The sequence below is a fragment of the Dasypus novemcinctus genome, chromosome 21 (assembly GCF_030445035.2).
Source record: "Dasypus novemcinctus isolate mDasNov1 chromosome 21, mDasNov1.1.hap2, whole genome shotgun sequence".
Classification (NCBI taxonomy): Eukaryota; Metazoa; Chordata; class Mammalia; order Cingulata; family Dasypodidae; genus Dasypus; species Dasypus novemcinctus.
The window spans coordinates 75,765,514-75,837,602 of NC_080693.1; the positions used below are offsets into that span (position 1 = coordinate 75,765,514).

At 38.8% G+C, this 72,089-nt stretch overlaps 1 long non-coding RNA gene and 1 pseudogene across 1 annotated transcript; one reads left to right on the top strand and one right to left on the bottom strand.

Moving 5' to 3' along the window:
- Positions 1 to 39,599: 39,599 nt before the first annotated feature.
- Positions 39,600 to 45,923, bottom strand: LOC139437270 (uncharacterized). The gene is made up of 3 exons (XR_011647007.1): positions 45,813 to 45,923; positions 40,207 to 40,304; positions 39,600 to 39,785 (listed from the first exon to the last, which is right to left on the bottom strand). It is a non-coding gene; the product is annotated as an uncharacterized lncRNA (long non-coding RNA).
- Positions 45,924 to 48,099: 2,176 nt separating this feature from the next.
- LOC101445954 (DNA-directed RNA polymerase III subunit RPC4 pseudogene) lies at positions 48,100 to 49,884 on the top strand (annotated as a pseudogene).
- Positions 49,885 to 72,089: the final 22,205 nt, after the last annotated feature.

A 72,089-nucleotide genomic window follows, 5' to 3' on the forward strand; every position in this document is an offset into this window, starting at 1 on the left:
TAATATACAGCACTCCCACACATCCACCAGAAAACCTTTTCCCTTCCACAGTGATACTCTTACGCCCTATTCATATCATATTTACTTAAAGTGATGTACAGAGTCTGAGACATTAGCTTTCTAACAAGGTGACATCTGTGTTTACATTATGGTGCATACTTTAGGATACACAGTTCTTTACATTTTTAGTTATCCTATGTTTTACATTATGGTTTACATTATCAGTCTGTCATCTCCTATATGTTATGGTGTAATATTACATGTTTTATATCCATCCTTGTGTACTCTCAAGAAACTCCTCTCTTACCCCCCCATTTACTTTGGTTCCACACATTTAACGTCCATTTTCCCTTCCACCTTGGTGCCCTCAGTGATAGCCAACCTCCGTTTCCTCAGGAGCCACTTCCAGAGATAGATGGAATAGTGTTCAGGGCCTAACTTGCTCAACTGCCCCAATGCCCTGGGAGCCACCCTTTCTCTCGAGGGATACAGTTCCCTCTATTGGATGGCATTAGTCCTCCCCAGGATGTGGGTCCACCCCCACTCTCACTACTTGGGTTTCTACCCCATGGTGTCACCCACTCTGGCAGAATGAGCATTTAGACATTCCCCAGGATCCCGTCCTGCATCAGACCCTCCCCTCCGAGCATTCTAAACAGGTAACCCTCTTTATTATATTTTGATATGATTTTCTCAGCATTTTACTCTCCACCAACACCTGACCCTCTCCTGGTTCGTATGCTACCCCTCCCTCCCCCCACTTTTGGGCAACGTTACCCACCCGTCCCTCCCCAGCCACCCTCAAACCCGCAAAGCCCCAAGCAAAGGCAACCCCTTGCCCCCCTTTTATCTCTTCTTTGTGTTCATACTTACCACCATCTCGTCTTAAATTCCACCCCTGCAGACATCGGCTCATATCCTTCCTCCACCCTCCGATTTCCTGCAAGCCTATCGTTCAGTCTCTTGCTATCTAGGGCAGCTTGTTTATTTCATATCATTGAGGTCATGTAGTATTTGTCCTTCAATGTCTGGGTTGCTTCACTCAACATAAGGTTCTCAAGATTCATCCATGTTATCACATGTGTTTGTAGTGTGTTTGTTCTTACAGCCGAGTAGTATTCCATTGTGTGTATATACCACATTTTATTGATCCACTCGTCTGTTGATGGGCATTTGGGTTGGTTCCAACTTTTGGCAATAGTGAACAATGCTGCTATGAACATTGGTGTACATATATTGGTTTGTGTTCTTGTTTTCAGTTCTGCTGGGTATATTCCCAGCAGTGGTATTGCTGGGTCATATAATTCAGTTACTCTTTAGAGCTAGAGGTGTAAGAAAAAAGTAATCAGACTACGATTTTTTTTTTCAGCACTTTATTCAACAAATACTTATTGAGTGCACAAAACTAAGATTATACAAATCAATGATTAGAGCATTTGGGACCAGAATTGTGTTGAACCTGGTCATGAAACTAAGAAAATACTGTCTCCCAAGTATTGCAACTAAGAATAGGGATGGAGAATTTGAGGAACAGGGCCAAGGGTTGGCAAAGATAAACTCATTAGGAATATTAATTTCTACTACAAAAAGTTTGGTAAATCACCGAGGATCTTTACTGCAATGGGGCCACGCTTCCTAAACAAAACAAAATATGGTAGTTAGGGAATTTTAACTATGATTCTAACTGTGCCAGTTTACTTGCCTCAACTCTTCATTTCCCTCTGGAAATGAAGCTATGGCTTATGTGAGGTAAGCTTTAATTTTTTATATTAACATCATGACTTTGTTAGCTCACAGTTTTAATCCTTCCTCTTGATCCTGTGGTAAAGTCACTGGAGTCCCATTTTCATCTTAGACAACCCTGCTGAATCAGACCCAGAATATGGGATAGAAGAACAAACTGGATAAACTGAGAACTTATCTTAAATTCTGTGGTTCAGAGTCTGGAACTGAACCCAAATATTTTGGTATTAGGGCTTATTTCGCTTTGGCAAAACATAGCCTTCTGTTTTAATGGGGTGGGGGGTAGAGGTTTTAAAAAGCTTATTAAAATGTCTCAAAATGCTTCTTCAACATCAAATAGCTCCTAGAAAAATATTTTGATGAGTTAAGTGTAAATGAATCAGAAACATATGGATTACATTTCCTTTAGATTACACATGGGTTTCAAAATTAAGGGGAAAAGTGCTCAAGGTGAAATGCATTTTGGATTCTATTGAACCCAAAATATTTGAGAAATAACTCAAGACACTCGAAGAACCCAAAATCTTGCCAGTATTCCCAGTCCCTTGTGAAAAGCAAATTAGATTTAAAAATTATTTTTGCTTTAGTGATCTATGGTGTCACATGAAATTCAGATGAAAAACTTCTTTTCAATATATGGTTTTTATCCTGGATATTTTCACTTAAACCTTGGCCAAAAAACTATACTCTGAGTATACTTTGGTTTGGTTAAGTTAGCTAGATGTCTCAGTCTTTGTGCTTAGGGACAGGAGCCTTTGATTTGTCTCAAGTACAGCCTTAGAATGAGGGGGTGAATCAAAGAGCTTCAATTCATTTTATAGCACCAATAAGCAGATGCAATCAAAAAGACATTATCAAAAAGATAAAGTGATCCTTACTTACTTATTAACTCAGTCTTTCACTCCCCCAGTGGTGATGTCAAAGTGTGGCTAGATCCTTAGATCCCCATTATTTCCAGTCCCCCAAAGCCATATACAATCTATGTAAAAAACAGCATAATTGCTGAGCAGAAAACTTCAAGACACATCCCCTAATACCTAGCAGTTTGCTGCTCCTAAGTCTCTCCTACATATAACTTTGAGAACCATGACATTTATTCTTCTATTCCTCCACTGACCATCTATACCATTTCTTAGAACCTGTTATAAAGAGAGGTACTTTGGGAAGCGGACTTGGCACAGTGGTTAGGGCGACCGTCTACCACATGGGAGGTCCGAGGTTCAAACTCCGGGCCTCCTGGACCCATGTGGAGCTGGCCCATGTGCAGTGCTGATGCGCGCATGGAGTGCCAGGCCATGCAGGGGTACCCCCGCATAGGGGAGCCCCATGCACAAGGATTGCAACCCTTAAGGAGAGTCGCCCAGCCCGAAAGAAAGTGCAGCCTGCCCAGGAATGGCGCCGCACACACGGAGAGCTGACGCAGCAAGATGACGCAACAAAAAGAGACACAGATTCCCCATGCCGCTGACAACAACGGAAGCGGACAAAGAAGAACATGCAGCAAATGGACACAGAGAACAGACAACTCGGGGCCAGAGGGGAAGGGAAGAAAAATAAATAAATAAAATAAACCTTTAAAAAAAAAAAGAGAGAGGTACTTTGGTGGTCGTGAGGGACACAAAATCAAATAAGGCATGGCCACCCATCTGTAAGGAGCTTCATATATACACAAAAACCTTAAGGACAAGAAAAAGCCATAAATATGTGATCTTCAAGGGTACCCTCTGTCAAAGAAGGAGCCTCCCAAAAGGAAATAGCTGCCCCAAATTACAACATGAAACTGCATAATAGTAGTTATTTACATCTAATCTAAGTAATTCTGTTTGGAGCCCTGTATGGTAAGGTGAATTTATAGTGAGTTTTCCCCATTTTATATATCTAATATATTTCCCTCCATTCTTCCTCTGGAAAAGTTCTGCTTGTTACTCAAGTTCCAACCAATGGTCATCCCTATGTGAGGTTTCTCACTTCCGCCATGGCAGAATGAGATCTTTTCCCTGAATTCCCATCATACATTAAGCATGTATTTATTTGTAGCATTTATAGCATTGTGTTGTAATTTATTTATACCACAGAGTCTCCTATTAACCATTGACTTTCTTGAGGAAAAGGACCACATCCTAGTCTCCTTTTAATTCCTAGAACTCAGCATAGTACCTGGAGCATACTAAGTACTTAAACGGTATTGAAAGAATCTATGATGGAATGAGTTATGCTACTATAAAAATGGGATAATAGAGAAAAGTAAAAATGTACTACAGTCCCAATCTCAGGTAAAATCCCACAAATGGCTTTAAACTATTATCTATGTGGTGCAGCGGAGCTCCAAAACATGTTCACCGAGTACGGTGAGTGTGCCACAATGATGGAGGAGGTTGTTGGTGTGGGAGGAGTGGGGTGGGGAGGTGGGGGGTCTATGAGAAACTCTTATATTTTTTAATGTAACATTTTGTGTGTGTGATGTATATATCTTCAAAAAATACAGTTTACAAAAATGATGAGGTGGGTGGGTAGGGAGCAGGGTATATGGGAATCTCATGTCTTTTATTTTTTTTAATGTTTTTATATGGAACGTTATTTGTGATCTATTAACTTTAATAAGAAAAGTATAAAAAAAAGAATCTCTTTCTAACTAATCTTATCATAGTCTATGTAGATCAAATGACTCACATTTACTGAAATTTGTTACCTCCGACATGAACAGTACAAGTTAGCTGAATAATTAAAAATTAATGCTTGGATGAACAAAGAAATACATGCATTCACATAGTTAGTAATTTACCCACTGTTTCCTCCCTGCTGAACTCTAACTTCTTGGAGACCTTCATTATAATCTACAGTTCAGGAACTATGGATAGAATACTAAATGGATGATCTGTCTATGGTCCTTTAAAACTTTAAAATATGTGCCAAATATAAAAGGCCACTTTATGAGATGGGAAATGGACATGGACCTCAAGCTTCCTAGTCCCTTGAAAATTCCCCCCAAGTAAATTCTTCACATCATCAAAAGAAAAAGTTTTCCAGTAGCTATCTACAGTACCTATTCAATTCTCTTAGATTTTTATACACCCCCTTGGATTCTAGACAATAAAACAAAAGACACTAGTGCCCATGGTTTTCCATAAGTAGGCAAGGCCTTATATTTGGGAGATGTTTTGTCCCATTGCTTACATACAATGAGAAGACTAAAGCCTTTTCCTTTCATACAGTGAGAATGTCCTTTATTCCAATGTTACTGGACTAAAGTAGAAGAAGAGTAGAATACAGAATCGAAAACACCAGGCTCTTCCTAGGGAGGGTTAAAAAGATTTTTTTGAAGTTTTGTCATTCAGAATCCATATTCTGTGGAACCATTGGCTTCTCACATATATGCATAAGGAAAATTGAAAAAGATTCAATGTCTGGTCTCATTCTTTAAGTTTCCCAAATCGTCTGCCATTCCCGATTTTATTTAAACCCTCTATTAGTTTATTAGTTTGACAGGAGCCCAGGTAATTATGCCGGCTTCTAAGTCCTACTGTAAGTTACGTCTGCATCTCCCTGGACACACACAAAATTTAGTGCCACTGCAGCCCTTCTCAAAACAAATAAAAGATTTGTGAACTAGTCACCAAGCATCCGACGCAATTAAACTGCATTTGTTTCTTTTTTGGCATTCGCACACAATCGAGGCCTTGTAAGACGTAGGCACTCCCCAGATCAGACTGTGTTTTCTTTAGAAGAAAGTGTGCCAAAATCCTCCTACCCTGCGTAACTAAAGTCTCAGCTAGCAGGAGGTGGACAGTTGCGGCACACACACACACACGCATGCACGCACACAGTCCTCCTAGCAGTCCTCCAGTACTACTGCTACACAATCATGATGTATACATAAAGAGAAAGGTACTAATCCATTACTACAAAAATGCCAACGTGGTAGAATAGGGATAAAACCTCCCAGAAATGAAGTGCTGTGGCCCACTGCTTCAATGACTTACAATAACCGCAATTGCATTTCAAAGCATATACACTGGTGGCTAAGAGTAAAAATTAAAAAAAAATAACAGGAATTATTATTATTATTATTTTACTTTTTGAACCAAGGGAAAATAGAGCTGACTTGATACACTTAGATCTCAACGTCTTTTAATCGCCAACTTCAAGCTCTCACACTTTGAACTATTTTTTAAAAATGGTCTTTACACTCTGGTTAATTAGAACTGACTCCCATTAACTCTTTGACTGATTTAACATCCTGTCCTGCTGGCTCGTGCTCATAGGCTCCCCGCTGGTTTCCCCGAGGTGCTTGCCCACAATGCTGTGGGTACTCAGTGTAGAGGTGGAGCCACACAACAGTCCTTGTTATAAAACTAATTTACCAGGGAAAAAACAAGTAAGGTGTGTGTGTGGTCTGGGCAGTCCCAGGTACTTTAAAGACTTATACCCCAACTCAGTATCAGACAACCCCTCTAACCACTCCATGATTCTGTTTTCTAATGTGTGTTCTTCAATGCAGATTGGTGATAATACCTCCTATTATGCCTGTGAAGAAATTCAATTCTTAGTAATTCCATTTATACTTGCCATCTATTAAGCATTTACTAGATGTCACACATGTTGATAAATAATGATATTTCATATACATTATCCATATAATCCCATAGTATCATCATCTTTATTTTAAAGGATAATGAACCCAGAAGTAGCAAGCTTTCGTTAACGTGCAGCTACTTGAACCCAGCTTTTGATTCCAAGGTACAGCCTTATCATTATCCTACATCTTTCTTGTCTGCAATGCTTTATATGGTTCAATTTGTCAGAGTTGCATCTCTTACTCCATTCGTTCTTTGGGAGAAAAGAAAAACAGAGAAATGATCCTTAAACAAAACATTTAATGAGTATAATTAAACCTTCCTTCTCCCCCATAAAAGTATTATTTTTGGAAGTATAGAAACATTTTCACCTTACTCAGCACTAGTTTGCTAAAAAAAAAAGGCATACTAGGGTTCGAAAGAACTATAGTATTTCTTAAAGGTTATTATTTTGCATACTTATTTGCATATTGAAAAAATCATCATATGGAAAGATAAAGAAAGTATTGTAAGGGTACTTAAAATAGTTGTCAAAAATGTTTTTAGCATACGTTGGGAAAGAAGTCTCCATAAGGCTCTCACATTTCTGCATAACTAGCAAGCAGAGGCACTGACTACCATTTGTTCTAAACTATCTTTAAGATGTTTGTATAGAGAGCAGTCTGGGAATAGAGAGGTTATTTCTCCCTCTGGAGCAAAGGGCAGACATACTTAGTGTCCATCATAAAAGATACAGATACAGATACCTATAAGCTCTGAGAATACACACACTGTGTGTGTATGTCTTATCTTGTCTTCTGTATTATCTGACCCTCTTTGTATTAATCTTGTGAGAATTGGGGCTCAGGGAAAAAGTGCAAAAATGCTAGTACTATGACTACTGATGTTGCTGGGAGTAATACACTGTTTTTCATCTCTGACCCAGGATGTATGTCCTCTACAATCACCCGTAAAATTGTGGCAGGCTAACTTGTAAATCTGTTAAGAAGGGTAAAATATATAAGACTTTCATTGTAAGCCCCTACCGTCATTCAGTTAATCAAAATTAGCTTTGCTACACTTATATATTTGTAACATAGATGTGTGTTTTGTTTTCCTCTTGTTACTCTAGGAATGTTACCAGCCTACTCTGAGATTATAAAGAATTAAGTCCCTGATATACTTCCATTGAAATGTTTATTCTCGCATATCAGTCTCTTATCAAATATTACAATATCTTTTAAAAAGGTATATTAGTCAGCCAAAGGGATGATGATGCAAAGTACCAGAAATCTATTGGCTTTTATAAAGGGTATTTATTTGAGGTAAAAGCTTACATTTACAAGGCCCTAAAGAGTCCAACTCAAGGTTGCTTTTTTACCAGAACGGTTGCTGATCTCTGCAAGGGTTCAACTCTCCCCTCTCTCATCTACAGGCTGTCAGGGGGGGTGTGTCTTAGGGCTGCTTCTTCCTCTTGAGGCTCCATGGGCCCAGCTTCTTCCCAATCTCAGCTTCAGCTTTGGGTTATCTGGCAAATGGCTCATGGCTCTTCCTGGGGTCACAGGATCAAAAATCTCTCCTCAGCCATGTCTATGGAGTGCTCTCTCTTTTCTTGTTTCTTCTTCTCTATGTCTTCTGGAGGGAGTATCCTTTTATATTAGCCCACCAAGGGAGAGGGGACTCAATTCAGTAGTCAGTCCACTGCTGATGTGGTCGAATCAAGACCCTAATCGGTGCAATTTAATCAAAGACACCTTAATTGAATCTAATATAATCAATGGGTATCACACCCAGAGAAACAGACCAGTAACAAATATAATTTTTCTCTCTTTTTTGGAATTCACCCTCTGACTTCCAAAAAAGACATTACAGTATTTAAAAAATCTTAAGTCCTTTTGAGTAGCAATGCTAAGTCCAAAATCACATTATAGTTACAGTAATACAGTTTGTCTTAGGGCAAAGTCCTGGGACTATGGACCTGTGAAACTTACAAAACAATTTATCTGCTTCCAATATATAAAGGGACAAAGATAGGATAAATATTTGCATTACCAAAAGGAGAATTTGGGAGGGTAACTTGTCCCCAACAGTTCCAAAAATCTGCAGGGCATACTCCATTAGATTTCAAAGTCTGTGAGTCATTCTTAAAATGAAGCTTTCTTCTCCTTGGTGCCTTATGGGGGCCCACCCTTTCCACAGGCTTGCCTGAGGGCCATTTTCTTGGTTCCACCCTGATCAAGCATCTGCATGGAGAATGAGCTCCAGAACTTACTGTCCAAGGACTTTGGGGAGATGGCCACACTTTTCCCAATCTCTGGCTTACAGACCCAACCCTCTCAGTGAGTTGGTGACCTGGCCTTCCCTAATCTATGGGGAACAGGCCTACCCCTCTCAGAGCACTGGGGTGTTAACCTCATTCTCCCCAACTCTTGGGGAATGTGCTCCACCCTCTCTGTAGCCTAGGGTGGCAAAACTAAGAGATCAGTATAAGTTTTCAGTCAAATAAAATTTCCTTGCTCATACAAGCTGATTATTTCCCCCAAAATTATTAAATAAGTGAAGCAGGCTAGTAAAATACGGAATCAGTAGATGGATCTGGAACCTGGCAAGAAGTCCACATGGACATCAGCAACTCCAAGATGGCTACTGGAAGGCTCTCCCCAAGGTTCTGCCACTCAGAAGAAGACTCTTCCAGAAGCCAGGAGAAGCCCTGGATATTCCCCAAGGACTTTATCATTGGGCCCTCCTGGGAGATTGATAGGAGAAATAAGCAATCAAACCAGTTAACAGCGAGAACTCCTCCCCTGCCATTAGCAAAGGGGTGGGATAATTATCAGTTCAAAGACCAGCACCAGGCCTGAGTTCTCTCTCTTGCCTCTGGTCCCTGGCTCCAGCTGCCTTCTCCCCGACTTGGATCACCACGCAAGTAAAATCTGGGCATTTATAACCCATAATGGGAAATTGTAGCCTGTAAATCAGCCCTCTTTACCACTTTCCAGCCCCTTCCCCTCTACCTGAGACCACTGATCTGTTATTTTCTCCCATTTCTCTTCCTTCTCTACCTGAATAAATTACTGGCCTAACTCAACTGACGGGCTCTTCAAATTCATTTCTGCAGCATAAGTCAAGAACCTAAATAAAATCCTGTAACATAAGCATGCAAGTAGAACAATTAAGTTTTTTTAACTGTCTAAACCCCTGGGGTGGCCAGTCTTTTAATTTAAGGGTTTGGCTTCAGAAGAGGATTTTTTTTAACTTAAAAACTGTTTCTAATGAGCAAAAGGAATCTTGAAACACAGATAATCTTCTAGCTACCTCCTCCTGATTTTGATTACCCAAGTTTTCTTTAATTGTTCATTTTACCCTGCCCAGCAATATTTGTAAGGTAGAAGGAATATCACATAAAATTATTTCCAACTCCTCCCCCAATAATATAAACAGTTATTGGTTGAAATTTTTATGAGAAAACAGAGAGGAAAGAAAAGACTATGAGTGGGGGGTGGGAGGCAAAGCAAGTGAGCAGAAGGGAGCGACAAGAGAGAAAAAAGTAGGGAAGACAAACAGAGAGAAGAGGAGAGGTGAAATGAGAGTTCACATTTCACGGTGCTAGTTTCCTTCATTTTTCCCCTATGTAGATTTCAAGAACAATAGTTTCACCAACTGCAGAATGAGTCATTTCATGACTCAGAAACAATGGCATACCCAGCTAGAAAGGATATTAAAATTATTCCCCATGAATTAATAGAGCTTGGAGATGTTTTGGTGCTTTGTGCCTAGTGTCTGATACACTAGGAATGAAGGGAACTCAAGATGCACATGAGTTACACTGAGCTGCATGTCAATTTTCCTGGTGATTCTTCTGTCATAGCTCCTATTTTCATCTATTTCCCCACTGGAAAAGCACGGCTTGGTCAATTGATGTTGTTTTCCTTCTACATTGTGTTAAACAGAGATATGGGGCTTAAAGCACCTTATGATGCTAAAACTTTTGATGCTTCAAAGCCCCTTTTATTTTAAACCCAGCCTACCTCTGTTCCCCGTTGTGGATTGGAAGCTTTTTGTCCTCTTGTTTTGCTAGGATTATAATTACATTTTGAGGGTGTTTCTTCCACAGCTCTAATAATCAATGCTGAAGATAACAAAATATCAAAAACTTCAGAATCCTCTTACGTCTCCACAAGCAGAGTATGTCAATGATATTTGTGGTTTTGTGAAAACAATGAGATAATTTATATAAAACACTTTAGAAAAAAGAGTGGAATCTATCTACTATAATAATAAGTTTGAATAAGAATAGTCATAACAATAGTAATAAGATCTAGTCATTCATTCATTCATACTATTATCTGCACTTACTATATAAAATACTAGAATAATATCAATTAATAAGAGAAAGCAGATGGTAGATTTCATAGAACCCATAGATAAAGGTATAGTGGTAGAATTGATTCATATAAAGAACTAGTTTACCTCTATGAGCCAAGATAAAACAGAAAAACTAAATGAAGAAGTAATTATAAAATAAATATCCAGGAAAATCTGTTAATTCTACCTAAGAATGCACACATATATATCATAAGGCTATTCCTGAAAAATTAAAACATATGTGCTTTCTTTGAATTGAAAGGAATCTGTGCAGAAAGTCCATGAAAAGCATAGATTAAAAAAATCAAACTTACAAATGTGCTATGAGCATTCTGTAAAGAAATAACTTTTTAAACATGCAGCCCCATAATTAGCCTGGATCTCTCATTCAAGCACTGCAGGTCAAAACCACCAACTTTTCCAAGTCAATGGGGAAAACCGTTCCATTTCTCTCTTGTGTATTTAGATGTGTGTAATTAGACTTCTCCTATGCCAACAAAAACCCATGCAGGCTTTCTCTATACAAGTTTAGATTGTTCCAGCTCCAAAATTGGGATCAGAACGTGCTGGTACACCATTAGCAGTGCCACTGGATGGGAAATACCATCAAGCCATTTCAGCACAGAGGTCGCTGCTCTCCACTAAGATAAATATCAGGAATAAAAAAGAAATGGAATCAATGGAGCAAAAGAGAATGCAGGATGTCTGAGGACTGCAATAGATTTTAAGTTAAATTTTGCCTGCTATCTTACACTGAATCCTCTGGGACTTGACAGTTAAGCTGGTCTTGTACATAGATGAACCATTGATGTGGTCAAATGTGAGGCAACGTTTTATATTTAGTTTGACTTCATATTACATAAAATCAAAATAATAGTAGTTTAAACAGGATGAAAGTCTATTTCTACTGTGCGTGCACACACTTACACACACACACACAAATCCATAAGTTGCCAGTCTAGGAAGTTATGATGACTCCACAGGGTTGAAAGAGACCCAATGTGCCAGTTTGAATTCTCTGAATCCCAGAAAAAATGTTATGTTCTTTAACCCATTCCTGCAGGTGTGGGACCCTTTGCATTAAACAAGGGGCCTCTGATTAGAGTACTTGATAATATCACTTTAGGGCTTATGATTGGCCTATGTCAGTGAGGCATGAGCCAGCTTGAGTCTCTGTCCTTTTGGGTCTTATATAAAGGGAAACACAGAGAGAAAGGAAGCTGGCATGTTGATCCTGTCATGTAAGAGAGAGAACTGAAGGAAAACAGAGAAGCCCCTGAGAGACTGAGAGAGGTTCCGAAGTCTACAACCACTTGAGCATGGAGACATGGAAAGAGGTCCCCAAGGGGTTGGGCCTATGGAGCAGCTCAAGGCTGAGGAGATGAGCCATATGCCTGATGGCCCTGTGGCAGGACACCAGAATCAACAGTAGCTGTCTTTGGTAAGAAGGCATCTCTGCTGGTGCCTTGATTTGAACATTCCATGGCCTCATTTATAAACGCCCTTTATAAAAGCCAACACATTTCTGGTACTTTGCATTGGAAGCCCTGTGGCAAACTAAGACACCAGATCACATGTTCTTTTGCAATCTGACCTTGCCAATGCCTGATAAAGAGATTGAGAAAAGTAAACCTACCCCTTGAATCTATGCTGGCCTTATGATTCGCATGTGAGCAGTAGAATGGAGCAGAAAGGATGCTCTGTGACTTTCCAAGTTAAGACAGCAAAGACTTTGGGGCTTTCTTGGAACACCATGTTTCTTGGAACACCTGCTCTCAGAATCCAGCACCCATTCCATGAGAAATCAAAGCACACAGAGAAGCCATGCATGGGTATTCTGGTTGACAGCTCCAACTAAACCTAACTTTGAAATCTCATAGGCCAGACATGTAGGTAAAGAAGCCTCCACATCATTCTAGTCTTCAGCCATGAGAGTCTTCACAGATGAGGACCCAGAAATTCTGGAGACTCAGAGAGCTGAGTCAATCCATCCCCACTCTGTTCTGTCTGAACTCCTGACCCTCAGAATTCTCAGCATAATGAAATACTGTCATTTTACATTACTGAGTTTCAGGAGGCTTATTATGCAGCACAACAAAACATTTACAAACAAACTGAACATGCCACTGAGCTCCAAGAAATGTGCTGAAGATCCAGCCCTTGTATTCATGTCTCATGTCCCAGGCATTAAGAAGGAGGGAGAGAAGAAGGGTACACACCTACATTTTAAGGAGATAAATTCTGCTTACATTTCATTGGTGATATCTACTCATATGGATTTACCTAGCTTCGGCTGGAAAATACAGTCTTTAGGAAAAGCAACAATAGTCCTGTGAAATTGGGAAGAGAGAGAGTAGAAAAAATGAGGAACCAACTAGAAGTCTCCACAGCAGACATCTACTTTTTTTCTCTTAGTGGATGTACTATTAAGTATTAAGTACTATTAAGTACATCCACTAAGCAGTCCTTTAAGATAAGAAGCAAGCAAAAAAGTAAAATAATGGACTTGGGGAATCCAGTGATGGCATAAACCTCCTTGGCACTTGGGGGATGAGGGTGGAATGGCCATAAATGAGATTTCCAATTAAAATTCATTATTATCTAAGGATGAGACATTAGGCAGACCTTGAATATTTTTATTTTCTGACAATCCTGGTTAAGATATTGCTGCGTAGGTTGTTCTGTTGATTTGATGTTGAAGCTACTTAATTCAATGCAGACCCCTCCACTCATCACCCTATCTTCAACTCTAATTATTAAAGCCCATGACTTCTTTTGAATGGGACCCAAGACTTATATTTGTGCATGTATCCTTTCCATGATAACAAAATCCTAGCTAATGTGGCCATAATGCGTGACGATTTGCTAGAGCTAATGTACAGCATGGATTTCATTCAGATTGTACTGAAACTCCAATTGAGAGTTTTCTCCATAATCCAACTAAATATTGATTCACAGAAAGCAGATGCTGTTCTGAAATCCAGCAAGTTTCTTCTTTGAACACTGGTACTTAGGGAATGTGGAGAAAGACTGCAGTCATTCTTGGACTTCCAAGATGGAGGATGCTTATCTGACATCAACTTGTTTATGGGTTGGAGTGAAAATTGTTATTCCATTTGACAGCATTGGGCTCCAGAGGAATATTAGAAGTATTATTGTAGTAATAATGATGGTAGTAATAATAACAAGAAGCAAAACATTTAATATTATGAACGTTTATTAGCATCTTCTGTTAGGTATTTTATGAAGAATTTTGCCTGTATTATTTCATCTAGTCCTCAGCAAAACTCTGTAAGGTACTTTCTATTATTACCCTCATTTAATCAATGAGGAAATTGGAATTAAGTGACAGAGGCATCAAGCAGAGTTAGGGTTCCAGCTCAGGTATTACGGAGATGGTAAAGCACACCGAGCCTTAGATGAATTCTGCATCTGTTTGTCCGTCTTTCTCAGAGTCCATCTCTTTTGATCTGGATTCCTTAACCCACACATGGTTAAGGTTTCTGAAATGAGGTGAAGCTACTGCTCAAGACATGTGCTTTCCAAACATAGGCAGCCTTAGATAGAGCTAGAAAGCGAGAGAGGGACAGACACAAGCAGCAATGCCATTGGGATGTAGGTGAGAGTATCATCGGAGGGAGTCTCCTTCCTTCCTATTTTTTTTTCTTTTAGCAAGACAAGTTGCCCTAAGAGAGGAGTGTGGCTTAGGCAGCCTCGCTTGAATGTGCCTTGGGAGAGAGCCTAATACCTCATATTTTTAAAAAGAAAAAAAAAAATACACACTCACATATATATTCACGCCAAAAACATCAAGCAGTTCGTGGCTGTTAAAAAGCCAGGGAAAGCTGAGTCGTGAGCTACGTTCACTGTTTTTCTTTCAAATGCACTGACCACCCTCTCTTCACAACATGTTATTTATTGAAGCACAAGTTGTCCAAATGGAATAAGTTTATAACTGGGTTCTGTCCGAAAGTTTTCTTTAATCCTGAAACTTTTTACTTCCCCTTTCCCCCGCTCTGCTCTAGGCATCAAATTAGAAAAATCTCTAAGGAGATCTGGAGGGAAAGGGGTTAATTTGGGAGGTTGGAGCCAGGCGTCTCTTAACTGGGGAATTGGCAGCTAGCAGTTTGGAAGTCTGCCGCGAACGAACGTTTTATTATCCTTTTTGCCCAAAGGTGGCTTTGAGATACCCACAGCAGCAGTGGGCCTTCTGATTGGGATTCGACAGCCGGGAGCCAGAAAGCTGTCTGCCCCTTCTGAGATGACCGGGGAACCCCATGGAGGAAACCACGGCCCCTCCCCAGCCCTAGGGTGGACTGTGCCCGCCCTCAGCCTCCAATAAACTTCAGACCTACCAGGAGACTTGTAAACTCAGTGGGCAGTGCGGAGAGGGGGGCGGGCAGGGAAGGGAGGGAGAGGGTCTGAGAAACAGAGGACAGAGTGAGGCAGACCCACTAACTCAAAAGAGGGATTATAAAGAAGAAAAGGAAGGCGAGGAGCAATGAAAAAAAGAGAAAGGGTGAAGACATGAGTGTAAAAAAGTTGAAGACAATGAAAAACAAGCTCTCCTGCAAACAAGAAAGCTGAAAGGAGGAGAACAGAGAAAAAAACTCAAGAGAAAAAGTAAAGGGCTGGAAGCATCCTCACCCAAGAACCTTGAGTTTCTGATTTGCCTTTGTTGACCACAGTTATGCTATGAAGGGATTGAGTTGCCATTTTTATGGAGTTATATTTTAATTGCTTCATCGTGACATGCTCATTTAAAAGCGACCCATGTTCGCCAGAGAGAAACCCCATAGCTCCTGGAGATCGTAGACTGAAAGTGTCCTAGGCGCTGAAGCAGGAGCTTGTTGCTTACTTCGATTTTCCTGTTTCCCAGCAGGAAATACAGTGCGCCAGGTGTTTGGAAGCAGGCTGGAGTTGAATACGAATAAGAGACTCTCCTTATACAACATTGTGACATCCAAAGAGATGGAACCCGTGGAGTAGGACAATCACAGACGCAGTGGCAAATTGTATGCTTATTTTGGGTGCCACCTCTAGTTTTCTTTCCGTGGAGCCCCCTGGGCAGGTGGTAGATATTTCTTGCTGTTCCCAGAATACATCGCGCAGCTCACAAACTCCCCGCCTAAAAAGCAACCCCGAAAGCCTCGGGCTTAGAGGTAGGGAAGCAGGATTCCCATGACCAAAAGCGCAGTTGGTAGAGGGGAGTTCTGAGGCAGTGCGCATTGATTTAACAGGAGCAGTAGTAAACATTTCTAAAGTTTTACGCACACATCACCTTTCTGGAGTCACACAAACACCATGTTATAAAAGGAATGGAATGGCTTCTTATTCCCAATTATCAGAGACTGGGAAGCAACAAAATGAGTCTCAAAACCTGGTCCACAGACCACATTCTAATTACCTTTTTATAAATGCAGACTTCCTGACTTTCACTGTGCAGAGGGACTAAATTGGAATCTCTGATGGAAGCCTTATTTGCTCATGCACCCTAAGCAATTCTGTATACATTGAATTTTAGAAGCACAAGATTAGCATGTGGGAGATCTTGTGTATTATTCACAGCCTAACTGACCTTTTACAACAGTTCATTTTTCCCATATTCACAGCAGATGAAATTGAGGTTCAAAGAGGTTCAGTGACTTATTCAAAATCACAGAGTCCACTGCTAAGGGATAAGGCCCGTAACCAGAAATCAAACCTAGAACTACTGACTTCTAATATTCTCTGTTCTTCCAGCTACACCAGTCCCTCATTCCGGCATAGGAAAGGTTAGACTTGGGCCATTTCAGAATATCTGCTGTGGAGGCTCCCAACAAATGATTTAGTGTAGATGTCAATAGTGTACAGATTTATTCATGCCTCACAGTATTCCTGCCTCAATTATTAAAATGAAAGAGATCTCTCATCTTGATCATGTTCCTATAAATTTGCTCCTGTGAAAAATGCCCACTTTTGACTATTTTAGTTATTAATCAAAATCTTTAAGCTCAGGGAATTGAAAGAACTTCTATTTCAATGGTCAAAGTGTAATAATGTTAGGTGTGTGCCGAGCAACATTATACACACATACATATACACACGCACATACATATGAATATGTATGTGTATATATATATGAAATTAAACATTTTCACAACAAACCATTGAGATAAGTAATTACTTGCATAACATTGAGTCCTGATGCAACTTGCTCAAGTTCACATAGCCCTTAATTTGTAGATTTGGGCTATGAACGAAGACTGTTTGGCTCTAGAGGCCGTAAGTCTAACCACAAGTAATTGCCTCTCTGTCCATGGGGGTGTTGAGGGTGGGGAAGTCCTCTGTGGATAAATTTTGGTGGAAACAAAATTATTCTCGATAACTCAGATCTGTGACAATGATAGAGCAATCATGAAATTTACTTTTGCATAAGTCATCCAAACATATATTTTAAAAGAGCCTACCCTTTAAAATAGATCCATGACCATGCAGCTAATGTGGTTCAGTTCTTTTATTTTTGAGATGATGAAACCAAAGCCTTGCAAGGTAAAAACATCTTCCTCCAAATCTCAGACAACACTAAGGTACATATTGGACAAGATGTCTACGTTGCAAATATAACCAATTTCTTGAAATTGATGATGACGTGAGTTTGCGAGTTATCTGTTGATCTATTGTCATAATAATACCCCATAATAAACAATCACAAACCTCAGTGGGATGCAATAAGAAATGTTGATTGCTCACAAGTCTGGGGTGGTTTAGTAGGTGCCTCTGCTGATCTTGGCTGGGTTCTCATCTTTCTGGAGGTCAGCTGGCTGTTGTTTGATCTAGGATAGCTTCAGCCAAGGCAACTTGGCCCTGTCCACATGTCTCTCATCCTCTAGAAGGCTAACTTGGAAGAAATCTCATAGCAATGGAGGAGGTGCAAAAGCATAAAGGACAGTGTCCAAGCATTATTTCAAAACTCTACTTTCCTTGTCATATCTTCAATCATCCATTTAGCCAAGGCAAGTCACAAAGTCAGGCACGTGTCAGAATTTGGGGTACTGCAGCTTTCAAGGCAAAGGGGATAGAAACAAGGAAGGTAGGTGAATTGTGGCCATTAATGCAATTATTCTACTATAGTCAGGGAAGAGGAACAATATTGCAAAGAAAAAATTTCAAGGAGGAGGAAAAAAATCAAATGAAGTCAAATGACACAATGTTAGTTTTAACCCCCAAACTTTGGGATCACACACTCCATTTTGGGAAACATTTGTTATGTTTAATAAATGAAATAGAATACGTGATTTGACTAAATTAAGGGGAAGTCTTAATTTAATGCTCTGATACTTCTTAGCTTCATTTTAGATAATACGTGTAGGTCATTTATTGTGAGAATCTGAGAAAACAATTTAAATTGAACATGCACACACACCATGTATATAGAATTGATCCTCATTATTTGCAGATTTTGTATTTGCTAGTTTGCCTACTTTTTAAAAGGTATGTGCAACTCCAAAATTAAGATTCAGGGCATTTTCGTGGTCATTCATGGACATGGGCAAAGTGGTGAAAAACTTGAGTTGTCCAATGCACACATTCCCAGTTGGTTATTGTTTCAACTTTCATGCTGTAAACCAGTGTCCTTTTGGCCATATATTAGTTCCATGTTTTCCCGGTTTCTGTGCTTTTGTTGGTGAATTTTTTGTTGTTGTTTTAAAATGGTTCCCAAGGACAGCGCTGAAGTGCTGTCTAATGTTCCTAAATGCAAGAAGATCATCCTAAATGATATACCTTTGGAGAAAATATGGGTTTTAGTGAAATTTTGTGTAGGCCTGAGTTGTCGTGCTGTTGGCTATAAGTTCAATGTTAATGAATCAAAACTATATATTAAATAAGGTGCCTTTAAACCAAAACACACCTAAAATAAAGTGATGTATTGATCTTTATTTCCCTGAAAGTAATCTCTGCGTTTGCTTCTCTAATTCAGTGTTTGCTGTGATGTTACAGATGTAACTATTGTGAATAACAATATCTGACAATATATGTAATGCCACGAGGGCACTTTTTAATGGAGCCACCACAATTTTACTTTAAAAAGTGCTTCCTTTGACAATATATAGTTTAATTTATAAACAATTAATGTATTTAAAATTTATGAAAGATTAATGTATTTGTATTTGTAATTCATCTGGGACTGGCAAGGATACATGTAACAAAATGTTAAAATGCTTTGCCTTACTTAAATTGGAGATCTATTTTTTAAAACAGAGCTCAAGTTTTTAATGTGTTGGGGGATGTTGTTTAAGGATGAAAATACTTTCAACAAGAAGGTAAAATTTGTATGTCACAATTTTCTTTTAATTGTAGTTATTATTTGTGGTAAAGATCAAAACTATTTTCACCTTTTCACTGCTGGTTGTATGAATTCCGTAACTCACTGCTCTGTAACTATCCTTTTCCAAGTCTCGGAAAGAGTCCTTTAGAAGCACGCATGCGGGGAGCTTTTAAAGGATGTGGCTCAAGCAGCTGAGCGTCTGCCTCCCATGTGGGAGGTCCCAGGTTTGGGTCCTGGTGCCTCCTGAAAAAACAAAAAAAAAGAACCAACAACAAGCAACAAAAGATAAAACCAACTCAGGAAAACTGATGTGGCTCAGTAGTTGAGTGCCAGCTTTTCACATACGAGGTCCCAGGTTCAACCCATGGCCCCCAGTACCAAAAAATAATAATAAAAGCATACATGCTCTCATGCAGAGATACAAGAATGTTTTAAAAATTGAAAAATAAATAAAACAGAAGGAAACAGGACAAAAATAAACAAAGATAATCCCACTATTAAAAACTCCTGCAAAATCTGTCAAGAAGGAGTATCTCACGTACTAAAGTTCAGTTACAAAATATAACATAAACATAAAATTGTCCCATTATAATTGTTGACTCCACAGGAAACAGATTATAAAGCTTTTGGATACTTTTATTATATATTTTAAAATTATAATCCTTGTATACAGATTACTATACTTCTATTGTATTGGACCCCTTGCCCATTTGTAAGAGATTTCTTTAAACTTGCTGCTACATCATCCTTTAAAATAAAATGCTACTTTTAATATGTAAAGTGGAACCTAACAACATTTAAATTCAAGAACTCCAAGATGATTTTGTCAGAATGCCCTCCTCTCCAGGCAAGTGCTCTCTTTTTCCTCCTGTAAGGAAATTCTATGTGTTTCTGTGTGCAAGGATCTTAGATTTACCAGAATCATGTTTTCTTAGTTCTGGAAGTAATGCTGATTTCCTTGATCCATAAAAACAATAGCCATAAAAAAGTGACATGGATTAAATAAAAGGAACAACCCAGAGACTGGTAGACTGGATCGTGGATAATCTTTCCCACATTCAGCAGCAAGTGAAATTGCCTTCTAATGAGTAATCCAGGATTCCTGAGGGACTTGTCCTTCAGTTTTTAAGCAGTTTAATTATCTCCAGCCACTATTTATCAACAACTGTTAAATATGATGATGCCATGTGAGCTAATGACTATTCTATGAGCATTCCTAAAATGGTTTGCTATCTCCTGAGAATTTACCACAAAGAAGATATAATCTACGCGCTCTTAAGGGATTCCTGGGGAACCATATTTTCCTCAGGAATTATCATCAGATGTGACACAGGTGCCATTACCAATCTTCATGTACATTTGGGACTTTTCTCTTCTCTGTGAATGGAAATGCACCCCTGCCCCAAATACCTGAAACTTTCCTTTCTTTCTCAAACAGCCGTTCTGTATTTTCTCTACAGTTATCTGATTGTATGCAATTACAAAGGTGGCAAAAGTCCCCAAACAACTACTTGAAGTAATCTATTCAGTCAAAATACACAGACAATAAGTTATTGTAGAACAAACCAGTTCTCATTTTATATGTTTGTTTGCTTGCTTGATTGCTTGCTTGTTTCCTTAATTTCTGGGACTGAATTTATAGGTAAAAGCAGTTAATAAAAACAGTTTGGTAGCCTTCTGTAGACATAGCCTTCTGGGATTCTTATTGTCCCCTGAATGTGTATATTTTCCATTTGCTTAGCTGGGTTGCTCTCTGGAATCCAAACAGCAAGTTCCTTTGAGTATTTTACCTTTTCCTAATAAAAGGGCTGATGGGAAGGAAAAGGATTGTATAAATTCAAGTGTTTGTTTATCAAATATATGTATCACTTGTCAGTATATTTTTATTTTTTCAACCTACATTCATATATATATATATATATATATATATAATCTGTTTGATCCTTGCAATAGTCACATTAATAATCCCTCCAGGAAGATTTTTCAATCTTTCTATATTCCTAGAGCATTTTATTGCTTCCTGGAGGGACATATAATATTCCTTGTATTACCATTATTTGCAGATATAGCTCATCTCCCCTAATGGATTGCAAATGAATCGAGAGCAAGGGTAAATTCTTTGGCCCTCTGGAATCCCCTATCATACCCAGCAATATATGAATGAGGCAGATAAGCCCAATTAACAAATAAAATGAGCCACAGTGAGTCTAACCTAAAATTTATCTTAAATCTTTAAAAATCAAACTTTATGTCTCTGAAATGTGATTTTAAAATATTTATCAATTCCCTTTGAGCCAATTTTGCTTCCAAATGCCTGTGCCAAGAAAGCAACCATGGTTGCAGTCAAAGAATGTTCATCTTAGCATTATGTAAAATGGAATTTTAAAGAGATAACGTAAGTGCAAATAAATAGAGAAATAAAATAATATGTAACTGTTAAAGATGAAGTTTTAATGATTTTTTAAATACATTGTAAAATACAGTATATGGTAGTAGTAAAATAAAAAATGAATATATGTATTTTTACTAATTTTGCTTGGTAATGGGATTGTTCATATGTTTCTCAAAAAGGTTAAATTTTAAAGAGAGAGATTTAAAGAGATATGTTCTGGGGAGGTGGATGTGACTCAAGCAGCTGGGCACCTCCCTCCCAAATGAGAGGTCCCAGGTCCAGTTCCAGTGTCTCCTAAAAAAGGAGATGAGTACACAATGAAGAGACACAGAGAACAGTGAGCACAAACAATGAGGTATGGCAGAGAAATAAATAAATTAATCTTTAAACAAAGAGATATATTCTAGATTAAAATATCTGATGTTTGGGATTTGCTTTGAAATATTCTAGAAGATGATGAAGTGCGCACAGGTATAGACGAGTGAAAGGAAGGCCATGAGTTGATAATTTCTGAAGCTGAGTGGGGGTTATATAAGAGATTATTTTATCAATCTACTTTTGTATACATGTTTTCCTTAACTTGCAAAATTGTATGCGAATGTATTTCATACAGCAACCTAGTGAATTATAAAACATTATGAAATCAGAAATTTGGGGAGTGAATTTGCATCCTAAAGCAATTGTGGAATGTTTACATATGTTTATAGATCTATAAAAGAAAAACTTTAAAAACTCTGTACATAAGAAAGCCAGACATCTTTCATTTCTCTAACTCTCAAAAGCAACTCTCCATTTTTAGGTAAGTCATAGGCATCCCTTAAGGAGCATCTCCCAGACCTCACCTGGGCTCACCTCCTTTTCTGGGGAAATCACAAACACACACAGGTGGCCATCCTTTGGCCTTCCACTTTTCTAGTGTGTGCCCTTCCACAGACTGGAGGGGCATAAGTCTCAGAAAAAGCCCTGCCATACCTTAAACTCAGGAGCCAGAAACGGCAAACCAGCAGCCCCAAATGCTTATCAGCACAGGAATCCTCAATGGCTTGGCTCCTCCTCCCAAAAGGAGATAAAAGTCACATGCAAACAGCGTGGACGAGTCTCTTCTCCTGCATCAAGTGGGGTGTGCGGAGCTGCCATCTAGCAACCCTGACCAGAAGCAGTTTTCAGCCACCCCGGGAGACCGGCTCTGATGGGACTTCTTGCCTGCTCTTTTGGACTCTTTGAACTACATAACTGTCAAGGTGATGTGCCCTTTTTGGACTCTTTATTCTGCACAATAAAGGCAGCATTTGCTGGAAGTTTCTGTAGTGCCCTGAACTTCTGTTCCTGTGGTACTATTGTAGTAGCTTGCTCTGCCACACTCCATCCTCATCCTCGTGGGTTTCTGGCTAAGGGATGCTGACCTACATGCTCTGTTTTTTGTTGGTCTCTTGAAATTCATGGAAGTATATATTCATGAAAGTATATTTTGCACAGCGTCCCGAAAATGGTGTAGCCAGCCCTTCTGAGCTGCACTGAGCTTCTGACTTCCTGTTGAGTTTGGTGAATGGGGAGCCCCTGCGGGAGACTGAGGCAGACAGGGAAGGAAGTCTAAGGTATTTAGCATCCTGGTTCTCTCCCTGTGAGAGAACATCTTGAGCTGGCTTTGTTCCTAGAGGTCAGAGGGCTGGCTGTTTCTCCCAAGGCATCCTGTTCCACAAGACCGTCTTTCTTTCTGGATTCCTGTAATCTCCCCCTCCTCCATGTTGGTGACAACCTTCCCACTGCTAGTCCTGGGTTTTGGCTTGTGGGCCCCCTACATTCAGCCTCACCTTTGTCATCAGTTCCTTGGTAAGTGAACCTTCTCAGTGTTTTTCTAATATGACTGTGGCTTCACTTTCCTGCCAAGACACTGATCGATACAATATCTAAGGACGAAAGTATGCAAAATTTTTGGCAGTAATGATTTCTGTGTTCTGGATTTTTATTATTATTATTATTATTACATTGTCTTAAATTTTGCAATAAGCCCTTAATGCCTTTCTAATAAAAAAAAATGACTTTTTGGAAAAAATAATGACACATCTGGACAACTAGAAATTCTACTCTCAGACATCTTAATCCCTGAATTTAGCCCTCCCTTTATTTGACCAGCTCTCTGTTTGAGGACAATAATCCCTTAGCCCTGCCTTTGTTCCTTCTCCATCACTCATCAGTGACTTTGGCCACTGAACTCCCCCTCACCCTCATACCTGAAAAATCCCTTAGAATTGCTGAGTGACTGCTGGTTGTTAATCCTGGATCTTTTGTGTTTATCTTACTTTTAGCCCCCACACAGGTTAAGGGTGAATTCTGTGAGAGGCAGTTTGGTTCTATCCTCCCTCCTGACTGCTTCTTTCTAGCTTTCCCAGAGTCCTGGAGAAGGACAGCAACACTGGGGGCAGGAGGGGGCAGAGAAGTCGATGCGACCACGGAAGGGCAAATTTAATCTTTTCCTTTCTAACAAATGGCCCCTGCAAAGTAGGATTAGCTCATCCTCATGACAAAATGTAGCTTGCTTGTTCTTTAAGGAAGTTTATATGATTTTTAAAAACAATGGTTTTAAAATATTGAAGATAATATTTGTGCCTAATAAGTGTTCCTAGAGTTGCATTCACTTTGTTATACTTACCCAGTATCTAGGATTACTCTGTAGGATAAGGCAGTTTGTGAATAATACATAATTGCATTAGTGTTCTCCAGAGAAACAAAACAGATAGGATATACATGTGTCTGTGGGTATGTTTGCTTTCATATATGTATGAAGTGATTTGTTATAGGAATTGGCTCACATTACCAAGGGGACTGGAAATTCCAAATTCTGTAGAAAGGCCACAAGTTGGGAACCTCCAGAAAGGTGAAGTTGTATTCCCTGGATTTCTGGCTGGCTGAAGAAAAAGGCAGAAATGCTTTTTTCTGAGTTCTGAAATCAATCTGATTGGATGAGGAGACTCCACAAATTTGAGGGCATTCTCCTTTGTTTATAGTAGATACAACCAGCTGTAGACACAATCAGCGGACTAATGATATAAAACCACCTACAAAACACCCTCATGGTAACAATCAGGTCAGTGTTCACTTGAGCAAACTACTCACATCATAACATAGCCAAGTTGACATATGAAATTAACCATCACAATAATCCTTAATAATACCCACTTTCTCAATAAAAAATGAGATAATTAAATACTTTGTTTTGTCCACTAATGTCATGAACAGATTTAGGAGTGAAGAACTGAAATTTATTAAACACCTACAATATACCACTCACTCTAATACATGCCTTATAGCGATTGTCTTTTTCAACAATGTTGTGAGGTAGGTATTTTTATTTATATTTTCTAGACAAATAATTTGCCCACGTTTTTATAGCTAGTAACTGTGATTCAAATCTTCCCACTTTTTACTCCACCAAATGCTATATTAATATTAATATATCATCTCTCTAGTAAACACCTTTTATCCAAATCCAAGGCCCAAAGGATTATTATATTAAATGAAAAATTTTGTTAATTTATTTTAAAGAATGTCAGCTAGGAGAAAATTTTCAGGCATTGGAAAAAGTGGCTTAGTCCTAGAAGGAGCCAAAAGTATCAAGTTGAGAAAATAAACTATCAAAGATAATCAGAGTTCTACTGCTTAAAGGAGGATATGAGTAACAACCTTTCCATGTATGAACTAGTCATGTTTCTATCTTTAATTTGGCCAGACTACCAGAATATTATGTATCTGTTTTCTGATTTACTCTTCACAGCCTGTAGTAGAATTCTGAAATGCAGTTGGTCTTCAAATTGACCTCCTGTGGACCTGACATAAACTCCCAGGTTCAAAAAAAAAAAAAATAGGTGTGACTGTGTCTGGGAAAGTTCAGGTCCGGGTTCATGTCGTAGAGCTGGATGAAGCCACAGATTATTTCTTCACTCACAAGACCTGGCCTTTGTTAAGCTTGTTTCACTTAAGCAATGTGCCTCAGAGTCTGCCCTGGGAGTCAGAGCTCTACCCCAGGGCTTTCCACGTTTTTTTCTCATCTCCTGGTCAGGCTCTGGAGTTGGCGGTTGATCTCTCCTCTCCTCAACGCCACTGGGTTTTGGCCTGCTGAATTCCAACTCAAACCACCAAACCCAGGCAGTGCCCCAGTCACGGAGATAAGACATTTATCCTGTGTGAAAATTGACTCATGTGTCTCTGGACTTTAGGACTCTGGACACAGAAAGGGTAGGGAGAACAAAGAAAAGTCTGCACTATTATCTGTAGACTACATGGACCCCCTTCTAAGAGCCGCACTGCCACCCAGAGAAAATACCTACAGCACTCCCCAAAGAAAAACTCCCAGCATCTCTGGAGCCGACATTGCTGGTGCCACACACATGCACACAGACACACTCACACATGCACAGCATTGTCATTCCCTTTATCATTTCAGAGGACCCAACCCTCAGCCATTGTGTATAATTGGGACTCTCTTTGAAGGACTGCCTTGGCTGCAGGAACCTCTTTGTCCTGCAAGGCAGAGAGGGCCATAAGTATCTGGAAGTGATTCTTTTCCTGAAACTGACCCTTAGCCAGGGACTTACTGGTGAGGGAGTGGAAGGGCCAAGCTCAGGTGCCTAAATCCAGAACTCCCCTGAGGACTGAGCTGGAGCTGGGAAATGGCCTGAAATTACCCACTGGCTTGGCTTCTTCCACTTGTCTGCTATGATAACTGCATTCCCCTCTCCTTTTATCAGTTTCACCGGGGCAGTTACTTAGTAAAACACTTTCATATGAATCCTCATCTTAGTGTGTGCTTTCGGGGAACCTGACCCAAGAGAACCCCCAGTCACTGTGCAACAGCACTAGGCACACAAGTCTTCAATCTGCTCTCTAGTGCCTCACTCCTAAATACAAATGTACAGCTGAGGATTACCAGGTGTCCTCTGAGAAGAACTTCTAAACGTAAACCCACATACACAGGAACAGTCAATATGGAGATCAAACAAAACCAACAGCAACAAAACAAAACCAGAAAGGGCAGCATCAGTGTCATTGGTTACGTCATTTTGACTATTTATATTATTTTAATATTCAAAAGAACTGTCACGAGTAGCAGAACCTGGGAATCTGGGAACTTGTTAAGAATGTAAATTCACAGACCCACCCCAGACCTATTGAATCAGAAATTCTCTAGTGGGGTCAAACAATCTATTTTTTGGTTGTTGTTTGTTTTTTGTTGTGTTTTGTTTTGTTTTGTTTTAGGAGGTACCAGGGATTGAACCTAGGACCTCATACATGGGAGGCAGGCACTCAAGCACTGAGGTGCATCTGCACTCAATCTGTATTAATAAGCCCTGTGGGTGATTCTGATGTATCATCAGGTTCAACAACCACAGATTTGAGCTTTACAAAAATTTTTAGGAAAAATACTTGTGAATATAACTACATTAAGAAGATGGGGAAGGGGAAGTGTCCTTGCAAGGGTGGGGAATGAGCCACCAGAAACCTGGATCTCAATAACATATTACAAGTCAAAAAATAATCTCTAAAAATTGCTACCAATGAATAGCATTATGCATTCCTTCAGGCAACAAATATTCACTGAGTTCCTATTATGTTCTAGGCATAGTTCTAGGTTTTAGAAATACAACTAAAAAGTCACTGTTTTCTAGAAAGTCACTGTTTTCTAGCCTTTCAAGAAATACAAGAAAAAAGTCACTGTTATCATGAAGCTTATACTCTATGTGTGAGACAATAAATGCACAAACAAACAAAAAGAAAAGTGAAACAGTGAGAGTAGCAGGTAGGACATCTCTTTTACCTTGAATGGTCCAAGAATATTTCTCTGATAAGTGATCCTGGTTCAGAGAGAAGACTATAGATTGTAGAAGTGACATGGAGCCCAATAACATTGGACCTTACAGGCTTTGGAAAAGAGTTTGGAATTTTTTCAGAGTGAAATGGGAAAGCATCTCAGGATTTTGAGCAGGTAAGTAACACAATCAGACTTGTGTTAAGGCTCTTGCTGGCATCTCTTTGGATGTGGCAGATTGCATTTTCAAAACGTGTCCCCAACAGGATCTCTCATTCCACATGTTTTCCTACCACATAGTCTTGACTCTCCTCCCATTGGGCAGTCTATTCTCTAATCTGGGGAAGTTTGTGGCTCTCTGTGACCTTTAAGGCTAGGTCAGAAAAGGCAATGTAGCTTCTTTCTTGTTTTCGATGACACTAGTGTTTAGAGCCTTGAGTCTCCTATAAAAGACTCGGCTATAGAAAGGCCACTTAATCCTGAGTCCTCCTAACCCAGATGCCAGGTATGTGTGTGAAGAAGCATTCACATGATTTCAGCCCCAGCTGAAGCCTGAGGGAGAAAAGACAGGTCAACCTGTTATGCCCTATTCAAATTGCTGACCTACAGAATCATTAGCATAATATAATGGATGTTTTACACCACTGAGACAGGGACGGGAGCTTGTTATACAGTGAGAAATAGATTTTAGGACCTTGCTATTTAAAGTATAAACCAGCAGGGACTGGCAGCATCAGTATCACCTACAGCCTGGTTAATTAATAGTATAGAATCCCAGGTCTATTCCAAGCCTAGCAAATCAAAATTTGCATTTTAAGAAGATCCCTAGGTGATTTGAATGCATATCACCATGGTTTTTCTCAATCTCTTGCAATTTATAGAGCTAAAATATACATTTGGGAAATGGGCACATCTTAAGCAACTATTTACATATGCGTACCTCTGTACATCCACTACTCAGATGAACATAGAACTTTTACATTATTCCCACAAAATTTCTGCATGCCTCTTCTGAAACAAAAACTTCTCTCTCACCTCCTCCATGTACAACAACTTTTTGGATTTCTATCACCATCTATTAATTTAGCGTATTCTTGTATCATAAAATTGGAATCATTCCGTGAGCTTTTTGTTTGCTTCTGGCTTCTTTCATTCAACATAATGTTTTTGAAATTCACCTGTATTGTTGTATGTCAGTAGTTTGCTCTTTTTTTAAATTCCTGTATAGTGATTCATATAAATATACCACATCCTAAATTCCATTCTCTTATTGATAGACATTTGGTATTTTCTAGTGTGGGCTATTATTAATAAAGCATTTTTGCATGTGTGAACATATGCATTCATTGCTCTTGGATATAACTCTAGGAGTAGAAATGATGGGTCATGGGTGTATGTGTGTTTAACTTTATTAGAAATTGCCAAAGAGTTTTCCATTGTGGTTGGACCAATTTAGACTCCCACGAGCAATAAGGAGAGGTCCAGTCACTCCTTGACAATAGTTGGTATTGTCAGTCACTTTAATTTTAGTCATTCTGGTGGGGGTGTAGTAGAATCTCCTTGTGGTTTTAAATTGAATTTCCCTGATGACTAATAATGTGGCACACTTTTTCATATGCTTATTGACTATCAGATATCCTCTTTTAAGAGGTGCCTACTCAAGTCTTTGTCCAAGTGTTAATTGGGTTGAGTGTGTTTTTAGTATTAAGTTGTAGAAGTTCATTAATATTCTGGATAGAAGTTCTTTGTTGTGCACATGTTGTGGTCAGCAGTTTCTAAGCTGGTCCCAATGAGCCCCACCTCCTGGCATTCACTGCCTTGTGCAATCCCATTCCCTGGAGTGTTGATGGGATCTGTGACTTGCTTCAAACCAATAAAATAGGGAAAAAGTGATGAGATGTCATCACTATGATCAGGTTCCATAAAGTTATGGTTAACATCTCCCTAGTTGACTCTTCCTATTGCCTGGTTGACTTGCATGTTTTGATGAAGCAAACTGCCATTTGGAAAAGCCCACATGGCAAAGAAATGAGGGTGGCCAATGACCAAATACTAGCTAGGACTAAAACCCTCAATCCAGCAACCCTTTGAGGAATTCCATTCTGCCAACTCTCAGGTGAGCTTAGAGGCAGACCCCTTCCCAGCCAAATCTTCAGATAATACACCAGTCCTGGCCAAAGCCTTAATTGCAGCTTTTTAGAGCTTCTGAAGCAGAAGACCTGGATAAGATGTGCCCAAACTCCTGACCCACAAAAATTGTGAGGTAATAGCTGTATATTCCTTTGAATTGCTGAATTTGTTAGAATTTATTACACAGCAATAGATGATACACATTCATTAAAAATATTTTCCCTAAGCTATGAATTTTAATTCTGATGGGTATGCAGTGGTTATCTCAGTGTGATTTAATTTCCTTAATGATACTTTAGATATGATTTTGCCTACTGGATATCCACATACCTGTTGGCCATATTTTAAACTGGGTTATCTTTTATTATTATTGAGTATTAGGAATTCTTTATAAATTCTGGTTATAAGTTCTTTTTCAAATTTATGTAATGAAAATAAAACTCTCTTTCCCCGAAAGATGTTAAAATGCTAACCCAAGTGGAGCCTCTCAGTATTTACTAACTTGAATTCTGAAATGGATTCACTACATGCTATTTGTAACTTGTAAAACTGACTTTTAAATGCAAGCTAAAGCAATGGACTCAGGCACAACTTAGTTGAAATAGCACCCTAGCTCTTGATTTCTGTGAGACCATGAGCAAAATGGCTTTCTGATAATAACTTCTTTGTATGATGGTTGTTTTAGGGTTAAGCTGAGTATATAAAGGGCCTCATATTGACTCTGATTCAGATAAAGACTCTTTAAATATCAGGTTCTTTTTTAAAAAACAGCATTATTGAGGAAAATTTATATATTATAAAATTTGCCCATTTTAAGTGAAAATTTAATGATTTGTATTGAATTTAAAATACTATACAATCCAAATCTAGAACATTTCATTACCCCAAGCAGAGCCCACATGGCTTTTTCCAAGTCAGTCCTCCTAAGCCGCTGCTCCAGGCAGCCACCTTTTTACTTTCTGTGTCGAGGGCTTGCTAGTAGTAGACATTTTGTGTAAGTGGAATCATGGGTTTGTGGTCTTTTGCAGCTGCCTTCTTTCATTTAGCATAATATTTTGAGGTTCAACCATGTTGTAGCATGCATCAGTAGTTTCTTCCTTTTTCTTGTTGAGTAGTATTCCACCATTTGGACTTAAAATAATGCTACTATGAATGTTTATCCAAATCTCTGTGTGGATATGAGTTTGTTTTCACTTCTCGTGTATACATAGCTAGGAGTGGAATTGCTGGGTCTTAAACTAAATTTACAAACTTATATTTACCATTTTAAGAAACTGTCAAACTTTTTTCAAAATAAGTCCTTTTTAATTAAAAACAAAAATCCCTGAATACTTAAGTATTTCAAAACCTTTAACATTTTCACTCTATCTGCAAAGAAAAGAGAAATATTTTGTAAGATGGTAAAATCTTGCTTTGGCTGAACTTATATAGATGCACATCCCTTATACTGATAGCCTATGCAAATGTTTTATTTATTTATTTTCATTGCTTTCCATTATCTATAAACCAAAATCTGTAAGCTGCATTGGAAAAATGTGACTTAAATCTAATCTACTTCCATCTTATGAAAATAAAGTATAAAACAAAAATTCTTTGACTTTGAAAGTTAACTGGGAAATTCCAGGATGGTCATGAAAGAGGATACCAAAATCATATAATGATTATTGCATAAAGTCTCTGTCCCCATTTAAAGAATTCTCTCAAAGCATATGAGATACATTTAAGAGAAGGTGGCATTGTTACAGCCACCATTACTTACATATTTGAATGTTTAAGGTTTTATTTTCTGCTTTTTTAAAAGACGGTAAAGCAGTAGTCTTCAAGGGTTTAGTAGAATTTAAGCAATGTTGTTGGACCTAGTTGGATGCATATCGAAATTGACACAGTCAAAAGTCATCTGTACAAAACGTCTTTTGTTTTTTTCTCGGAAGTGTCTTATGCATTTCACTACATCCTGGTGAACATGAGTATGATGGATTATTTCAAAATATTATGTTGTCCAATCACTGTGATTTAACTATATCCTAAATATCATGAGAACAAAAGGACTGAGGAAACTAGTTTCAATAAAATAAAATCTATCTTAGATGTCCCTCCCTTGGGCAACCTTCATTTGAACTTGACTAGAATGATTAAGAGGTTTTGTTCAATTTTGGCCCAAGTTGTATGCATGTAACTAATAAAAGATATAGCCACAAATGTTTTCAAAGTAGATATATATATATGTATATTCATACCACCATAAGTTATTACATAAGTCAAAGAAAGAACACGTTCATTTCAATTTTTGAGCCTTCTTGGGTACATTGCTTTTGTAAAAGAAGATCTCTTTATATGTCAGACTTCATATGACTTGGAATGAAGTGTTTGAGAGGATCATTTTGGCCATGAACTTAAAATGTGGGGGGAAAAAATCAAAGAGTTTTGCTTTTGGGTACCACTTAATTATATAGAGAAAGAATTTCACACATGGCTATGTGAAAGAGTTGACATACTTCTAAAGGTTCAGAACTTTCAGTGAAAGAGAAATGTATGCACAGGGAAAATATATTCATGGTCTCAAATATGTGACATTTTCTCAGAAATATGTGGCAGCATAATGATATCATTTTTATATCATTTTTAAACTGCTAGAATTGGCAATGTGGACATCACTGCCATCTTTGAGTTGTTTTGCAAATATTTCTCTCCTTGGCCAACCCACAAATTCAATTTGTACCCAGTTAAATCCTCATAAAATAGTGTCTTTGACAAATGATTGTTTTTTTCCTTCCCAACCCAGAGAAATGCCAGCCTGGGCTATTTTCACTTTTGGTGGGAAATGTTCCATTTAGACTGACGCACAATTACATGGCTAATATCCTGATGGTCTTTTTTTTCTTTTCCCCTGTTGTACAGCTGAGTGTTAGTGAGTTGAGAAAAATGGCCTGATAATTATAATAAAAGCAGTTAACATAAATTGATTTTTTTCTATGTTCCAGCATGTTATTTGAATTATCTCTTATTTGCTGTATCAGTACTGAGTGAGGTTCTATTTTTATTCCTATTTTACATATGGTGGAACTGGGACTAAGGAATGCTAAATAATTTACTTATAATGGGAAAGTGAGAGCCCCTTCTTCACATCTTTGATCATCCTTTATTAGTATCACATAATAAGCTTAGATTCGTGTATTTTTAAATATTTCAAACATTGCTAAATATCCTGTTGGTTTATAAGCACAAAAATTAATGCTTCTGATAGTCAGATAATTTCCCCTACTAAATCAGATAGTCTTTGTAGAGAAAAATTAGGTAGGAGATTAATTTAAAAGATTATTAGCTACCTAATATATAGTAATATAGTAAAAATAAACATTTTAAAAATACACTATTTAGACAGAGTCATAGATGCATAGATAAATAGAGATAAGTAATCTGTCATGTAAAATACCAGACAGACCCTCAATTGGGAACTTTGAAAAGGCAAAATCCTAGTGATACATTTGCAGGGAATTAAAATAAGTTTGTAAAGAACAGTGACCCCCCCATTTGTTACCATGGTAATAGAACTGAATCTTGATTGATTTGTGAGCAGCTATAGTACAGGATGAAAAGAATGAAAATCAAAAGGATAGGTGGGCAGAAGCTGTGCTTGACTAACTTATATTTTAACCTTGTCTCTCTTTGCTTCCAGTTTGTAGTGCATGCACCAGCTATCTTGACCTATTTGTTTATTCCTATGGACACTAACAGAATCTGGGGAGCAATTTTTTGAGTCATTTGAGGTGTTCACCACCATCCCCATGCCCCTCCTTCCCACTGTAATACATGTTGAGAGGCTTCTTCATCCTTACTCCACATCATGTGAACTACCATTTACTTTTTCCATACAAAGTAAGCTATTGGGTTGGGTACATGTTTGATGGGGCTAGGGTAGGGAGGGTGGATTGGGTGGTCCTGCAGTAGGGTTGGGGGGGGAAGCAGGTGAACAATGATGATTGGTAGGAATGTGGATGAAATGACAATGTTAGGAAAACTCTTGACAATATAACAAGGAAGCGTTAATGGTTTAGGGTGTGGATTGGGGCGGTACTCTGAACAGGGCGTATCTGGGGCAGTCTTCTAGAGAGTGTGTAAGTGATCATTTTGTCATAGTGTATTGTATCAGTGGGTGGAGACCCACATAATGAGTGGAAAAGAGTTGGACTCTCATCCTGGGAGACCAGATATGTTCTCAAACAGAAGCTTGGATGTCTCTTGAGAGCATGGGTGGTTCCTAATAGGGGAGGACAGACCAGTGTGTGAAGCCCTCAGTGTTGTTGCCAGTAAATACGAATCTTGTTCTTCAAAGAATGAAGCCTGGTGGCCACTGTGGACCCCAAGGATAGAGGGAGGGAGACGGAAGAAGGGATATTTAGGGATCAATGGAAGGGTTCTGCATGATCTTGTAATGATGGATACAGGCCATGTTGAAGGTCATCAAAAATTTATAAAAGTGTATGGTCTAGAGTGTAGACCATGATGTAAACCATTGACCATGGTCAGTGGTTATGTTTTAATATTTGTACATCAGTTGTAATAAATGTACCATCCACTTATAAAAAGGTTATCAATATAGGAAGAGGAAAAAGGGGAAGGATGTTGGGTATATGGGAGTCCCCTGTGTTCTATATGTGACTTTATTGTGAGCTAAAACTTCTTTCAAGACAAAATGAAAAAAAGTAAGACATTGGAGAAGAAATGGAAGAAAATGTCACTGTACATGCAGGACAACAGATACTACAGAGATGAAAGGCAAAATGTCAAAAAATTTTAAAAAATATTTTTCATTTTTTTTGTACCCCAATTTTTAAATTTATTTTGGTTTTTCTAAAATAATATATTTTATTTCTTATGTTTAAACTTATCATTATTATTTCATTTTTCTATTAATTGTATTTGTCAATATTCTTGGCTTCATTTTTTAAGAAGTTTTGGACCACAGTAGGGCTACAACTGTGTCAGGGGAGGATCACTGGCATTGGGTATCATTGATAGGGGATACATGGGAGGAAATTCACCTGGGCATACATATAAGGCACATAAATGTGGGGCATTGTCACAGCGGGCGGAGAGTCGCACCATAATTGAAAGAATATTGAATTCCCATTCTGGGGAGCTCTGCCACATTCTCTAAAGGAACAGCAACAATCCCCCAAGTGCAGGACAATGATTAGTGAAGAAGGAAGATCCATTGATGGGCCCAATTATGCTTATGAGTGTTTGCTCTTGAAATTGCAATTTAGCCTAGTATTATAGTATGTCTAAGAGTTACCTCCTGAAACCTCCATGTTGCTCAAATGTGGCCTCTCTCTAAGCCAAACTCAGCATATAAATGCATTACCTTCCCTCCAACATGGGACATGACTTCCAGGAATGAGGGATTATTACCGAACACCAGTGAAAAATGCAACTGGAAAAATACCTTGAATAAAAGGGGGGAAATGTAAAGACAAATGAGTGTATATGGCGAAGAGACTGCAAAGTGAGTCAGGAGATCATTCTAGAGATAATGATTATGCACGTCTCAGCAGGATCTCATAGACTGCCAAAGTAGATACAACCCCAAACATTGGGGCTCCTGAGGGCTCTGGAGATAACCAGGTCCTAAGGTCATGGCAGATAGCTCTGGAGTTTGGAACCTTGCCAGTGGGCCCTACTTCAGAGTTTGTGCTCCCAAATTTGACAGAGTTGGACTCAGGTGTGACTTCTTCCCTTCTATTTGAACCTATAGTTGGTGCTGGAGTTAGTAGGTATACGTTCAAAAGACTTGAATCTTTGATCTGTCAATGTGCCAGCAAGGCCCTGAGCCTCAGTGAAGCTGCAACACCTACTCTTCAGTTCATTGAACTCATTTCGGACAACTGACAAGGAGGTGAAGATGGACAACCACCATACCAAGGAACTGAGAGAGTCTACAACTGAAGCAATCGAGTCCCATCCATCAGCCATATGGGATTGAGGTCCCCTTTCAATTTGAGGTGGAGTAGGTATCACCATCCCAGAATCCTCAGGATTGGGGAATAAAATATGGACTTACTGGCATTCTACTATAGACTTATTGGTATTCTAGCAATGGAAGAAATTATATCATTGGTAAGGAGACAGTGGGCACAGGAGGTGCTGAAGGCAAGGAGAGGGAAAAAGAGGTGTAATATGGGGGCATTTTTGGGACTTGGAATAGTCCTGAAAGACATTGCAATGACAGACATAGGCCATTATATATATGGCCATATCCCTCAGAACTGAGTGGGAGATAGTGTAAACTACAATGTAAACTATAATCCATGCTTAGTGGCAATGCTCCAAATGTGTTCATCAATTGCAATGAATGTACCACACTAATGAAAGAAGTTGTTAATGTGGGGAAGGACGGGAGGTTTGGGGAGTGGGGCACATGGGAATCCCTTAAATTTTTTTGTGTAACATTTTGTGTAATCTGTCTTTTTAAAAAATAAAAAAAAAATGTATTAAAAAAAATAAAAAGTAAACTAGGATTCAATGACCCGAGTGTTTGCCGCAGCTGATGCAAAGTAGCAGAAATGTGTTAGCGTTTATAAAAGGAGATTTATTAGGAGTAAAATCTTCAGTTCCAAGGCTGTGGAATATCCAAATCAAGGCACCATAAGAGATGCTTTGTCACTAAAGTCAGCTGCCACACGGTGAAGCAAGATGGCTGCCAATTCCTTCCAAGGTCTCTGCTTTCCCTTCCAGAATCTACCATCTCCAGGAGTTCAGCTGTGGACAACTAGGCATAGGGCTTATCTTTCTGCGCCTTCTCTATCAGTCTTGGCTATTTAGCTTTTTTCCCTACTTAAGCTGTGAGTTATCAGGCAGATGGCTTATCTCTCCCTGGGTCTCAGTTTTTCGGGCTTCTCTCCTTTGAGCTCAGCTGTAGGCAAACCTGGGGTCCTTTCTCTCACATTGCAGGATCAAATATGTGGCTTCTTTTCCCTCTGAGTGTGTCTCTCTCTGTTTTTATCAGACTCAACAAGAGGGCAGAGCCTCAACCTGAGTCATGCCTTACAGACATAGTCCAGTCAAAAGGGTCTCACACCCACAGAAATGGATTAGTTCTCCTTTTGGGATTCATAAAAGACCTTGAAACTGTCACATTAAGCATGTAGTTTAAAAAAGACTGTCCACCCTCAGTCTAGAACTGGGGTTGAAAACCAATTTTATTTTTTTCTGTAAATGGCCAGAGATTGACTTTGGGCATATGGTCTTTATCACAAATGCTCAACTCTGCTATTGTAGTAATAGTGCAAAAGCAGTCATAGACAATGCATAAATGAATGGATGTGGCAGTACTCCAATAAAACTTTATTTATACACACAGCTGTTGGGCCAGATTTGACCCAGGAGCAAGGAGTTTGCTAACCTTTAGTTTGGAATGATGTACTCTATGATTCTGGTGCTGAGTACTTTGTGAAACCTTTAATGATCCTTTACAATCATGCCAGGGAGGAGAATAAAAGTATCCATTGATGAGGCCCTCTTGGTAGCGGCAGGGCCTTGTCCTCCCCTGACACTTGTTTAAGTGTTGCATCCTTGGATAATTTGGCCCAACAGACCAATAGATCTGATATCAATACTATTATTAGCATTCTCTCAGAATATATTTTTTAAACTGTCTGGGAAAAGGTTTTATCTCTGACTAATAATGGCTGATGTCATATAAACCAACAATGAGTGTAATGTTTTTCTTAAGGAAGACTACTTTAGGTCAGTTTCGTGGGGAGACTGTCTTAGTTACATGCACTTGCCAGGCAGTGTCAGACTTCACACATAGGTTTGTTTGCACAATGGCATGTCTGTGGCTTCTTGGTTTATGTTTTTAATAGGTGGGTTTACTCTGCTACACAGTTTTGGATTCCTAAAAATTAAAGGCTCGCTGTTGGTAGCTTCAGAGGGTCTGTGTCATGGAAAGAGAGAATGAAGGATTCAAATAGTAAACACATCCTTCTTTTCAACAGGCTTTTATTTGACTTAGGATTTGAACACAGCCCTCCTGAAGGGAGCAGTGATGCTCTGAGCTTCCATGCGCATAAGTGACCAAATGATAGAAGATGGCAAACAATGTTTGCCATCCAGGGCCATCTCAGCATGTTTCAGTAAGTATAATAGTTTTTCCGGAAAGGGCTCTTGGCAGGGCTCTAGAACTAAGCTTTTAGTGCAGCTCCCTCTTCTAATCCTAAATCAAACCACTACACCCAGTCTCTTACTTTAATAAGCACTAAATCCACATGCTAGTTTTCAAAAGAAAGAAAAAACCTACTTTAACTGTTAAAACTTCCCTAAAACCTACTCATGGGAACAGGGAACATATGGTGTTGTAATTTTTTTTTTTTTTTAGGCACGGCATTTGTAGTATTCAAGAAATAGCTAAAATCTGTCAGATTCCAGGAAATTTTCTAAGCTGAACTCCAAAAGAGATAAATTATTTTTATTAGATTCAGCAATGGTCAATTCATGAAGAAATTCTAGCTGGAAAACAAAATAGCATTTTAAGAGTAACTTTGGTAAAGTATAAATTATATATCTTGATTTCAAATAGCCAGCACTAAGAAAATTAACTTTCAATGCATGTGTGATTGAGTATAGCTACAGAAAAGATTCTGTATAAGATTGAGTATAGCCACAGGAAAGATTGCTCATGGCTGATGGGAAACAATGGTAGGCAGGTCAATTCTCCAGCTGTGACTTTTCTAGGCAGTGTTTCTGAGGGCTTAGTGCTGGTCATTCATTCAGTAAATATTTTTTGAGCATCTGCTATATGCCTAACATTGTGTAAGGAACTCAGGAAGGACCATTATACAAAACAGAATACCAGCAAGCAAATAGTTTAAATATATAAAAGGATAATAAAAATGACAGATTGACTACAACTATGGTAAATACTTCCAATGACTGCACACATTGGTGAAACCTAACTTAGTTCTGGGTCTTAGGAAGCCTGCCTAAAGGGTTGGTTTTAACTGGATAATAAACACTGAGTAAGGGTTAGTCAAGGCAATGGCTGGTGGTGGAGGTTTCAGGCATAGGGAACAACCCCTAGCCTTTGAGGAGAAGAAATGGGAAATGCTTGAAGAAAGCAAAGCCTGCCAACAGGGCTGGAGCATAGAAAATGAAGGGAACAGAAGCAAATGGGCCTAAGATTAGTCCAAAAGGGACAAGTCCTTTAGGGATTTGGAAAACACATTAAGGACTTAAGATTTCATCTAGAGAACTCCCTTCCTATCTCTCTTCAAAAATGGATTTCCCCAAAGCTCTTTGGATATATACTCCATTTCTAGAGAGAATCACACTCTGGAATGGGCTCTAAACCCTAGGATATAATTCTTAAGCCAATAAATTTACACCATAGCTTCTCTGACCTGTAAAATTAATAGGGCCAATTAGTAAACAGTGTATCTTAGAGGAAATGGTATGAGATCCACAAATACATTAAGTGAGAAATAGGTGCCTGGTACATTGAGAACCATCTATGAAAACCTGCATAGATGTTTTCCAAATTTTTCAAAACTATGAAGTCCTTTTTAACTGGGTGACTAAAACAACTTTCCTTTGGAAATAAAATTTAAGTGCCACAGAATAAGTAATTTTATTGAAAAAAAGCTCACTATAAAATTCACTGTACTTTATACAGTGTTAAAAGTTTTGGAACTCCAGTGAAGACAAAAAATCTTACCACTTTAATACCTATATTTATTTTTCCAAATGGTCTCGCAATTGTGTTTGTCTTTGCAGTGATAACTATGCCTTTATTTTGTATGTTTTTCCACTTAGTGTTACGTTCCATATTTCAAAAGATTCTACATCATTATTATGTATAATTACTGCAAACATTCAATATCAAAATAACTCTGCGACTTAATTCCAATTTTATATCAATGTTCATTGATTGAGAAAATTGTTTTGAAAAGGAAAGGTTTTTCTGCACTAGGGTTTAAGATATGTTTGAATCACTAAATTGAAGCAAAAAGAAATGAATCATTTTAACTAAATTGTTGGAATAGTGCATGGTCCTTTCATCTTTCGACTTTGCCATTGCCAAAATGGATGAACTTAAATTTCAGTAATCTAAACATCTGCACCAACTATTTGTTATTTAGAACACATACACACACACCCTTCTTTTTTAAGGAAATGCAGAACAAAATAAATCCTACTTTGCAAGGAGCAGAAATCATTTGCCAGATTTCTTTCTTAATACTTTTTATTTGTTTTTACCAAGAGTGCCAAAAGTATTGATAATGCAGTAGAACTCCATTTCTTGTGAACAAGGCGATAAAATTCTAACAGATTTTTCTTATTAAACATTTATTCAGGGGAATGGATGAAATTAGAGGAAAAACTTCTATAGCAATCAACTCAGCACAGGGAAAAATAATTCATAGTTCCTGTGATTGAGTTAATATCCAAATGATCTATAAAGTCCGAAAAGTTGCTCTGAAACAACATGATGAACTGCAATAGAAACAAATGAGAACATATTATTAAGTTTAAAAAACTTAATTGCTTAAATGCAGGATTTATAGGTATCTATTTGCATCCCTGTATGCATACATAAAAAGAGATGTAGCAATATAAAGACATTTCTTACAATAGTTTATATATAAACAATCAATTATTTGCCGCAAAGTATGAGTTGGTATCATGAGATGGTATTACAAAATTAACCCAATATTAGAAAAATAGTTAATATAAATATGGCATAAAACTCAATGAAAACAATAGTTTCATTAGTTGTTTTTTTTTTTTAATATGGTCTTAAGTAAAATAAAATGGCTACCTGAATTGGTAAAGTCCTTCTGAGAAAGGATTTTCCAGAAGACAAAAACAACTGACCTACAGGGGCTTTTTGAGAAAATGAAACAATGGAACACACCTTTATGTTTTTGTCCAACAGAGAGAGCTTCTCAGAATGGGCAAGCAGCCCATACCAGTCAATGCACCTCTCCTCTCTGCTTTGTAAAACCACTCTACCTACAGTGGAAACGTAATGTCAGCTAATCAGAACGCTTGCTTCTGTTTATGTAAGTTTTTCTTTTCCACTTCCTCCGCCAAACTCCTTACCACTTTCCATTTGCTACTGCCCAATCACGATTTACAAATTGTTTGTTCTCGGGTAAACTTAAACAAAATTTATTAAATGCCTCACTTTATCTTTGAGAGTGTGAAATTCTGAGCATGATTATTATTATTTTTTTTTTTTTGCCAGCTGCTGCTGGATTGAGACCAGATACTGCTGGATACTGGTGGGATTTTTTTGTTTTGTTATATATTTTTAGACTTAAAGAAAGTAAAGACAATACAGAAAGAACACTCTTGACCCTTCACCTGTCTTCCCGTAATGTTAATATCTTACATAATCACAGTACAAAGGTTATAACTTAAAAGAATAACATTGAAACAATACTGTTAACTTAATAAGAGCTCTGGTTCAGATTTTACCTATTTCCCCACTTAGTCCTTTTTTGTCTTCCAGGATCCCATAGTGCATTTAGTTGCTATGTCTTCTTAGTCTTCTTCGATCTATGATAATTCCTGAACCTTTCTTTTTCTCTCCTGAACTTGACCCTTGAAAAAAACTGGTCAAGTATGTTGTAGAATGACCCTCAATTTAAGTTTACTTGATGTTTTCTCATGGTTGGATCGAGGTAATGGATTTGGGGGAAGAATACCACAGAACTGATGTGTTCTCAGTACATCTTATCAGAGTGTTCATGATATTGAAGTGTCCTATTACTAGTGATGTTAACTTTAATCTCTGGGTTAAGTTGGTATCTTCAAATTTCTAATACAAACTTACTATTCTTCCCTTGGTAATTAATAAATATTTGAAGGAATATATACTTTGGACTTTGCAAAAACCGTTTCTCCTTAAACTTTTAATTACAAATTTTTGCATTAATAATTGGTTAAGGGAAACAGCTGTTGCTCAATCAGTTGGGCTTCCGTCTACCATATGGGAGGCCCTGGGTTTGTGTTCCAGGGCCTCTTTGTGAAGGCAGGCTCGCCCGTATGCTGCAGAGTGTCACCCAGACCACCAGTGCCATGGAGAGCCGACTCAGCAAGGTGACACAACAAAAAGGGAGACAAGCAAAAAAAAAAAAACAAAACACAGAAGAGCATGGAGCAAACAGACACAGAGAACAGACAGCAAGCAGGATATGGGGGGAGGGGAAATAAATAAAAAAATAAATACAGACACAGAAGAATGCATAGCGAATGGACACAGAGAGCAGACAGCATGCAAAAAGCCATAATGGGTATGTGGGGAGGATAATTTAAATAATAATAATAATAATTGGTTGATATTTCCTGTAGCAATGATCGCTGGTGTTCTAATGAGGATTTTCTATTTCCTTCATTCCTTCTTCATTTATGATTTGGAATTCCTCTGTAAGGAAGAGTTTTCCCTTAGTCCCCATATTTTCATTTAGTCTCCATATTTTTATTTAGTCGATCATATATTATATCAGTATGGAATCATGGATATTTATTTTATTCTTTTGATTATAAGCTAATACTCTATTTTGTGACTCAAAACTGTTTCAGCTTTAACTATTGGGGACCCTTTTGGGTTGACTCCTGTGTCCTTTTGACCTACCCCCACCTTTTTTCAGCACTTCATTACTTTCTGGACCATAAACTGTTGATCGTTACATTTTTAAGGTGGAAATTAGAAACTTAAAATGAAATGAGGAAACACACTGGGTGATGAGGAGCCTTCAAACACTGATAATGAGAAATACACTTAAGAACTCAGAAAGAGTGGTTTGAAAAAGAGAAAAAAAGGGTAATGCAATCGTCATCTTTATTTGAAAGGCTACTATAAATGTTATCAAAGACTTCTACTGCAACTTCCTTCCACAACACCTTCTGACACCAACTGCAAATCCTGCAGTAACTCAGTCAATTGCACTCTGACTCTAACTACCCAGAGGCAGGCCAGACTCTAGATAGCTGCAATGGGCTAGGTCAAATTCAGGGGTTCCCACCACCCCTTCAGGTTTCATAATTCACTAGCATAACTCACAGAACTCACTGACAGCACTCTCTTTACGATTATAGTTTTATCATAATAAAAGGATACAAATAAGAAGCCCACAAAAGAGTCACAGAGAGTAAGATCTATGAGATCTCATAGGCAGGCTTGCATTGCCCTCTCTGTACAAAGTCAGAACATGCCACCCTCCCTGCACAGAGAAATATTTTTCAGTCATGGAAGCTGTCATGGCTTCAAGGATCCTGGAATTTATATGGAGTCTCATTATGTAGGGATGACTGAAAGAATCAATGTCCATGGGATTGAATTAAATCTGCAGCCCTGCTTCCTTTCCAGAGGCTGTTAAGATGGGGCTCAAAGCCCCAATCCCCTAATCACATGGTTGGTTTTCCTGGTGTGTCCAACCCCCTACCCTAAGACAGCAGGTGTGGCTGGTCCCACCTTGTCATCTCCTTCGCATATGAACTATCAAGTGTGGTCTTGAGCAGACCACAGATAACAAAAGACATGCCCCTTACAGCAAAGTCCACATTCAGACGTTCCCCCTGGAGGAAGTGGGGACAGAGACTGGCTACCATCTTTTTAAAAATAAAAACACTGCTCCTTTATCTCTGCTACTAACATTTCCCCAGACTGAGAAAGACCAGAAAACTCTTGGATCATGTGAGCCACAGCTGGATCAGCAAACCCTGGAAGCACCCCAGAGGCTGAGTTGATGAATCCACCACGACAGGCTCAGTTCCTACAAAGATCACCCAGGTTACTTTGAGAAGGTTGGCATGAGCCATTATCACTTGAAGAGGAACCAGAGCTTCTGCCCAACTGTCAACTTGATAAATTGTGAACATTGGTCTGCGAGCAGACGTGGGTAAATGCTGCCAAAAACAAGACTGGAGTTGCTCCCATCATTGATGTGGTGTGATCTGGTTACTACAAAGTTCTGGGGAAGGGAACTTTCCCAAACCAGCTTGTCATCGTGGAGGCCAAATTCTTCAGGAGAAGCACTGAGGAGAAGATTAAGAGTGTGGGGGGAGCCTGGGTCCTGGTGGGTTGAAGCCACATGGAAGGAAGATTTATAAAATGCCAACAAATGCTTTTCCAAATATAAAAATAAGAAAATGAAAAGGCTTACTTCTGAGGATATAACCAGGAACAATATTTGAAATTTTAAGATAGGTAAATTCTATCTCGATATAAAAATGAATTTTTCAATAATTAGACCCAATAACATCTTGAAAGGTTGCTTCATGAATTCATGTATTCTCTGCTGTCAGAACTCTTCAAGAAAGACTTGATAATTTATGAATACAAAGAAGAAGATTAATCATATTTTATGGTTTAAGTTTCCGTCCAGTGCTAGATTTTACTACATATGCTGAAGGATTGTTCAATACCTGTTTTATAAACTGATGACATTTAATTGTAGACTTTGGTCAGTGAGCAATATTTGCAAATCCAAGTTTAAAAAAATTATATATTAGTGTTTTTTTTCTCTGTTACTATGTCACTCTTATCAGGGAGCATCTGGCAATATATTGCTGGATGCCCAAGACTCCAGTAAGAGGGTCTAACAATCATAAGGAATAGAGATGTTACCACCCCCATCAAAGAAAAGAGGGACCACAGCTGTAGTTCATGAAGGAACATTTTTGTTCCAATCATGTTTTAGGCCCAGAGAATATAAAGCCACCCAGCCAAGTTAGAACTAAGAACTAATCTATACCTTTGTCTCATCCACCTGCAATAGTGGGTTGAATAGGCAGTAGTGGATGAGAAGAGAAATTAATTATGCTCCCTTTTCAAATTCAGGCAGACTTTCAGAGACTGGAGTCTCTATAAACTGGAACTCTGTTTGCAATTTGAAGTAATTATAGAACTATCTATTACCAAAGAGTTAGAGGAAAAATTTTGGTCACACCAGAGTTTTCATCCAGGGCCAGGACAAAATTGTTCCCATTCAATAAGTTTAAAGGCAGTTGATTTTACCAGTCATACTTGTTCTATAATCCACTTACGTGATCTATTAAAAATATAAATCATACCATGTCTCTTCTCTGTAATGTGCTCAAATGCCTTCCCACTGTATTTAAATTAAGACCCAAACTTCTTGTCATCTCAAAACCTTCAAGGTTTTACACTGTGTAGCCCCTGTTGAACTTTCCCAACTCATTTCCAGTGATTTCCCTACTGGTCTTCTGGTCATTTCTTGAAGATATCAAGCTTATTCATCCTCATGGACTTACCTCTTGATTCCCTTGACTCTGGGATAGTCTTCCTTTAAATAACTTTCAAATCTGACCCCTCATTTATTTAGGTCTGTTAAAATATCATATCTTTAGTGAAACATTCCCAGGTTACCATATTTAAATATCATCCTCCCACCATTAGCAAATTACCTTTCATTAGTTTTCTCATATCACTTATCACTCATCATAGATTTATATTTTTCATTCAATTTTCTGTTTATTATGTGTCCCACCTTTCTAAAGAGAGGAATTGCCTTGTTCATCACTGTGGTTTCAACTCTTTGAAAAGTGCCGGGGACACAGTGGACTCTCAATAACTATTTTTGGAAAACATTACTGAATATAAAGAATCAATAACTAGATTGATTTCTTAAGTAAATGTTATATTAAAATATCTGTTCTTTTTCCTTCTCTGACATTACATTTCTCCAGTCTACAAAGAATGATTCAAAAGGTATTAACAATCGATATATTTATTATCATAATCATAAGGAAGACAATGGACTGGGTAAGGACCTATGATGTGCTAGAATAAGATTGTTGGCCACAAATGACTAGCAAATTGACTTCTAACTATATGATAATTGCAAATATGTGTGGTCTACTCACTGTGTGTCAGGTATTTTGCTTTGGTGCCTTATCTATATATCACTTTCAATTCTGGTATGAGGCAGGTACTTTTATTATCTTTGACTTAAAAAAGAGGGCAGCTGCCAACACTGACACATTAGTAAGTCCCAAAGCCCAGACTTGATCCTATGTGTTGAGCCACCATACTCAGCTACTATGCAGGGCCACTGGTAAAGGGTTGCTCTGAGAGGACAAACATGAGTAAGCTGCTTGTTTCTGACTTGTGTTGTAAAATACTCCCTCTTATAAGCAGATGGTATGGTAGTACAGCATATTACCATCCCTGAAACCCTAGGAAATCCTTGGAAGCAAGAAAGGTTAAGCCCAGGGAAATAGAATACATGAAGCTCCTGTTTTGCCTGTAGGAAAGAAAATAATGAGTTTTTGTTGTTTAACATGAGAGATTACTCCAAGCTTGTTTTCTATTAGCAACTAAGCCTTTTCTAATTCAAGGTCACTTCCTGAACTTCTGAATTGGAGGGTCAGTATATGAGAGAATGCCGACTAGTAACTGTTTCTTAGAAGAATTGCACATGAGCCAGTGTATAGACACAACATTATGGATAGGTGGTAAGAGGGAATAAAAATCAAAACAAGCAGCCTTACCAGGTAGCCAATGATGAGAAAACATATCCTCTAAATGCAACCAAAGCAAATTCTCCAAAAGGAATAATCGAGACAGAGTTCCTCCTTAAGATGAAGAAGGCATTCTTCCACATTTATTTATCATATTGAGACTCAGACAATATGCCAGTAATGAGCAGCCCAAAGAGGAAATCCCAGTGTATATGACTCACTGTTTTGAGCAAATATTAACATTGGCCAGCCAACATTTCTTTTTGTATCACTTTTCCAGATCACCAAAAAATTATATAATACTTCAAAGCAGCCAATAAAGGCAGAATAAATTATCTAAACTGTTTGGATGACTAGTTTCATTATCAACAGCTTCAGTCAATTTATTTCTCTGAAACATAGGAGAAAAGAAATTGTATTTTCAGAGCACTGTAACATGCTATTTCTACTTAAGTCTTGAGCTGAGAAAGTATCTAAACAACTTCCCTTCATACCAACTAGCTTAAAAATCAGCTGAGGTTGAGCATGATTGGATTCTTAGAGGAAACAGGTTTTGCAAATGTCAAGAAAATTCTTTCCTTGGAAGCTTTCCTATAGACTGGCCCATTGCACCATGATATATGATAAATTAGTGGAGCTTCAGCAATGACAACTGTAAAATATAAATTGCTCCACAGAATGTTGCTGTGAGATGCTCAAATTCAATTTTCTGGATATTAAAAAATAATAATAACAGCATTATTAGACAATCAATGCCCACATATAAAATAAGGATCTGATTGACCTTAAATGAAAGATTATAGTAGATGAGTTGCAAATTATGTCTTTCCTAGCCTAAATGTCTATGGTTTTCCACTTTCCATGAAAGCCAATTTTTATGCTTTATTTCCAAGCTCTCATATAAAGCTGTAAGTGAGGAAATTGTTCCTTCTTAATCCAGTGAAAGCAAGGTTTTCAGAAATTTTGTTGTAGCAGTTTATGAATAAGGATCATTGAGTTATTTATCCCATAGAATTTAGTGACCCTATTGAGAAAAATAATTGCATATACATACCCACATCTCCAGTACTTCCACCTTTATTATTATTTGCTCAATATTGTTCAGAATTTTCAGGAGGCTGGGGATGTTTTAACATATATTCTGTTTGCAGAATGCTTCATGGCTGTGGCATAAGTGAGCATATGTGAGTGTTGTAAAGGAGGGTGAAGAGAACTGTGTAAAGAATGCTGTTGGCAAAAGAGCATGAAGGATAAAAGTTTTCAGTGCTAGAATCCTTGGAGATGGTTTCCTTGCAGAGAAAACACACATATATACCTAAAAACATATGTATGAGTTAGCAACTACTGAAGAACATGAAGTAAAATGAATGCTCAAACACAACGTACACAAGAGCCAAAGTGATGGGGAAAATATATGTGATTGCATATGTGTATATAGAGGGTGACATTTATAGTAATGTGTTTGTATGTGGATAGATAGACTAGGTAGATAGATAAATATACAGATAGATAAATGCTAGATGGAACCATTCGGTATAGCTATTCTGGAGGACAAAAATTTCTAAACTGAAGGAGCTAAAAGGTAAGGAAGGAAGAAAGAGAGCAGAGAAAAAGCTCCTTTTAAGAGGGAGAGTTGTCATAGCTAGGTCATGGTTTGACTTTGCTTAGTCAACTATGGAAACTCCTAATTCAGATTTCTCTTCAGAGTCTATCAATTTTGCTTTGATTCTGAACTCTCTCTAGGAGGCCACTTGCCTTAGAAACAGAAAGAAAATGTCCATTGATTTTCTCATGGTCAGTCTGTTCCTGGGGCCCTTATGGCTAATCAGTTACTACCTCCTTCTACTTATCTTATCAGGGTTTTCTAATTTCCTCCATTAAGAGATGTCTGACTCTGTAGTTGCTGAAATCTTTCAGTCTGGGTACATAAAGAGATTAAGCTGAGTCACTGAGTTCCCTTGATCTTCTGGACTTCCCCTTGTTGAAGGCGTGTCTCTGTTTACCATATAAGATAAGGGGGTGCAGACCGGGCAGGAACAGAACCATAGAAGATGCAAAGGATTTAGTGATTTGTGTTGTGTATACAGTAGGCGACAAGAAAATTCCACATAGAGAAACTATAAAGGGTTCTTTAACTATAGTTCATTATACTCGGTTTATGAAAAACTAGAGTTCTGATGATGTCTGAGGGTGTAACCAGATTCCAGCCCTTTTAAAAAGTAGTGATTAGTTGAAGTGTTTCTGACAGCTAAATAATTATTTTCTAAATAAAAATATACTGTATGTTTTAAGTGGAGTATCAGAACCATTTTTAGAAATGAGGACTGCTACTCTGGGATTCCCCCAGTTACCAGGTCTGTTCTCAGCAGAAACTACCATTTTACTGACTGTCACCAGCTGGAAGCTTCAGTCATCCAAGTAAATGGCATTTTGGTTAAACTGTACCAGGCCTAAAGCTGCAAGAAACTGTATATTTGAATTAGCAGTATAGATTTTAGAAAAGCAGATTTGAAAAGCTTAATGAAAATATGGATGTAATCTAAGGTTTAGAGTCTGAGAAATAGGTAATCATTGGAAAGAAAAGAGAGAACCAGAGAGAGACACACACACACATAAGGAGGGAGGAAAAGAGGGAGGGAGAGAAAGCCTGAGGGGAAGGAAAAGAGAGGAAGAAAAAGAGAAAGGGATAGAGTCACAGATAAAGAAAGCCCCTTATTGTGCGGTGACCAGTCCAATAATGATGGGTGACAAAGTAGCCAAAGAAATCAATGTGGCAGCACTGACTGTTCCCTGACAAGATTAAAAAGAAAAAGGAAATTACGTAAAGTGTCAATGGGAGACTTCAGCCCCACGGCAAAATGGCAGAGCCGTGCCCTGCCACCCAGACTTCTGCCCAGCATGGAGAATGAGGGCCTGCCACTGCATCCACCGAGAAGTGAAGTGTGTCGTGTAGACCTGCAATCTGGGTGTTCTAGGTCAACATGTCAGAAGGAAATGCTACAGAGGAGCCTGACCCCTTCTCTCCAGGGCCCTGGGATTGGATGTGGCTGGCACCCCCCTCACCCTGGGCCACCTTCCCTCTATCTGCTAAAGGGACCTCACCATCTTCACCCCAAACATTATCACATAGAAGATTAAGGAAGAGCCCAAGGAAGAGGGGACCATCAAGAAGGAGAAGCATGAAAGGACTAGAGACCTGCAGCAAGAAGAGCATGGGCTGGTCAGGGGTCGTTCATCAGTAATACAGTCCCACGCCATCTTTGAGCAGGGCCATACAGATATGATGAAGAAAAAAAGGAAGTGGGATAAGACAGTGGATGTGTCAGACAAGGGGCCCTCTCATATCAGTTTCAATATCAGAAAAGAGGGAGACGGATGAAGAAACCAAACACATCTTGGACATGCTAGAGAAGGATGACTTCATCCATGACCCCGGGCTGAGGAATGGCGCTTCGAAACATGCCTGAGCAGCTGCCTCTGGCTCACTCAGGGTGGCTTTTAAAGGAAGAGAATGAAGATGCTGAGCCTTGGCTGGCTGGACCCAAGGAAGAGGATATGGAAATGGATGTCCCTTTCGTGGAAGTGAAAGAGGAGGCCCTGGGCTGAGGAGGAGGAGGCCGAGAGGAACTCTCCTCTACCAAAAGACGCTAGACCTCACAGGGATGTGTCCGTGGCTCAGGGAATTGAGCCTTAACGAAGAACTGGTGTTCGTCCAGCTGTCAGACACCCTCCTTGGCCAGCTGTCCCCTTAGGACATCAAGCCAATCAAGACAGGAGGGCAGGGCAAGGATGGACAGATGGTGGTTATAAAGCAAGAAAAAGACAGGCAGGCCAGCCCAGCAGAGAACATTTGTACCCTGGGTGACCTAATCGAGGGTCAGGTTGGCAAATCACTTATCCACAAGTCAGGAAAGGTGCAACTTCTCCTGGACAAGGGGACTTGGGTGTAACATTGGGAACTTACTGCTCTTTCCTGCAGAAGCTGGTGTCCTTGGGCCTTAGGGACAGCAGGATGGGTGTGATGACAGTCTTGGGACATGGGAAAAGCAAACTTGCATGTTTTCCTGATTTTAAATCCCTCTTGGATCAGAAACACTGGTAAAATGAGCAGATGGAGGATGACGGTGACGGTGCTGATGGCTGCTACCTGCTCCAGAGGTTTTGTTCTCAAATCTCTGAGCCCCCAGAAATGGTCTGCTAGACCCACCCACTCTAGCCTTTGGCAGCCATTGCCCCAGTTTTTCTCACGGGACCCACATGCCAAGTGGCTCCCTCCCACTGTGTAGCAGTTTGATATAGTTATGAATTCTGAAAATAGATAATGGATTGTTTGTAAACTAGTCTGTACCTGGGCATGACTACATTATGATTAGGGCTTTGATTGGGCCAAGTCAGTAGGGTGTTGAGTCCCTGCCTCTTGGTGAGTGGGGACTCACAGATAAAAGGCATGGCAAAGGACAGAGTTGGAAGATTTTGATGTTGGGGTTTTGATTCGGAGTTTGAAGCTGGAGTCTTGAGTTGGAGCCCTGGAAAGCGATCACACAGAGGAAAGAGAAGCAAGCCCTGGGAAGAGAGGACCTGAGCTAGGAGAAGAATACAGAGGAAAAGAGACGGCTCCTTAGACATGGCAGAAACCCCAGGCAGAGAGACAGGTCTGTTTGCCTGATAGTCTACAGCTGACCTTGTGGAGAGAGGCAAAGCCTAGAGAGCCTCGTAGACTACAGCTAACCAGAGGACCTGAGCCTAGAGAGAAGCAAGACCTGGGAAGAGAGAAACCCAGGAAGCCTGAACCCTGGCAGATGTCAGCAGCCATCTTGATCCAACACGTGGAAATAGACTTTGGTGAGAGGAGTAACCTATGCTTTATGACCTGGTATCTGTAAGCACCTAACCCAAATAAATACACTTTATAAAAGCCAGCAGGCTTCTAGTATTTTGCATTAGCACCCCTTTGGCTAACTGATACACATGGCAACTGTGACTGGCACAATAACCTATCCACAGCATGGAAACTGCATATCCTCACTCCTGGGGGATGTGTCCCTCCTACTTATTTTTATATTTATGTCTTATCTCTTAATCTGACTATATTCTCCTAAGGTGGAGAGAAGGACTGTGGAAAAGTACAGGTTCTTTCTCTTGGTGGTCTTCTCCATGCTTGGGGTAAGAAGGAGAAGAACTGTTGCTTCTGCTTTTGCTTCCTCCTTCCTCTTGAGAGACGTGAAAGAGCAGGGTCTGAGACTTAGTACTCCGTCTCAGCTCCCTCAGTTATAAGTTGTGTGACCTTGGACAAACTACCTAACCTTTCTGAGCCTCATAATCCTCATCTGACAAAAATGAGGATGATACCTACCTCAAAGGGTTGATGTAAGGATTCAATGGAAATTGTAAATGAAAACTCCTTGCACAAGGCCAGAATGTATAGTAGGTACTCAATACATGTCAGGAAGCCTAAAGCCCAGAATGACCTGAAAGCATGTGTACTTTTTAAAAAGTGTTGATGATTATGTTCAAATTATGCTTGCACTGAATAAAACCTTCAAAAAGCATAAAAGTTGCTTTTCATCCAAATCCAGTCCCCAGCCCCATTCTGTGTATTTTTCCAAAAATTTCCTACTCACAAACAAGAATAGTATATATCTGTGGTTCTTGACTGGGAATGATTTTATCCCCTAGAATGCATTCACATTGTCTAGACACCTACTTGGTTGTCACAAGGTGAGGGGTGAGGGGCTACATGGCTACCCCCTAGTGAGTAGAGAGACAAGACATTCCTAAACACCCTACGATGTTCAGGATATCTGTAGATATATTCCAAACAGTGAAATTTGCATTTTAATTTGTGATAGCAAAAAATCATCCTCCAATGAGGTCAAACTCACAACAGTTAATTTTCATACTCCTTCCCCTTAATGGCTTATTATCAAACATTTATATTTTTGTCAATATAGTGAGGGTTGGGGAGTTTGTTATTGTTTTGTTTGTTTTATTTTTATTATTTTAATGTTCTTAAATATAAGAAAGGCTGAAAATATTTTCATATGTTCATTAGCCATTTCTATTTTTCTATGAACATATTGTTTGCCTCCTTTGCCAGTTTTATCTTTAGTTTTTGGTCTTTCATATTTATTTAGTAAATGTTCATTATACATTATGCTAGTTGTTACCTGAAATTTAATTCGTTTTTTTTAAACAAGAACCCCAATGAAATGGTTCTGAAATGATTAGCTGCTTGGAGAAGTTGGAATAATTTTGTAGATAAGAAGAAAACAGAGAAATTATGTACCTCATTGATTACAACTTTCTGAAGAATTGATACAGCTTTTTGCTGTTGTTTTGTTTTAGAGGTACCAGGGGCTGGGGATTGAACCTGGGGAAGCCAGCCCGATATGTGGAAAGCCAGCCCTGTTTTGGGAAGCCAGCACTTAACTACTGAGCCATATCAGTTCCCTTGAGTTGGGGTTTGTTTTGTTTTTTCTCCTTGCTTTTCATGTTTTGTTTTTTTAGGAGGTACCAGGAACCAAACCCAGGACTTCCCAGGTGGGAAGCAGGCACTCAGCCGCTTGAGCCACATTTGCTCTGATATATATATATATATATATATTTTAAAGCATTTTACAATATTTTAAAAAAGTTTTTTCTGCCTGAGATGGCTCCCTCATCGGCTTGCTTATAGTTTTTACTTATTTTTGCTTGTTGTTTGTGCTTATTGTTTGCTCGTTGCTTTTGTTCATTGTTTTTTGTTTGTTGTCTGCTCATTGTTTATTTTTTCTATAGGAGGCACCAGGAACCAAACCCGGGATCTCCCATATGGGAGGTGGGTGCTCCACTGCTTGAGCCACATCTGTTCCCCCAATGTAGTTTTTTTTAAATGATTTTATTTTATTTATTTATTTCTCCCACCCCTCGTTGTTTAAGCTCGCTGACTGCTCTCTGTGTCTGTTTGTTGTGTGCTCATCTTCTTTTTAGGAGGCACTGGGAACCAAACCTGGGATGTCCCATGGGAAAGGGAGGCATCTAATCGCTTGATCCACCTCTGCTCCCACTTGTGTCTCTCATTGTGTTTCCTCATTATGTCTCTTCGTTGTGTTATCTTGTTGTGTCAGCTTGCTGTGCCAGCCCCCTGCATCAGCTCACTGTCTTGCTTATTATCTTTAGGAGGCACTGGGAACCAAATCCAGGACCTCCCATGTAGGAGGCAGGTGCCCAACTACTTGAGCCACATCCACTTCCCACTGACATAGTTTTAAAGTGGAAAACAGAGTTGTCATTGTGAAGACGGGAATTGTGCTCATGTCCAAGTTAGAAAATAAAAGTAAAACAATTACTTACATGAAGAACTTCCAGAGTATCTAGAACTAGATAAACTAATATACAAAGATGTGATTTCAAAGTAACTGTCAGTAATCTTCAAAGTCATCCAAACAGGATACATAAGTAAAATATATCTTGATTTCACAGAGGGAGATTGGATAATATCTGATAAATCCATACAATATTAATATGTTTCTCCCTGGAAATATTCTAGAAACATTTCTAACAAATTTTCACAAACCTTTAAATGCTGTGTGGTCATTACTAGGAGCTAATATGGGTTCAAAAGTATAAATCAAATTAAGAAACTATGTTTTAAAGTTTTAACAGGAAAAGACATGTAATTGAGCAAAATATACATAGGACAATTTCATTCAACAAAATGTCTGACAATTTTCCATATTAGAACCGTAATTAAGATATAATAAATAAATTTATATCTGAATGACTTGCAATATCTAGAGTGTCAATCAAAATGTCTAAGTAAAAGCATCTGTAGTTAGTTAACAATGCAAACCTTATTCTGTGGACATTTATGTCAGTTTTTTTGGTATATAATAATAAACCTAACTTCCAGAGAAGGCACATTTATTAAATTTTAAATGAGCACAATTTGGAGTTATATAACTAATTGATAATAAAAATTGAGCTGTATATTAAGGACTTACTATGTTCTAGTTGAATAAATATGTTTAATAATCACAAAACACTATTATTAGAATAATTGAAGAGAAAACCAAAGCACGGAGAGGTCAAGTAACTTGTCCAAAGTCACACAACTAGTAAGTTTGGCTCTGGGGCATCAACTCAAGTAGTCTGGCTTCAGAGTCTGTGCCGTTAACCATGATATTTTCTTGCCTTTAGCATATAATGGGGCGGGGGGGGAAGCATATAATGAAGTCAAGAGTCAAGATTCAAAGTTATTTCAGCAGGCCATCATATTCAGAAAAAGCTTATTATAGACAAATGTAGAATCTCATATGGCTGCAAAATCAAGAATTAGAAATATTGCCTGGATTTGGGCATCACAGGGATTGACTTCTATAGGATTAATATAACAATATTTAATGTGTGGCAATACCAGTTTCTGCTATGTTCAGCCTCGCTCAGCTGTTGCCCAGGAATGAAGCAGTCGTGAAGAGGTTAGTACTTACGTAGCAATTCCTGCTCACTGGTAGAGTAGGGTTTGGGAATCATCTTTTGTGTTATATCCATTTTCAGGTGGTCTCTGGGAACCTGAGTGACCCCACCCTCAAGCCTTTGTTTAAATCCTTATAATATGATGGGGGCTGACTGGGCTAATAATTTGAGCATTCGACAAGATAATGGGCTTAGATTTCTGAAAATACTTAAACAGTGAGCAAGTAACCATCTAGGCCTACCACAAAGGACTTGTGCGGAACTTAAGCAAAAAGCCCCCTGCAGCGTGCTTGTGTGGAAAGAAGTTTGAAAGCAGAATGGGTGAACACTGAACGCTGTTCCCTGCAGGGATGACCTGCGATCAAGCATTACAGAATTCAAAGGTAGGTGGCAAGCCTGTATGTCATTCAGGTATTGTAATGGCCTGGGGGTGGGACACAGCAATGGGATTCTCCATGGCCAGGTTGGAAGCTGTGCTTCATCCCAAGCTGTGCTTCATCTCACAAGCCTCTAACTAATGCACAGTGGCTGCCCTGTGAGAAAGAGTGCAGCAGAAAGTTGACCAGAGGTTTTTCACATGTGTACTGGCTCCTCCAACTAGTAGCACTACTAACACTAGGTATATGATGGGAAGGCTCATGGGTCTAGGAGGCAAATATCTGGACAGAAGGAAGACCCTGGGCACTTTCTGGGGAAAAAAAAAAATGTATACAGGAAATAGTTCCAGAAAGAAGAGATGAGCATGACTTAGGCAAGCTGCCAGGACAGAGCTCCATCCCATTCCAGGCAGGAATCAGAATAGGGAGGCATAGCATACTCCTAAGTGTATCAGTTAAATGCTCCTGTATTTAGCCAGGTGGCGATGAACTACATCCGAATGAGCCCATGGCTGTACATGGCTCACCTTGGCAACAAGTGCTAAATGAAAAAAATGTCAAGATATTTACCTATCTAGTATCCTCTCAGATAAAGGAAGTGATAGTGTAATTCTTAGAAAGTTGTAAAAATAAAATTTTCACACATCCTTTAAGTATGTAATTCATTTTTTTAAAAGATTTATTTATTTTACTTTATTTATTTATCCCCACCCTGCCCTCGTTGTTTGGGCTCGCCATCTGCTCTCAGCCTCTCTGCGACAATGCAGACCAGCTTGCCTTCCCTGGGTAGATGGGAGCCCAGTCACTTGAGCCACATTGCTTGCCTGCAATTCCTTTTAAATTTATTTTAAACACACCGTGATGACGAACACACAAGAACTCTATACACAAATTTAAATGTAAAGGGATGTAAACTCCTATTAGAGGGTATATCCAGACAATGCTTGGATAAGGTAAATATTAAATGATGTAAACAAAAATTGTTTAGATTTTATATTTTTAAATACCATTATGGTATTAAATACCATAATGATATTTAAAAAGAAACATATACCTTTCTTTTGGCTCATTTAGGTCCCCAGGCTGAAATATTGGTTTATTATGACTTTTTTTTCATACTTTACCAGGGTCATGCGATTTATTTTTTAAAAAGGGGGGGGACCCCTTTTTGGGTTTTAATATAATTTATGTCTGGGGACATAATCCTCATATGACATGAGGCTGTTGGGTTTGCTAATGTGTCTTGCCTGCTTACTTTTGAGACTAAGTTCCAAGACAAGGCTCATCTCATTAAAATTGCTATTACCAATATTTTATTTCTTGGTCATGGAGGATTCCAAACATACTTTGCTATTATCCTTAAGTTCTGAATGAAATACTAATTGCAGTAATAATAGAAATCATAGCCACCAAGAAACACTGTATGGCTTTTAATAATCCCATTGACTGCCTAGTTTTGATGTCATCATATAATGAGTGGTTGTTATTTTACCCTTGAGAAAACGAGTAACACTTCTTCTGTTAGAAAATACTTTTCTGCAACTATTATTTACAGAAAATGGAAAGCATTCATGAATTTTTAGTGAATCAAGTGACTTAACAGCAATAAAAAAGAAAGGTGGGGTAATTAGAAGGTAAAGTACAGAATCTCCTTTTCTGGATAACTTAAGGAACCTTGTTAGTTTTGAGGATTCAGGTCATGGTCCATTCTTAAAATGACTTCTATGTGTCATCAGAGGTTTTCATGAAAAATGGATTGAAGGTCAAGTTATGGCCAGAATCACCTGACTTCCAGGGTAGTCAAATGTTTTATATTTGATATTAGAACACCAATGGATATTGCTTTACCATTGCCTCCATCTTTAAAATGTAAGACCTCCCTATTTTGAGGCCAAGTATATCATGAGAATTGATGACTGTTTAAGGCTTGGCAGAACCAAGTGATGTCACAGAATGTTTTCCCATCCAATAGTTGGGTCGCAAATTCGGGGATTTTAGAGAAAACGTATTTCAAAGAATTAGAAAATAAGGAAAAAATATGTTGATAAGCCATCACTCCTAGCCTGGACCAAAATGTTAAGCATTCTATGTGACTTTTTAGCAAACAACTCAGGGAGGCTTAAAACAGCAATGAGAGTTAACAATTAAGCAAAGGGAATTGTAGTGATCAATTAAAATCCAGCCATTCTGTTCCAAAAGTAAAATTAGCATGAGGAATTGAGGCAGTCCTTGTTGCCCAGGCCTCCCTTGGAAGGTTTAGAAGTTTTAGAATTTAGGGAACAGTCGCAACCACTTCTGTTGGTTTTTATGGCTAACCATTTTTAAAATTGGCACTTTGGGTTAAAACAAACTCTCCATAATTCACTCTCTCTCCATAATTTCCGTTTGTTTTATTGCTTCAGTTGTGAGTCTGACTGTCTGCACTCATACTTTTATCTCTTTAACATATTTTCCCTTTGATTTGCTAGTCATAAAAAAGTTACCATGTAGAAATGGAGCTCGCCAAGATCCAAGAATCTGTGACTAGAATCCCGTTCTTTTGCCCCATCGTTTCCTTAGAGCTTAGTGTAAGTTGCATCTTGGTCAGGCTAATACAGATTGAATTTTGTTCTCTAGAGGACCATTGCTGTTTCAGGGATTTGATTTGGAAAGAGTGGAGGAAGAAAAGGAATACGACATGTCATTTTCCATGAACAATTATACTTGCAGCCTCAAGTCAACTCCTACTAGCCATGGATTTTTACAACAGGTCTATCAGCCCCAAATTTTTATGGATTCCAGGGAGCATAGATCACTAACAGGTCAGTCATGGTAGCACAAATGATCGGAAAAGCTGAACTCTTGATTATTGGATTATTTTTTCAAAATGTGATCCTGTAGTCCCTTGGAATCCTCTTCATTTTTTAAAAAATTTCAATCCATGCCAATTATCCAATCCACCTCATCATTCCACTGAAACTGCTCTTTTCAGGTCACAAATTACCTTCCTATAACTGAATTCATTGATCCTTTCTGTACCCTTATCTTATGGATCTTTCTGCAGCATTCAAGCATTACTATCCTCTTCAAAATACTTTCTTCTTTTGGCTTCCACAACACCACATTTTCTATTTTAAACTTATAGCGAACTTTACTTAGCTTCAAAATGGGGAGTACTTATAGAGTACTTTCAATGAGTTTTTTGTATTGCTCTCTCCTCTTCTAACCTCTAACTGCCCTCCACCTCTATCTACACTTTCCAAGGAAGGGAAGCATCCAATTCTTCAACTTTAAATACAGCATGTGCCAGTAACTCCCCAAGTAGCTGTCATCCTAACTTCTACTCAGAATTCCAATTCTGTTCTTGATATCTGAGTTTGATAACCAAAAGGTATGACTAATTTAATGTGTATCAATCACACTAGTCATATTTTCCTCTAAACTCTGTCCCCTCACAGGATTTTTTTCCCTATCAAAATGAACCACAGGGCCATCCACCAAATTGCTGAAGGTGAACATATAGGAATTATCTCTGATTTATCTCTTATCCTCAATACTCTCTTCCATCCATTCCATCCTCTACTCTCCAAAGATACGCAAAAGGGAGTCAGTGTAGTGTAGTGATTGAGCAGCTGCCTCCCATGCATGAGATCCTGGGTTCAATTCCCAGTACCTCCTAGAGAAAAAAAAGGCAAAAATTTATCCATTTTTATGTCCATCTTTACAACCCCTCCCTTAGCCAAAGCATCAATCAGTTTTTACCTGGAATTATGAAATAGTTTCTGAAATTCTCCTCTCTTCTTCTGTTGTCCCTCTAAAACTGAATCTCTTCTCTATTTCTGTTGTCCCTCTAAAACTGAATCTCTACTCAGCACTTAGAATGGTCTTCCAGACCTAAAACTGCTTAAAATTCTCCCAGTGCATTCATCCATATATAAAATCAATCAGACTTGCTTCTTCCCTGGTACAAAGTCCCACAGTGCTGCCTCTTATACCAGTCTCTTACTTGCCCATTACACTGAACCACACGGGCCTTCTTTCTGTGTCTCAAATATAGTAACCTGTTTTAGGAGATTTGCACTAGCTGTTACCATAATCTTTACCTGGCTGGCTTCTGGACATTCAAATCACAACTAAAATATTATCTCAAACAGACTGTTCCTGAACATCCAAATTTCTAGTACCTATCCTGTCAAATTCTAAATGCATTACCTGTGTAATGTTCATCACTACCTATTTTTTGTTTATTTCTGTTGTTCTCCAAAGAGAAGACTTTTCTAGCTATTTCACTGCTGTGTCTCTAGCTCCTAGAAGAGACCCTAACATTTAGTAGAGAGCCAGTTATTTACTTATTATTTTTTACTGAAATAAGACTAAATTTTAAATGAAACAAATGATTGACAACTTCTATAGAGTTGTACTTATAGCTTACCATGACAAATTAAGGGACATTAATGGACAGATGTTATGTCACTTAAAATTTACTTAATTCATGAGCATCATTATATACTTCCAATAGGCCCTATTTCAAAAATATGCACATTTAATGTTATTGAAAGAGAGAGGGAAAAATAAAAGGATAAAAGGAAGGGAGGGAGGGAGAGAAGGAGAGTTATGAGGAGGGAAGAAGATGCTATGAAAGGACAACATGCATTTATGGGTGGAAGCATGATTTTGTATATTTTGTTAGTTTTGTTTCCTATGAGGCTCTTTCAGATTAAATTATACTATTACAGTAAAAAGAAATATTATTATTGTCATCATGCTGCTGATGTTACTTTTGAACATATTAACAATCTAAAGTCTCTCCCAGGAGAACAATGACTCAAGCTTTAGCCTAGATCAATAAGCAAAACTTTCCAAGATCCTTCTCTTTCAGCTCACTGCCTTATTAGTGTATTCTCCATTCTTTGGGAGGGGAACCCCTCATTCACAGCCCCCCCTGGATATCTTAGATATCTTCTTATGGAACCAGGGCCAAACTTATGAATAAATAGACCAGAACTTTTTGATTTAGTGGGTACCCAGAACACTCAAAAGATGCCTATTAACTGTTTCCTCCCACTGCTCTGTCCCAGGGCTATCAAATAATTTCTTTTCTGAAGGATCTTCAGGTTTCTGAGCCCCATATTAAGATGTTAAAATTTCTGTACTAACCCAGCTGGGAGATAGAACACTTTAAACCATTACCACAAACACCTAAATGGAAGTACTTGAAAAATGAGAGCAAGATTCAAACCTGAGGGAGTGAGGAAAAGAATGCCCAGGAAGAAGAGACTCCAAAAGAGAAGAGAGGGTGCCAAGACCAACCCCACCTCCCTCTCCCTCCCAAATGTCTCAAAAGTAGTAAATGAAGTGAGAGAAACATCTGCTTCTACCAAGTACTTCTGAAACCAATACTTCCAAAGAGGATACCAAAGACAGGATATGATGTTGCAGTTCATCTACTCATATATATTCATATATACATTCACTACAACATAATAAAACCTCTCTGTCCCGCTTTGGAAATGGGTTAAATTTTCTGCAGTTGTTAGTGGCAGCCCAGACTTATTTGAGTTTGTTTGTATTGGTAAACTTCCTGACCACAGAGCATAGAACCCTCCGAGACCCTGTGATATGGTCAATTTCTAGAACTTTTCCCATATTTTAAGATGCAATAAAATGTAACAGTGTTATATCCTAGTAAACATGAAAATGGAGTAAGAGGGCACAATACTGTTTACTTCTGAAAGTAATAGACTGGATTGGGACTTTTTTGAATCCAGGAACCTGCTGAAGTCTTTGTACAAGGGCTCTTACGTTCTGTTTGCACCCTGATGTAAAACTTAGCCAGAAGAATAGCAGCCAGCTATGCAAAACTTATTGTATATTCAATTGCACGGATTTTGGAATGGGCAGGTGCCAAAACAGGCTGAAAACATATCTGATCTTTGGTCACTCCAGCTGCCCTTCCTGTGTAGGAAAGGCTAAATTTGATCTCCGACTATGCAAATATCTTCCTTTTCATGCTGATTTTTCTAGGGATGGGAGTGGTGAGGCGTGACTGCAGAGAGGAAAGACCCTCTTGTTCTGAATCACTCCCCAGTGCCTGACCTAGTTGAAGCCTCTGATATATTTAGATGTCTATTTCTTTATGTATAAAATAAGATGCTTATATTAGGTAAACTTTATGAATATGAGACTCTAAAGACATATGAATTTCTGAACTTTAGATTCAGCAGAAGCATGAATCTTTGCTGGGGTCCTATTCACCAACAATAATTAAGTAGTAGGTATCAAGAATGGTAAGCTTAGCCATTAAGGAAAAATAATAATAATTTTTGAAACAGTATTGCAGTGTCTCAGGTAAAGAATGATTTAGAAAGAAAGAGTGATGTCAAGGTATTAATGCATGCTGTGTGTCAAAATTTGGGCTAAGTGGTTCACATATATTGTACCATTTGGACCTAATGGCAACAAGGGAGTTTTGAATAGAGACACAGACTCAGAGATTAAGGGACTCATCTATAATGCAAACAGATTTTAGACAATACAGGTTGTGTTCAGTTCTTTGAGTAGGTGGTGCACTTTCTACTCTAAATGCTACTGATATACTTCAAAACCTCATTAAGCTGCCTTAGTCATTCTGACACTTACTATTTCATTGGTATTGACCACATTTCCAGGATGTACAAAACATCAATATTTTAGATCCTGATGAAATTTTTAAAATTGCTTTTTAAAGGAATCTACAGTTACTAAAGATATTCTTGCAGTAGAGAATAATCTGTTTCAATTCTACAAACATTTTTGGAACATTCACATTTCATCAAGAGATGATTTTAATAAAATACTATCAGATTAACAGATTTTGATGGAGTTGAATTGCATTTCACATATGTCTGATAAATTGCAACACGCTTCTTGCATGTATCTGTTGTTTGCTGAGTTTGGTTTGAATACATTGTGGATAGGTTAGGAGGTAGGCATTTGAATGTCAGAGGTGAGGACTGACACCTGTGAACTTGATTTTCTCAGTGCAACACGTCACTCAGTCTAGACCTGTGCTTAAGGTAGGCTTTTTGAACTAAACCTGTCTTGGAAGAACACTCAAGCTAAAGTCAATATATGATGATTAAATGCCTTGGCGTTTTTAAGTATTTTACTAAACATGGGAGATTAAGAAAAGCAGGCATTATAAATCTCCTCATCCTTGACCTACATATGGTCTAATAATAGAATTAAGAATTTGAAACACCTTAATCCTTTCAACTGAAAGTTGAGCTCATGCCACCAGAATACATCTTTCTTCAATCAGATTCTATGGCTGTGCACTTTTTAAGGCTGCTCTAAGCATACATGGATATTTTACAACTTAATACATTCTTCTGAAATATCTATAAGACAGCATGGCCAAGTGTATTAGCCAGCCAAAGGTTGCTGATGCAAAGTACAAGACCTCTTTCGGCCTTTTAAAGTGTATTTGTTTGGGGTAGAATCTTACAGTCACAAGGTTCTAAAGAGTCCAACCCAAGGTACCATAAGAGGTACTTTCTTACTCAATGTCTGTTGCCATGGATTGATGCAAATAGGGGCGCGATATCTGCGAGGATTCAGCCTCCCTTCTTCTCTTAAGGCTCCATGGTCCCAGCTTCTTCCAATCTCAGCTGCAGGATGGCATAAGGCTAGTCTCTCTTCCTGGGGCTCGGTTCTTTCCAGGCTCAGCTGCTCTGGTCTCTTCACAAAGTCAGCTGTAAACTCTCAGGAGAATGTCTCATCTCTCCCGGGAGCTCCACAAAACCAAGTTGTCTCCTCTGTGCTCTTCTTCTGTGTATCTATGTCCGTGTGAGAGACTGTTTTATCAGCCTGCCAAGGAGGTGGGGACTCAACACTGCATGCCCTAATGACATGTCCAGTCAAAGCCATCTCAGCTGAATCTAGAACAATCAAAGGGTATCAGGCCCAGAGGAACAGACCCGTTTATAAATATAATCAGTATCCCTTTTTGGAATTCATAAGTAATATCAAACTGCCACACCAAGCTTGTTTTTGTCAAGCGCTCTCATTTTCTTGGTCCGCTTTTAAAGCTAGTCTGAGAAAGAGAAGTAAAATAGCGCAGAAGTTTTGGATTCCATCGCGTACGAAGTTGGAGTCGTTTGTTACTCAGGATTACACCCTTAATCGAGTGCCATGACGATTTCTTAATTTCTGCAATTTCCTTCACTCTAATCCTACTTGGTGAAACGATCTCAGTGGAATCTGATAGCCACAAGCCCTCTGTGAAACAATGGAAAACAGAGTAATGGTTATGTTCTTTGAGAATGTCATGTTTGATGGCAACATCATTTTAATTTGGGAGATTAAAAACCTGTAGCAGTAGTTTAGCTGACAAAATTGTCTCTGTTGACTCTAATTCTTCAATAAAGGGCTCATCGTGGTCTTCTATTGATACAGGTGCCTACTTCCCACCTCCACGCTTGCTTAAAGCCAAGTGGGTGTGAGGGGCAAATGGATGGTGCCTTATGTAAAAGAACTGACCCCACCAGGGCGGCCAATTGTCAGATTACACTTTATAAGTTGCTTTCTCATTTTTCAATTACTCCAGTCAGTTTGGATTGCCCACCTCTGCATGTTACCCTTTTTCCCACTTCCTGCCTTAAAAAACTATATTCCTCAGCACAAAAATAGGACTGTGCTCCATGTTTTCTATTTGCATAATATATTACTAAAATGTTTAGGTAAAAAATTACTGATAATTATGGAATATCATCCACTTGTTTTGATAAGCCAAGGGAGGAATGTAGAAGCTAATTCCCATCAGGGAGTTTAAAAAAAAAAGCCTCATAATTGAAGGAGAATGGGTTGGGGGTGAAATAGAAAAAAGAGACATGAAACAGAAGTGATAATTAGTTGGGCTTGCAGCTTAAAATTAATTCTTTCCCTCATTATGGATATTTATCAGGTGCCAATTTTCATTCAAACTATAGCTACCTAACCAAAATTTCTTAAGCTTACACTTCTATACTCTTCATGAGGAGAGAGATGCCAAACCATTATGGTCTGGACTATTTCTTCTAGCTCTTAAATATAGCCCTAGAGAGGCTGACTTTGGAAACAACAAAAATAGCACTAAGTCTACCACAAAATAGAATGTTTCTGCTACAAGTCTGGCCCTCTTCTGTCTAGTCTGATTTATTCAGCGGGTATTCAAACTGGGATCTGAAAGGTGGAGAGGGGGTGGGAGTGAATTTTTCAAAACTCCAGATCACAGATTCCTTCTCCACTCCTGTGAAATTCAGCTAAAGACACAGCAGACCGGTCTGGACAAATGCAAAAATTCTTATGTAAACCTATTTTGGTTTTCCAACTGTCATTTGTTAGTCATAATACCTTGCCTTAGAAAGTCCCCGAAGATCTGTTAGAGGGACAGGACTGTGCAAATTAAAAATGAATATATAAACAAAAGAAAGAAAGAAAAGGAAAGGGGCGGGTGCTGTGCAGAGCCAGGTTTTTCCTTTGTGGTATACTAGAAAATCACCTCTCAGCTTGGTGCCACGACAACGCTTCGGGCAAAGGGAAGATTTGTTACGACAGGACTCTTCCTCTGGCTGCAGGTATTTTTGTGTGTGGAAGAGAGACCTCCTTTAGTTTTAATGACTTTGAAAGGCACTCATCATTTCTCACAAAGGTTTCATTGACAAAAGTTTATGATTTTTGTTCGAAAGCACTTCCTACCAAAGAACAAGACTTTGAAGTTTATTCTTTGTTCATTCATGCTTGTGATAGTTTCTTTAAGACAAAAAAAGGAAAAAAAAAGTCTACTATCTTAAGGCCAATTCTCTGTATATAAAAACATACAAGTACTTTTGCTTGAAGGACCACAAGTCAAATATAAAATTCTCCCTTTAAGTAGTTTTACATCACACCTTTGATTAATAAAACATAAAGTTAAATGGCTAATATATTTTTCCTCAGGATATATAATATATAGAGTTCATTCCACTGAATGCAAATGTGTGTGTGTAGGTGCTGTTACGCATGGCAAAGGCAGGCACAGTTTTGTAACTCCTGTCAGCTTCATTTTCTAGATTTCTGTCTTTTAGAGTTCTCACAAGCTCACAGTTTCAAGGGAATGCTTAAAATTACCCATGCTGTGATGTTTCGCTTATGCATTTTGCATCATTTTGGACATCGGAAGGGTTTTCCAGAGGAAGTCCAAGTTTAGCTTAATGCAGGCGGCAGTGTCACTTTAAATTATCGATTTCTGGAATAGCTCTTTGTGTGTGTCTATGTATGTATGTTTTCCATTTTGTACATATTGCTGGCAAGTATTTGCCTCATGTCTAGGTCTGGTTACTTTTGTGAGTGTTTTGCTTTCTTTTTGTTGTTAAGTCATGGTGGTCTAACAATTGTTTGAGTTGTTCCATCCACCTGGCCCGCAGCTGTCCAGTAGTTCTATAAAACCATGTTGAAAGCTCACAGTGTAGAAAACACATACCAGTCAAGAAACCAAAAGTGTCATGAAAAGTGTCCCACAGGAGAAAAGGGAAATGCATGTGTCCTCTTGTGGCTGGAGGTGGAAGGTTGTGCCTTGAGTAGACACTTCACGAGCAATTTTATTTCACACCACGGACATGATCAAATCACGGCAGAAGAGTTCCTGCAGCTTGAGACGATACTCTTTTAGCCAAGGTTATTAAAAGTATTTTACTTCTTATTAACTTTCTTTTTATATTGAACTTTATATTGCAAACGACCTCCTTTTACTGTTTCTTGGCACAGACTTGAGGGCAAAATTTTGCCAAAAACTTTTTTTTTCGGCCCAGGGTAATAATTAAAACTGATATACCAGCTTACTGAAAAGAAATTACAGTATTTCCCAAAACTACTTTCTTGATATTTCAGAACAAGGCAGCAAGGCTCTATGTGACTTTGGAGTAGATGTGATATCTGAAATTATTCCTTTGGAACTGGGTACTAGCAGATATCTCATGTGTTGCATTATTTATATTTAAAATAATTTCTTGTTATAAGGATTGTTTTCTTCCCCTTAGGCTTTTTCCCCTCGTTTTTCTTAGAGCTTTTATTTTTTCTTTTGACATGCCTACTAAAAGAAAACTCAGTGGTGTTTTGTTAAAAATACAAGATACAAGTTAGAAACTGGACAAGGTTAATTATATTTAACATTAATAACATGTCTGTGGTTGAAACCAACCTAAGGGTACAGATACTAAAATAAGGTGCTGGGGCTTCACTACCAAGGTGCTTTATATAGAAGAGATGTACAAGTTGCTATCACATATAAATACTCTATGCTGAAAGTTTTCTTAGTGACGTAAATAATCCTGCCTTCCTTCACTATAACATCACAATAGCATTGGAGATCAACACAAGAAACTAGACATGTCTTTGGGGCAAATGGTGTATTTTAATGAGCAAGCCAGATAAATTTTACATTATGTCAATACAGTGAAAGGAAATTTTGGAGTCAGACCTTCTGGTGTTGGCAGCAATTAATAAGAGAGAGAGAGTACCCCACTTGTCAGTACCAGTCACTCCAGAAGTGGATTGCTACAAGCAATGGGTGAATGATCAGAGTGAACTTGTAGCAGTTCAAATATTAGTTCAAATATCAGGTTGTTCTCAATGCATGGTCTGTAATAGTCTCACCTTCATCCAGGTCTACTCTGGCTTGGCTCTCTTTTCTAATGCCTTTTGCCATATCCTAGTAATGTCAAAGTCATTGTACCTTAGTGGGTTTATCTGGACTCTGAATAACCTTAGTCTAAAGCTCAGGTCCACCACTTTTTAGCTCTGTGACATTTGGCCATCTACATAATTTCTCTGTGTTTCCATTTCTTCATCTAGAAATCATGGCAATAATAGTAGCTACCTAAGAGTTTCATGAAGGTTAAACGAGATAATTTTGCAAAGCATATGCTATGAGCTATTAGTATGTCATGGGAGAGAAATTAGTGATTGCCTTCTATGGCAGTTTGATATTATTTATGAATTCCAAAAAAGATATTTGATTTTATTTTTAAACTAGTCTGTTCCTCTGGGTGTGATACTCTTTGATTGCATTAGATTCAGCTAAGTTGCCTTTGATTAAATTATGTTAAAATTAGGGCTTTGATCGGACCATGCCATTAGGGTGTACAGGGTTGAGTCCCAACTACCTTAGTGAGCCGATAAAACAGTCTCTCACATGGAAGTAGATACATAGGAGAAGAACACAGAAGAACAGAGATAGCTCATTAGACATGGCAGAGACCCCAGGAAGAGAGATGAGCCTGATAGTCTATAGCCGACCTTGTGAAGAAACCAGAGCAGCTGAACCTGGAAAGAAATGAGCCCCAGGGAGAGAGACAAGCCTTATGCTAACCAACAGCTGAGATCAGAAGAAACTGGGACCATGGAGCCTTAAGAGGAAGAAGGGAGACTGAACCTTCGCAGACATCACCACCACCCCCATCTTGTGTCAATATGTGGCAACAGACTTTGGGTGAGAAAGTACCTCTTATGGTACCTTGGATTGGACTCTTTAGGGTCCTGTGACTGTAAGCATCTACCCCAAATAAACACCCTTTGTAAAAGCCAACAGATTTCTGGTACTTTGCATCAGCACCCCTTTTGTCTGACTAATATGCCTTCAGTCCTAAATCTCCTACAACTTCTGCTATTTGAAAAATGTAATTTATTTCAATGGTAAAAGTTATTCTTGGAATTTTAAACTTACTGTCACTTCTGCCATTATGGTAACTGGGGTTCTTTGAGTGAACCCTAATTGAAGAACTACTACTGGACTCTGGATAGGATGCGTTCTTGGATGCATTGATGGTCACCCAAGAAATGATGGGTGAATCTGGAGAAGGTGACAGGGTTGCAACCCTCTCTGAAAAGGCCAGTTGAAGTGCTGCTATTGGAACACTGAGCTTGAGCCAGCTTTAAGTTGGAAAAAGCTGAACCTGGAATTCTGGTGATGGCCTGTGATTCTGAAGTTCAGCAGAGATGCCTGGATATGAGCCAAAGCGAGTCTACATTGGAGTAAATGTTTTCAATTTAGGTATTTAGATATCTGGCAGATTAAGATCCATCAATGAGCTCACTATCAGTTTCACCAAGCACGTAAGAGGGAAATCACTGTCACTGAAGTCAGCAGACCCAAACAACAGAAGGATTGGTTAAGTATGTGGGTGCACTGGATTATGGCCTCACTCAGTGAGGACTGTGAAAGACAGTATGAAGGGAAAACTCTCCTATTTGGAGGCATTTCAGCCAGTGTATATTGTCATTCACTTTGTGTCAAGAGAAAAGTAGCCTGAGATAAGAATATATATAGTTTTATGGGAAATGGTAAATACCTTTGCTGGTTGGATGAGAACATGGAAAGAACAAGATTGGATGACTGAGGTTGGGAGTGCTAGAGAAGAGGCATGTGGATGACCCAGTGTGACTGAACACAAAGTGGGAGAATCCTTGTATCTCATGTAAAGGTTGAGCAGAGAGCATTTATTACTATGGATAGGACCACCAAATTGACAGCCACAGTCTGTGGAGGTCATTCAGACATTGCCTTTGGCTATTCCAGTGCTTGAGCAATGGGCTTACATACAAAATAACTATGGTGGATAAGATGGAAGATGAGCAAAGATACAAAAGCAAGGATTGCCTCTCACCAAAGCTGATCTAGCTGCTGCTGGCAGATATCTGACCTGCAAGCAACAGAGACCAAGGCTTTGTGTCCTTACCCACTACAGGTCAATTCTTCCCATAAATCAGCCAGCCACTTGGTTACACCTTAGAAAGGGCAGTATTTCATCCTGAGTAGGGCAGAGTCAAATTCTAGATATGGGTTTACATTTCTTGCATATAATGACTCAGCCAGCAGTACTATTCAAGGTCTCAGAGTGTTATATCTACCAGTTTGGGATCTCACATTATATCACATCTGGTGAAGGGACCTACTTTACAACAAAAAGTGTGTGGTGATGGGCACCATGGCCAGGGGAGCCACTGGTCCTACAATATGCCACACCATCAAAAGCGGTTAGTCTGAAAGAGCATGTCTTCTTAAAGGTGCAGCCTAGGTGCTAGTTTGGAGATGGCACCCTGGGAAAATGAAGCACCATCCTTCAGGATGTAGTTCTACTTCTTAAACCAATGGCCCAAATATGGTTCTGTGTTCCCAGTAGGTACAACACGTGGGTTTCAGGATCAAGAGCCAAACTAGGAGTGACCCCATTCAAAGTCACTCCCATTGACCCATGTGGAGAATTTGTGTCCCCTTCCTTGCATCTTGTAGGTTCTATAAAACTTAAAGGTTCTCGAGTCTAGAGATACTGTGTCCCAGGGTAGAGGATGCTGCCAGCAGGGAATACAGGAAGAATACCACTAAAATTAAAGTGAGAGATGTCACATATAATTCTCAGATCTTCATGATAGTAAACCAACAGAAAGTCATTACTATGAAAAGGTAGAGGAAGTGTTACAAAATTAGGCCAGGAGGGATATATTTAGCACTTGAATCATCCACTGAGACATCTCATACCTCCATGTCCAATATTAACTATAAATGGGTAAACAGTGAAAAAACAGCATCACAAGTAGTGTCTCAGACACCTCTGGGATAAAGATTAGGGTCACCTCACCAGGAAAGTTTCCAAGACCAGCATAAATGCTAGAGGGAGAGGAAGGAAGCCTAGAATGGGTAATGGAAGCTAGAGATGGTATCATTGACTGCCTTGGGACCAAGTGCAGCAGCCAAGACCGTAGTTCATCTCACCAGCACTTCTTTTTCCAGTGCTGCAGAGGTTGTAATGGGGTATGGGGATTTGGGGGATGAAAATGAATTTAAGTCTGATTTATTTCCTTACATGTGCCAAGTAGTCCATAATCAAGGTCGTAGACATATTATGTGACCTAACTTTTCCAGATATCTCTAGCCTTCAAGGATCACACTTCTTTTGACTGATCAAAAACATTTTTAAAAAAATTATTATTCTAAGTTTTCTTTCTGCTTGAATACAGGAAGTTGTCTTTTGCCAAATTGCCCTCCCCAAATATTCTTGATAATCTCTCCAAGAAATGCATATGCATTCCACAAATCACCCAGGCTGTCTTCTGAAGTCAGACTACTGGTTTACACTTCTTCAGATTTGCCTCTTAGCATTTCAAGTATGGCATCAATCATGCTAATTCCACTCCCTCTGCAAAACTGTATCTTTTAAGGCTCCTCATGCTTCAGGTCACAGAAAACTAATCTCAGATGAGCTTACACAATAAAGAAGATTTACCAGATTCCCTAACAGGAAGTCCATCTGTAGGCAGGGGTTCAGGATTGATGAACAAACTGTTCAAAAGTGTCATCAAGAACATACTTTCTTCTGCCACTCTACTATTCCTTCAGGGTGTAGCTTCATTCTAAATCTGACTCCCCTCTATTTCTACTCCCCATGACCTCATGGCCATGGATGTCTGCCAATAGGAGTAAAGCCACGTGCTTCCTCATTCTTGTTAAACAGGAAAGAGATTGTGTCTAACCCAGCATGTCAAAGAAGAGTACTGAGACTCACCCTGACTGGTTAGCTTAAATTACATGCCCAGCCATGAACCAATGACTATGGCCAAGGGCAGGTTCAGCTTATCCCAAAGGTATGGTGGTTGAAGAAGGGTGAACAAAGTCAAGTCTGGGAACCATGAGGAAGAGATAATGGATGCTATATAGGAACCAGAAATGTTTACTTAGAAGCACTTTTGTCCCAGACATGGACAAGGCCCTCCCTTTCATTCCCCACTGTGCTGAAGACTTGAAAAATAGCAAAACATGGAAAATTTACAAAGTAAAACCAAAAATCCTCAAAAATGGAACCTAGACATGAGCGTTGCTTCACTCCATTGGCCAAACTCTACTACATAGAATATCCTTTATGCCAGTTCTTCCCTGTCCTGATTTGTTTCTTGTGGACCCCAGAAAATTATGCTCTTAAGCAAACCCATACCTGTGCCTATAAATGCAGTGTAGATGGGGCCTTTGATTAGATCCAGTTAAGGGACCTTTGATTAGATCACTTGATTAGATCACTTTAGGGCTTGATTGGACTATGCCAGTGAGGCGTGACCCAGGTTGGGTCTCTGCTCTCTTGCTAGGGTCTTACATATACTAAGAACTGGAAGCAAAAATACACAGAGAAAGAGAGCTGTTATTTTGACCCTGCCATATGAGAGAGAGGACACCAGAGATCGGCCACCATCTTGCCTTGCAAGGGGGCAGGATTCCAGAATCTGTCAGCAGATTACTCTTGGTGAGAAAGCATCTTTGATGGTGCCTTGATCTGAACATTTCACAGCTTTGGAACTGTAAGCTTTTACCCCTAATAAATTCCCTTTATAAAAGCCAACACATTTCTGGTATATTGCATTGGCAGTCCTGTGGCAAACTAAAATACTCCCAAACATTTCCGTGCATATATATCCCCTGATCATATTCTTAAAATGCTGATTCCAGGGTGAGAGCTCAGATTCTGCAATGCTAACAAGGTACCAGGTGACACATGTTGATCTGGGGCCTTCACACTGACAGCCTCTTCCCCATCTCCTGACCCATCATCAAATGCTGTGGCCACTCTCCCACCTCTGACAGGAGGCAGAGTAGAGCTTGTCTCTTCTCTGAAGAGACTAATCTCCAATTCCTTGAGGCCCACAGAGAGAAATACAAATTTCCAAAATGAAATACATGGAAGAGTTTTAAGTTCATCCCCAAGGAAGGCAAACTTTGTATTTTTATAAGGAGAGTTTAACTCCACATTGTTTCAAATATTTCCCTGCTGAGTAAAGCCATTGCTTTAACATAGCCTATTCAACAGACTCCTTAAAGTGCCTTTTCCAACAACAAAGACGCATATTTCCTCAATGATGAATTAGGCCTTTATATTTAGGAGAAAAAACAAAAATGCTACTGACAACAAAAACTGCATAAACAAAAGCTTTAAAATGGCATTTTTTTTCACATTTACAGCCTTCAAGACTTTTAAATGATAGTTACTAGTCTCAATAAGAAGAAACATACAAAGATACATGCATACACACATACACACGTGCACACACGTGTGCTTACTAAATACATAATGCTAATAGTTCATAATATGTTCACTCTGCCTCCTTGTTCTTTCCCTTCCTCGCTTCCTTCCTTCCATTCTCTCCGCCCCCCTCTCTCTCCCTTCATTCTTTTGAATTTAGGTAGCTGGCATTGGACTCTAGACAGCATTATTAGTAATATTTCTAATTGAGTATGCATTCCAATTTTATACAACTAACTAACCAACTTTTCGGACATAATTCATCAGCTTAAAGACCAGCGTGAACAAAGGATCTACACTGCTGGCGGCGTGGGAGCAGCGTCACTAAGGGACACACAGGAGGACCCTGAGCCTGGTGAGTGAAATAAACACTCAGCTTTCCCCAGATGAAGTGAGTTTGTGACGAATAGTAGAACAGAACTGAGGACTATCAATTC